Genomic DNA, 72089 nt, shown 5'->3' on the forward strand with positions numbered 1-72089 from the left:
ACAAATTTTCAATGCATATGTTTATATATATATTAAAAGAAATTATTTTAATATATATATATATAGTTATAAATTTATATATATATATTTATATCCAAACAAATTTAATTTAATTTTAAAAAAAATTGATATAACACATATTTGTACTTCTAAAAAATATATATATATTTAATAATATAATTTTAAGTGGGGGAGAGGGATTTACCCCGTGCCCACCCCCACTGTCGGCATAGCCGACAGAACCTGCGTCGCAGGTACTGCGACCGCAGGTACGATATACCTGCTGCCGCAAGCCCTGCGTCTGCAGGACTGCAGCAGGCCGTCGGCTTATATAAGCCGACGGTTATATATATTACATGGTTTTATTTTTTTATAACATATTTGTTAATTCATTTTTTTTATAAAAAAGTATATTATTTACAAAACGATTTTATTATTATTTAAAATTTTTAATTAATAAAATTATAATATATTTTATTTAATAATAGTTTTATTTTTATTAATATTTAATAAATAAATATTAAATGTATTTCACATAGTTTGTAAATATTAATTTATTAATAATTTTGGTTTAATATTAATAAGTTAATAATTAATGAATAGATTAAGATAGGTAATTAGAACAAGAAATTATTGATTAATTTAATTAAAACTAGTTTAATTAAAGTTAATAAATAATGAATATCAAATGATTAATGGCAGATTTGGAATATTGACTTAATGGAAGTTATTATAGAAATGGGTTAATCGTAAAAGGGTAGTTGAGAAAACCGAGTTACTTGAATTCGACATTAAACTGAAACATAAACCTTACCTTAACTCAATAATATACTTTCAAATCCAATCTCTGAGACTTTCACGTTTTCTTTGTGTTCTCTGTGTTTTGGGGTTGTTCTAGTATTGACCAGTTTAGGTCATTACCAGAGGCTCGGGGTTGTGATTGTGATGTCATGATGATTTGGTCTCGATCTTTCTTAACCCGACCATGGTAATGTGATGAAGTGCTCTATGACATGATTGTGTTTACTGTTTGTTATTGGTTTCCAGTTTCCTTGTGTGAAGCTGAGATGTATGTATTTGAGATACCTGACTTAACCATTTTCAAGTCTCGATTAGTTATATTTGATAACCATTTTTGAGTCTCGATCAGTTATACTTGGATTGCTTTCCGGTCGCTTGAGAGGACTGAAGTGTTTGTTATGTTCTTGATGATGTCATGTTTTGACTTGACCATTTTGGAGTCTTCGATCAGTATTGTAATTTACTATTGGGATACTTCTGGTTGCTCATTGAAGAACCATTGGATTTTGTGATTTATCATTAATGTCTTCAGTTGCTGATAGAGAACTGTCGTGATCATATGATTCTTATTGGATGCTTATCTGTTGCTCATGAAGAACTGATGTAATTTTGTGGTTTATCTTTTATGATGTCTTTTCAGTTGCTTGTATAGGACTGAGGTTGTTTTATTATGATTCTTTGATTGGTGATTTCATGAGCCTAGGGTAGGTTATCTATGTGTAGAGTCGGGAAGTGGCTTGCAATGGGGGTCGGGGCCCTAAGTGGCTGCTTGGAGAAACCCATTGTAAGTTGTTTTAATAAGTGAAAACATTTACACTAAATGAGAGAAAATGAACCTAACAAGATAATTGTATGTTCTCTCCCATGCCATGAGTGCTAGTATAGACTAGGATGGGGTAGAGAGAACGCTTGGTTACGACCTTGCATTCCATAGTAGGCCTCGTCAGTACAAGAGCATACTAGTGGCCACAGGATCAGTAGGGACTCGAGATTCCTAAGGGATTGCTCAGGTAACTTCTACATGACTTTTGCGATGACACTTTCTCGCTTGCATTTTAGGTTTCCTACGTGTCTTGTGGTACCTCTAGGATTTAGATGTCGATCTTTTTAGGAACCCTTGAGTTAGCATACTTATAGGATTTCCTGGACTTAGAGAGTATTTATGATTATAGGTTTTGTTATCCTATTTGGGACTTGAGACTATCTCCTCAGCGCGGTGGGAGTGGACCATTTAGGTTCCACACGGTCGGGTGGTAGTGCTTTTACTCTTACCTTTGAGATCCGTTCCATGGTCACCGTGGCTGGAGTTTTCATGATTGGCATTTACCTTCACTATGTTCTTGGATTATTATGATGGATGGTTTGATTTTATGATAGATGTTTTATCATTATGGATGTATGGATGTATCATGTATGGTGAATAGTTTCATATATTTTACTGTACTTTGTATCATGGATTTGAGGATGTTGTATCTTTATCTTTATCTTTACATATGTATATTCTTTTAAGCCTTTCATACCCTGTGACTTGTACAGAGGATGATTGAGCATTCCGAATTAATTTGCCAAGAGGCATTCGGAACAAATGTATATTATGGACATGGGACTTTCTGATTATTCTTTCATATGTATGTGATAGTTGTTAGACTTAGAATTAATTAAATTTAAACATGACTCAACGTCTTGGGATCCTTAGGAAATGTAACTTGCAATGTATGTTTGTCGATGATTACATGTTGTTGCTTCCGCTACTATGTGTTTGATGTGTATGTTATACATTCTTACTTTAAAAAAAAAATGTTTAGCAAACTTAGTGAAACTTTAGGTTAATTCTTTTGGATCCCTTGGCGGGGCGTTACAATACAACCCACTGTCTTTGATCACCAGCTAAGTCAGGAGATGTCATAGCCAAAGGAGTAGAATCAATAACAACACCCGCTGAAGCATCACTCCAAAACTCCTGCTCTAAGTCATGTATTATCAAGCTGTCAACTGCAGAACCTATCGCCATGTCATGCCCATCACAAATCTCATCCCGAGGCATCAAACTATCCCATAACTGATGATAAGCACTAGGAACCAAAATACATCTCTGTATCATCATCTCATCAACATGGTCATCAAAGGTGAATTGATGAGCATACCTCACAATGTAATGTTGATACAATGCGCCAATCTCAGTCAATGGCTCAGACTACAACCTAGATGTAGCTAACTGCAATCGATCACTAACCAGGTTGGAACTGACTACTACCTCTAAAGACATCACCAAGGTTGTAGTATTACTAGTAGGAACCATGCTAACTATCAGCTCACCAACATCACACATGGTCTTTGATGCAACATCTCTAGTCTTCATGCCATTAGTACTAGAGGTCACCACCATGTCAGGCATACCACAACAATCTTCTGTAGCACCCAACTCAACTAAACCTGACTCTAGTGGGGACGAACCTGATATGCTAATGTTAGTATCAAGGATGGATGCATCCCCATCTCCACTGTCTTTGACAATCTCGACCATGGACATCCTCAGATCACCAGACACCATAGCTTGTGACTATATAGAATCTGGTAAAGACTATAGTTTCTCTAACTCCATGGTCACCTTAGCCAAATGAAACTGTGACTCCTTGAAAGCCAACTGTGTACTCTCAAGAATCTCAAAAGTCACCTCGAGTTGCTAAGTAAGCTCACTCACCTCATCTTCCTTGGCCAATAATGCGTCATATGTTGTACTCCCCCACTCCATAAGATAATCTCTGTCAGCTACCAACTACATGTAATTTTGTCTCAAAATTCGAATAGCCTCCCATAAAGAGTGGATCTCTGTCAAGGAAAGATAAGTGCCTTCCCGCTCATCACTAGTAGGATAACCCCATCCATAAACTGCTAACAACTGACGAGTAGCATCAAAATGCTGGCAAGTGATAGCAATGTCTCGCTCACTAACTCTCAACTGATTAGACACATGATTGCACTGTCTGGACTCTCTCCTTCAAACCTCCTCTGATGCACTGTCTAAAGGAATATCCTCAAAGTTACTAGTCTCTAGAGTATTACCATCCATATCCTATGAATCAAATCCAAAGCTCATATCAACATACAGAGTATCAAAAACTATAGCACTGCTATCCAACTCCTTTGTACCAAAAGAAACTACCAAGGAAACTAAGTCTTCAAAACTACCCACTGCATCCTCTTGGATATCATCAATGCCAATATGATCTTGGGACTCATTTGTACACACTGCCAAATATGAAAGATCATCAACACATTCCAGCAAGTATGGTCGACTGGATATATGAACAAAGCCCAACACCGGTGTATAAAAACTAATACCAACATCATACAAGCTACTAGCACAAGAAAAGACAACACTGTGCAATCTGCTAATCAAATCCATGATAGCACTCAAAAAAACACTGCTACCAAAAAGTGTTAAAGATCTCCAGTCAACTGAATCCCAAACGCTAATATAACAATCTCGAGTCCATATTTGTTAACTAGAATCAACTAGTAACTCAAACAAACTCCTCACCTGAGTAATATGATCAATACCAACTAACTTCACATACCTATCATGATGAGATAATGAAGTCACAATACTGTCTTTGTTCACTTTTGACTGGCTAGAAAAATCATGTGAAGTACTACCAGCCTCAACCTCATGTGACGAAGCATCTAACTATGCTTGATACTCTTTCTCAGCAAAGTCATGAATGCTCAATGTTTGCTCATCTCTATCAGGTATCTCACCATCATGCGCAACAACATCCTCATAATCATCATCTAAACCCACTACCTCTTGTGGCAGAGTCAAATTTGAGACCTCTGCCTAGCTATAAGCTAGTTTCTCAAACTCCTCATGCAAGTTCTTGGTAATTGTGTCATCTAACCTGTGAGAAAATTTGCCAAATAGAAATCTAGTCAACTTATCCACCTTAGCTGGGTCGGACAACATGTCATTCATCATACGGTGGTGCTCAACCAACTATTCAGACATGTTATGGCTCATTTTCCTAAGTTTATGTTGAATGTCTAAATAATCATCCTTTCTACTGTTTTGACTCTAGATATCAATTGTCCAAGATCGTGTCCTCTGAGACTCTATACTATACCTATCCATTCTGGATAAAGTAGAGTGTAACCCCAATAGGTTATAACTTCTTCAAACACCAAGAACTAACATGAAAATGATTAGAAGTAGCATGCAACCATAAATTTTGACATGCAGCTGATTAGAAACAATATGCAACCATAAATTAAGACATGCAAGATTTGGGTAGTTCTCAAAACTGACATGCAAACTTCTACAAACCCTCAAGCTGGCAAGATAATAGCTCTGATACCACTGCAATGTCCCTTTTCTAATTCTATATGATATTTCAAGACTCTAATCAAATCTTTAAGATCAAACAACCAATATTACAAAGATCCACCAGTTTCTTAATAAACCCCAAATCGGGTATGTCCGAAATAGTGCCAAAAACTTCACAACTTCACATATTATTAGTAAATTTGAAAATGGACATTTTTACAGAAATTTGAGCAGCATAAAGGCCTATAAAATGAAATTTCCATATCTGTATAGTATTTACACAACAACTCACAAATGTAGGACAAAAACTATGCTCATCGGGCTCCCGAAAACAACACAAAATAGCCGAAAATACCACAAAAGCACTGATAATCTATCACAGAAGTATAATCGTGACCAAATACATATATTCAGCTCTATTTTAACATCTAAAAGTATGAAATATAGCAGCAACCCAAACTGATATGAAATACTCAACTGGAAACACCAAACTCTTACAAAAAAACACACCCAAAAACTCACAAATTTGCACTATTCAGCACAAAGGAAAACTTTGTATGAGCATTCACATGGAATGTCTTCAAAATCCCATTTGTATCCTTCTTGAAAACCTACAAACTCCCATTCTTCGGTCTCCTTCTCCACAGGTTTGGCAGCCTCTGAAGAACAACAAAGCAATGTGCAAAAATCAAGTTCTGTAATGAGCCCAAAATGCCTCCAAACCCGTTAAAAGAGGGCATAAACCTAACTCACCTCCACGAGGGGTTAATAAAACATATTTTAATAATAATTTTAATTTATTATTCCATTAGCTTCCAAAGATTATCCCTTTTTTTCTGAAACTTCACCTTTTTGGGCCTGCCTGCCTTACCAAAGATTATTATTTTTAATTATTGGAAAAGGGGACATGAAAAAGTTGTGACTCTTGATCTTCTAATTGTTATTTCTAGTGTAATTACTTGTAAGGAGCTTGAATGAGTTGTAATTTTTACTATTAAGGAGTACCTAATATGTAAAGAATCTTAATATGAGAAATATAAAAATGTATTATGATCAAAGAAAATAATGCATAGATTCAAAATAAGATATTTAATATAGAGTCAAGTTCTTTTCAATATTTATAGTTCTAGGCTATGACAGGAACTAAAAAGCATCCATTAGCAAGTACATTGACAAAGGCAAAATTTGTATAATAATAAGTCCAAAAATAAAAAAAATATACAACACGCGAGTTTTGGAAATTTTGCATTTGAAAACGTAAGGGTTGTATAGGAATATGCAAGCCTATAAACATCACTCCAAAACAAACATTAAAGAAAAACTACTAGGAGCATGTTCACATGCCACTACATAGCTTATTTTGGCTAGCACTGGTTGCTCAACCTTTTTAGGAAATGAGATTGGAGCTAGTGGCCCCATGAATATATATTTTGTTGTTTATTTTTAAGTATGGATTTTGAAATGTAAATTAATTAGTTGAATAATAATTTTATAGAGAAAAAAGAGAAATACAATTTTAAAAAATAAGAGGGAAAATAGTTTGTGGAGCCACGTGGTGTTTTTGACAATAAATAACCACTGCTTATTTTTAAGCCCCTCCTCTTTTCCTCTAGCTTAATTTTAATTGCTAAATAATAGTTGCTCTCCCAAAATAGATAATGATTCTAAATAATCCTTTTTGACAATTTAAAATGTCAATGAGAATACTTAAGCACAAAACAAACTTAAGCAATTGCATGGGAACACAAGGTAATTCACATGAAATTCAAAATGAAAAATAGTTTGTTCCAAAACTAAACGTTGAAGGTTATGTAAAGTTTATTAGAATAAAACAAAATCATTTTGGTATGGAATGTTGTCATTTGTTACATATTTTTAAATTTTAATAAAATTTAATTTTCAAGTTAATTTTTCAATTCTAATTTAAAATTTCTTTCACCAATCAAAATATAGAGTCTTGTATGAAAATTAGATATAGAAACTTCAAGAGATCAAAAAAAGTTAGCAAACAGATTCGCAAGAAAAAGAAAAGTTTGATGAAACAGCTCATAGTTTCTTTTTTAGGGAGAAAAGCTCTCACAAAGCTTATTTACTTATAATACATTTATAAAAAAAAAGATATCATATAAATCAACATAAGCATAACTCAAAATGCATTAGTTCAACTAATGTTGAATATATAAAATCTATTTCCACTTATAGTATAAAAATCACTGATGTAAACATTTCTAAAAAAACTCTTTTTATTTATTATTTTTCAAAAGGGTCATATCTATTTTTGCTACCATGGGAAAGAAAACTTACAACTATTTAATGAATGTGTAAAGCTATGAAATTAATGGATGCATACACATACCCTTCTCTATATTGTGCAATTCTATAGGTGCATACAACTATCAAAGTGCAATACAATATAATCGAATAAGAAATTGCATACATGTGATTGAACTAAAATTACGCATGTTGCAAAATAGAGCATATAAGGAGCCCCCCCTTTGAAAATTGTAGCAATTTTCACTTGAACTCATTGACATGCACAACACACTATTCTTTCAAGATTTTTTATTTTTATGTAGATTATATCATTAAAGAGTGGATCCATTATTTATTATTTTGGCACCTCAAGGAAAACCATGGAAAGAACATCAAAATATAATAATTAGACTTAAGGAACTTGAACAATTCCTAAACTTCCAAGCAAAAAATGTAGAGAGTAGACTCATATGAATGAAATACATACTACTTTATATCACATTGACATTAAAAATGAGTGATTTTCTTTCCAAGTACTTATCTCTACAACCAGGAATATAAATGGCCTGACCGATCAACTAGCAGATGAATGACAACACCTCGAGAAAGAGTTATGTCTCTTCACTTGCAAGAATTCTATCAAGATTTCCAACTTCATTAGAAATAATTCATTCAAATTCAAATGCAAAAGAGGCCCTAGATGTATAGTTCTATCTTATCATGATATTAATGTACGCAAATGAGATACAATGAGGCCAATTCAACAAAGAATCTAAAAAGATGTCAAGGTTGGATATAATAATAGACTAAACATGGATATGAATGTTGCACATCTCTATAAGAGGTAGGATTTCCACAAGAATTGTCAAATTATTCTTCTTTCTAACTTTCAATCCTCCCAACATGTATATGCAAGGACTGTCAAACTACAAAAAGGGTCAAAATATACAAATACAAAGCAGAATGAAAATGCCAATGTATGGAAGTAGACAATAGGGGTTCAGGTTTTCAAAGAAGAAAATACCTAGGCTGAGACACAAGAAAGAAAAGGTTGTAGAAGAGATATAAATGAGATAGAAAACTCATTAGACTGAGTAACCAATGTATAGTATGACATTTACAAAGGGACTTCAAGCCTTCAAACTGTAGCCATTAGCATTGCTTGAGAGAATTTTTTTGAAAATGCTAAATAAAAAAATTGAAGAAATTGTAGAAATTTAAAGACATGGCAACTTAAAAAAACTACAATAGGAAAGAAAAAATCAACTCAAAGAATATTAATAAATAAAAATAGAAATAATTTATAAGAAATAAGAAGAAATAGAATTAAGAATAAAAAGAATCTTAAGAAACAAAATAAAATTTAAATAAAGTATAATAATAGGAAAGCACTTCAAAATAGTTGGAAATAAGTTTTTATGGTTGAGGCTGACAATTTTCTTGCTCAGGATGACAACTTTCTAGCAAAATATTATTAAATCCATGAGCAAAGCTCCCAAATATAAGTCTACCAGCTTAAATTATAGATAAATTGCAATATAAAAATTGGTAAGGAATATACAAAATATTTATTATTAAGATAAGTAGAAGAATAGTCTCCAACCCTTAGAAAGCAAAACCAAACAAGTGTCACATAGTGACTAGTACTTGTTGTAAATAAATAGTTTTAAATTATATTGTAGAAAAAAGAAAATACATTGTAAATGATAAGATTACATTAAAAAAGTAAGATATATTGTAATTTTTTTAAATTCATTTTTAGAATATTAAATTTTATTATTATATTATATATAGGTGACATAATCATTTAATTTACATATTTTAAATTGTAATAGTTATTATAGCATGTATATCAAGGATAACTTTACTGGCTAATATTCGCCAATTGGCTAATCTTGCTCACTAGGGACCCCAAATCTAGCTTTTTTTTTACACTTTACAAAAATTGGGTCTGATGCTTAGGTCAATCACCAACAAAGGTATTTTTATTTTAGTGATGACTTCGCCAGTGAAATATATTTTTCCCACGTGGAAAATTATATAGAATCACCTAAAATTTCCAATTATTATATTAATTGATGTCATATTAGCCAATATTTAGTAAAAATTAAAGTTAGGTTACATGTTAAGTATGTAGATTTGACATGTGTCTCTTTTCTAGAGACTTTCCATGAAACTTCTTTTCCTTTCTCACTTTGGCCCAAAATAGATTTGATTGGGAGTATGTGCCTTTACTTTTGGGACTTTCTTTTAAAATTTTTGCCCAAAATAGAATTTAGGCCATTGATTTAGGATCCTCCAATGATCATAAATAATAGGAATGTTGCCTCCATTCCACCATTCAATAATTTTGAGGAAAACTATCATGATAAAAGTGGGATAAATTTGACCTTCGAGTTTGCTAATCAATTAGGATCCATACAATAATAATAATAAAATTATGGTTTCTAGGTATGTGGACTTTTGTCCATGATTTTCATCAATAATGAAAGATTTTCCAAGATTTTATAGAATTTTCATACAGTTGGAAAAAAATCACTAATAAATTATTTTTTTCCTACTCAAAAAAATTAATTTGCCAATAGAGAATAATTTTTTCCCCTTGACTTAATGTTTGATTCAGCAAAAATTTATACATTTCTCCTAAGGAGGGTTTCTTAAAGTTATCCATGATGTATATATTAAAGTTTAAAAAAAAAATATTTTGGAGTATATAACAAAATTTATAAATAAAGCTAATAAAATTTATGGTGAAGATATATAAATTGTAATAGATTCATATATACCATTATATTGTTTTATTGAATATTGAATATTTTTATATATTTGAGGTTTCATAGGAAAAAAAACATATTAATATTAACATTAGCAAAACTTTAGCCAAAAAATATGCAATATGTAGGAGCCTCTCGGAAAAAGGGTTCCTATGACATAAAACTAATTGAGCCAATAGTAGTCAAGATAAATAATTTGTATCATATAGAAAATTAATAAATAAATACAAAACGTTAGAAATATTGAATTTATGAAAAAAATATTATTCTTGATTGGTGCAAATGAATATAATTATTGTATTAATTTGAAAAAATGAATAAAATAGTATATTGTCTATGAAAAATACAATATTACTAGGATAACAAAAGAGACAAAAAATTATAAATGTAAAAGATTCTATAAGGTAGAAACCTAATGACTATTTGATATAAAGTTATCTCTAACATAGTAGATGCCGCAATATGACAACTTTTATTTTATTATTTTAACTTTTAAATCAATAATTCATCACCAAGTCTTAATAATAATGAATCATTTCCTATATTTCATAATATAAAATTTATTTCAAAGTGCATGAAATTCTGGTGCACTCGTGTTGATTCTACAAATAGGAACTGCAATGCAATTTTAATGAATTCTATCGCTATTTATCAACTTAAACAGTAATTATAAAAATTATGAACTATGTTTAGTGTACTAACACTCTTTTTATCAAAAATAAAATAAATAAAATAATCGTAGAGTATTGTACGTATTTTCTTGGCCTGTGTACCAAGAAACTTCATTTTTGCAATGTGTTATTTATAACCCCAAGAAAATTAGTTGAAAAGCGGAGTCCAACATCGACACACTAAGAATTGCCTCCCTACCTGATTCCACATGAAAAAGGAAACATTCCCCCACCGAAGAGATGTGCATTTAACTTTGGCTTCGTATGTAATGTCCCCATTTTAGCAGTTGACCAAGTGTGTGTGCGTTAGCCTTGTTCTACATGGTCTCGAGGGCTAACAAAGGGTTTAATGGGATCCTGGAGTGTTTTGGCCTCGTCATTTCCAGTTTGGGCCAAAATGAAGTTGATTTACTCAGTTTCAGGCATACTTACTATTTTTAGTAAGTCGGCAGGACATAGTGCAGGTCAATTTTGGTGATTGGATTCGATACTCCTCAGTGAGAGCTTCCCGATGAGCTATCACTTGCATTATTTGGAGTCCGATTGCTAATACATTTTAATGCCTGAAGTTTTATTAAAGTAACATCCAATTTAATTGTAAAATATTAAAGTGTTACTTTAATATTTATTTTATGGTGATGTGTACCCAAGGGAGACATAAGGGGTATTTTAATATATGTTTTATATATTACACATCTTTTATACCACATTGCCCATATGAGTTGAGCGGACCCTTGGGAATAGAATAAAAGGAAGCATTTGTGGCTTCATTAGAGAGGTTGAATATGAGAAGAAATTGGTGTGTGAGTTGCAGCTCCGTTCTTGGCATTTGAGGACGTTTATCCTCTCTTGTAACATTCTAGACGTCATTCCCTTGGGGTTTGGCCTTTGAAATTCTTTGTTATCGGCTTTATTATCAGGCAGTTTAGTTGCATTTTCGGCTACAGGCAGATTTGGTATTTTGCTCATATCTTCTTCACTACTTGTTTGATGCTTATGCTGCTTTGAGAGAATGATATTACGAAGGTAGTGGACTGATTGAAGGACAAAGTACTATAGCAGCAAGTTTGAAAGCATGTGCTACAGTATTATGTCAATAATGTTGAAGTAATTAGTGAGTTGATAAATCTGCCATGTATTTGGTTTTATGAATTCTGAAAATAACATTTATTTGGTTGTAGTTCATTTCCACTTTGCATATTATTGTAGTTTTTTTCTTGTTTATGTTGTATGATAGCAATTCCATGCACAAACACAACAAACAAATAAACGTTTGATTTTTGGAGTTATAAGGGGTTTAAAACATTAAACAGAGAAATAAGAGGTTGAATGCAAACTATTTGACATAATTCCTTTCAACAATTTGGTTTAGTTTTTGGGACATTCAGGGGTGCCCATTACAGTGGTATCAAAGCTATAAGTCCTGCCATCCTGTAGAGGTCTTATAGGGAATTTGGAACAGCCAGATAGAGGGAAAAAGTGTTTGACGAAATGTCAAAACACTAAAATCAAAAATAAATAAAAAACACAGGCTAAGCATTTATGTTTGAGCATGCGACAGGGGTCTTATAATTTCCGCGATACTAGAGCAAGACAAAATAGGATTTCAGACTTGCAAAGCAAACAGTCTAGTACATCCGTGCAGGTGGACATTGAATCCAACCATATAGACACAGAAGAGATATTCTTTGATCGGGACAATAATATGGGTGATCGAGATGACAGGAATATAGGATTAGGCGGAGGCAGAAATGCTGGTCCAGATCAGGGGGAGGTATTGTTCAAATAGTTACTAGATACATTAGAGCAGGGGCAACGTATGCAACAGGAGCAGAATAGGCGAATGGACATGATGTTGCAGCTCATGGCTAGATAGATGGGTGTCAATATTAATCCAGGTGATGCCAACAATAGAAACAATAACGAGGGAAACAATAACAATGGGGGAAACAATAACCATGTAGGTCAAGGCAACAACAATGGTCCTGAGAATAACATTAATGGTAATAATGGACATGGCAAGAGTGGGAATGAGGCTGATAACTTTAGACACGTTGCACGCCCAACGCGGACTGCGAGCTCGAGACCTCTTCTACCCACTTTCCCACCCAGAGATTTGGTTCAGCCAGTAAACGAACCACAGATTACCAAGTTATAGGATCAGTTTAGGAGGGACTGGGAGGCTAGTGGACCGGAGTTTCAGGCAGATATTTCCCTCAGAGATTATATGGACTTGAGGATGAGACACATGCCTAGAGTAGGAGGGAGGAATCAAAACTTTGAGCTGAGGAAGAAAGTTGGAAAACTTTCTTTACCTTATTATGATGCTTCAGGGAAGATGACTGCATGAGCTTGGGTGTAGAAGGTAGATACATACTTGCAGCTAAATCCTATGCCTGAGGAGGAGGCTATGCAGTATGCGGCTATGCACTTGGATGGCATTGCACATGAATGGTGGCATCATGGCATGGTGACTTTGGGGCATAATCAGATTACATCCTATGAGGAATTCATCGAAACATTCATTGAGAGATTTGACACTAGGGATCTCAAGTTACATTTCAAGGAGCTAGCATAGTTAAAACAGTCAGGTTCTGTGGATGCCTAAATTGTCGAGTTTCAGCACTTGTCTGTACTTGTTACTGATATCTCTCCTAGGAGATTGGTGGTGTTATTTTGTGATGGTCTTGCTTATCCATTACAAGGTTGGGTGAAGGGACATGATCCACTCACCTTAGCTGAAGCAACTAAAAAGGTACGAGATTTAGCCCCTTCAGTATACAAAGGAAAAAACCATCCAACAGATTCTTCCTACCGCAAGGACCAAGACAAAAAACCGTTTCAGAAAGAGTATAGCAAACCCAAAGAAGGATCAAAAGGACTAAACAATGAAACCTTGAATGAACTTCGAAAGAAGAAGCTATGCTTCCATTGTAGAGAGCCTTGGGACTTATCTCATTAATGTTCTCTCAAGGGCAAGGCAAATCAAATGGAGTATTTTTCAGCAGAAGAGTCAAAGTCAGAGGGGGAGGGTTAGCACTTTGATTCAGATGAGGGTAACACTATAGGAGAGCAGCATTCCTAAGGATGATAGATTGTTGGCACACTTGATAGGGGCCCAAAAGGAAATCACATTTAAGGTCAAGGGTACTATCCAGGGGCAGAAAGTGATATCTCTTATTGACACTAGGGCTACACATAACTTCATAGATGCACAGTTGGTAGCCAGGAGAGGGTTACAGACAGAGGAGCATGATGGGTTTAGAGTCATGGTGGCTAACGGTGATAAATTATTATGCACTCAGAAGATATCTAATCTTCGCATCAGGTTTGGAGATGGCTATGAGTTGGATGATGAGTTCTATGTTGTGGACATGGGAGATTATGATGTCATCCTTGACATGACATGGATGGCTTCACTAGTTGAGTTCACACTCAACCTAGCAAAATTGGAGATGAGATTCCAGCATGAGGGTAGAACTGTGGTACTTAGAGGACTTTCAGATGGAGGTTGCAGAGTAGTGTCCTTGAGGAGAATACAGAGACTTTTTTATCATGATGACATAGAGTGGGCAGTAGAGTGCCACATTATGCCAACTTCACTAGAGCCACAAGAAAAGAGTCATCCACCAGATGTCCAGAAGATACCTGATAGACACGCTAAAGTATTTAGCGATATTCCTTATGGGGTTCCTCCTGACAAAGGGATGGAACATGTTATTGAGCTCGAGGAGGGAGCCAAACTAGTTATGATTACTCCCTATTGTCATCCTAAGAAACACAAGGATGAGATAGAGAAGGCGATTAAGGATTTTTTGGATATGGGGCATATCAGGCCTAGTAAGAGCCCCTTTACTTCAGCAGTAGTATTGGTAAAGAAGAAGGATGGGATGATGCGCATGTGCATCGATTACAAGGCACTGAATAAGAAAATAATTTAAAATAGGTATCCCATTCCTAGGATTGATGAGCTAATTGATGAGTTGCATGGGGCATGCTTCTTCACCAAAATTGATTTGCGATCCAGATGCCATCAGATCAGGATGAGAGCAAAGGACATTGAGAAAACAGCCTTCCGATGTCACTATGGCCACTTTGAGTTCATGGTTATGCCATTTGGTCTAACCAATGCACCTGCTACATTTCAGAGTTGTATGAACCAGGTATTCAGGAAGCAGCTGAGGAGATTTGTCTTGATCTTCTTTGATGACATCTTGGTCTTCAGTAAGACCTGGGAGTAGCTCTTACATCATCTGGAGGAGGTGTTATCTATTCTAGAGAGAGAGTCATTGTATGCCAAGGAATCTAAATGTGAGTTTGGCATGATTGAGCTCCTTTACCTTGGGCATATCATTAGTGTAGATGACGTTCGGGTTGATCTCAAAAAGATTAGAGCTATTGTACAGTGGCCTACTACCACAAACCTTACACAGCTTAAGGGATTCTTTGGTTTATGTGATTTTTATAGGAGGTTTGTTAAAGGATTTTCACAGATTGCTACACCCTTGACAGATCTTACCAGGAAAGGAGCCTTCGTGTGGACAGGGGCAGCACAGAGGTGTTTTGAGCATTTCAAGCAGGTAATGTCTTCATGTCCAGTTCTAGCTCTACCAGATTTCACGAAGCCTTTTGAGCTTCATTGTGATGCATCAGGTGATGGGATTGGAGCATTATTGATGCAGGAGAAGCATCCCATTGCATTCGAGAGTAGGAAGCTCCGGGGAGTTGAGAAAAGTTATTCTGTCTATGACCGGGAGATGTTGGCCATAATGCATGCATTGGCCAAATTTTGATCATATTTGGTAGGTGGACGTTTTGTGATCAAGACTTATCACAACAGTATTAAATACTTCATGAGCCAGCGTGATCTTAATGACCGGAAACAAAAATGGGTGACTAAATTGCATGCTTATGACTTTGACATAAAGTTTGTCAAAGGTAAGAAAAATGTGGTGGCTGATGCCTTATCTCGGAGACCTCACTTATGTGCTCTGGCAGAGATTTCAGGAGATTGGAGAGATCGGATTATAGCAGAGTATGTGGGAGATGCTTGGGCTTCTGGATTGATTTCAAGTACCATACAGGATGATCGCTATGAGGCGATAGATGGATTGATCAGAGTTCAGGACAAGGTTCATTTGATTCTGTCATCACATTTGAGAGAGACGATACTGAAGGCATTTCATGATGCACCCACAGCTGGACATCCGGGGGTCTTCAAGACCTACAGGCAGATCTGAGAGCCGTTTTCATGGAAAGGGCTCAAGATGACGTTTAGAGGTATGTCAAGGAGTGTGTGGTTTGTCAACAGAATAAGGAAGAGCACACATTTCCTACGGGTTTATTACAGCCCTTGCCCATTCTTGATAGGAAATGAGAAAGTATTTCAATGGACTTCATCACTAGTTTACCACGAGTGCAGGGAAGGGATTGCATCTATGTGGTGGTGGATCGCTTGATGAAGTTTGCTCACTTCTTTGCTATTTCGTCCACTTACATAGCAGCACAGGTGGCAGATTTTTCTTTAGAGAGATATTCAGGTTACATGGGCTGTCCAGATTCATTGTCAGCGACCGGGATAGTAAGTTTATGAGTGTTTTTTGGCAAGAGTTGTTTAGGTTGTGTGGTACAGATCTTACACCTAGCACTAGTTATCATTTGCAAACAGATGGGCAAACAGAGATTGTGAATAAATGGGCGGAAGGATATTTGAGGAACTATGTAACTACACAACAAAAGGTTTGGATCAGATGGTTGTATATGGGAGAGTATTGTTATAACACCACTTATCATATGTCCATCAAGATGACTCCTTTCATGACACTCTATGGTTATGAAGCACCTAGCTTCATGGATTTAGTTTTGGGGGACATTAGAGTGCCCAAAGCCAAAAACTTATTGTAGGATAGTTAGGACATCCGTAAAGTGCTCAAAGAGAATATACAACAGGCCCAGAATCAACAAAAATTGTATGTTGATCAGCACCGAATAGAGTGTAGCTTCGAGGTAGGGGATATGGTTTACTTGAGGCTACAATCATATAGACAGTCATCGCTCAAGAAGAGCGGAGCTAAAAAGTTGAAACCTAGATTTTATGGTCCCTACAGGGTGATTCGCAAAGTGGGCAAAGTCGCCTATGAGCTTAACCTTCCAGAGGGCAATCAAGTGCACAATGTGTTTCATGTGTCTAGGCTTAAGAAAGCCATTGGTCAAAGTGTAGTGTCTTTTGCAGATTTACCCTCTTTGGATGAGGAGGGGAAGCTTGTGTTAGTACCCGAGGCTATTCTGGACACCAAAGAGAGGAAGCTTAGAAACAGGATAGTGAAGGAGTATTTGGTCAGATGGAAAAACCTGCCGAAGGAAGATTTTACATGGGAGAGTGAGCAGGTTATTCGGCAGGCTAGACTGAGATTGCTTGAGGACAAGCAATTTCAAGGGGGGCGGACTGTAATGTCCCCATTTTAGCAATTGACTAAGTGTGTGTGCGGTAGCCTTGTTCTACATGGTCCCGAGGGCTAACAAAGGGTTTAATGGGATCCTAGAGTGTTTTGGCCTAGTCATTTCCAGTTTGGGCCAAAACAAAGTTGATTTACTTAGTTTCAGGCATACTTACTATTTTTAGTATGTCGGCAGAACACAGTGCAGGTCAATTTTGGTGATTGGATTCAATACTCCTCGGCGAGAGTTTTTCGATGAGCTATCACTCGCATTATTTGGAGTCCGATTGCTAATACATTTTAATGCCTGAAGTTTTATTAAAGTAACGTCTAATTTAATTGTAAAATATTAAAGTGTTACTTTAATATTTATTTTATGGTGATGTGTACCCAAGGGAGACATAAGGGGTATTTTAATATATGTTTTATATATTACACTTCTTTTATCCCACATTGCCCATATGAGTTGAGCGGACCCTTGGGAATAGAATAAAAGGAAGCATTTGTGGCTTCATTAGAGAGGTTGAATATGAGAAGAAATTGGTGTGTGAGTTGCAGCTCCGTTCTTGGCATTTGAGGACATTTATCCTCTCTTATAACATTCTAGACGTCATTCCCTTGGGGTTTGGCCTTTGGAATTCTTTGTTATCGGCTTCATTATCAAGCAGTTTAGTTGCATTTTTAGCTACAGGCAGATTTGGTATTTTGCTCATATCTTCTTCACTACTTGTCCGACGCTTATGCCGCTTTAAGAGAATGATATTACAAAAGTAGTGGACTGATTGAAGGACAAAGTACTGTAGCAGCAAGTTCGAAAGCATGTGCTGGAGTATTATGTCAATAATGCTGAAGTAATTAGTGAGTTGATAAATCTGTCATGTATTTGATTTTATGAATTCTGAAAATAACATTTATTTGACTGTAGTTCATTTCCACTTTGCATATTATTGTAGTTTCTTTCTTGTTTATGTTGTATGATACCAATTCCATGCACAAACACAACAAACAAATAAACGTTTGATTTCTGGGGTTATAAGGAGTTTAAAACATTAAATGGAAAAATAAGAGGTTGAATGCAAACTGTTTGACATAATTCCTTTCAGCAATTTGATTTAGTTTTTAGGACATTCAGAGGTGCCCATTACATCGTACGACTCCTTTTGTTGGCTTTCAGTTTGGGAATGTGTGGTCAAGAGACCAAATTCTATTTTCCCTTTTAATATCTATTCTATTACTAGACATTTGCTGAAATCGAAAATGAAGTTTATTATTATTTTAACCTGGTAACCTTAACGCGGCTTTAGTCTTATATTGGAAATCATACTCTTCTCATGCGGGTCGCTAAAATCTCTAATATATAGAAATCAAAGTCTTTTCTATGTATTTGTTGGTCGAAATACTCCTACAGCTCAATTTAGAAATCTGTAAAATAATAATTCAAAGAAGTTTAATACTTAATTTAATTACTAATAAGAACTCTACTATACAATTTAATTACTAATAAGAAGAACTCTACTATACAATATACTGAAACAGTTGTGGGCCCATTATACCATACATACAACTGAATACATACAAACTATAGAGACAAAGGAATCCAATGCTGTTCACTCGTTTCCGAACCCATGATTGGTGCTGAAAGTGGAGTAGAGGCTGCGAGCGAGAAGCTTATGAACTTTGAAGATTTTGTGGTTTTCTGCTGCATTTCCATGATTTGCTCGAGACGGGCAACAACTTGTTTCATGGACGGTCGGAAATCCCTTTCCCTTGCAAGGCATTCAAACGCCAATTCGGCAACTGCAACGACCATGGCCTTCACCTCCTCGTTGCTCTCAATCTTCAGATCAGGATCCACCAATTCATCCAAAACACCTCTTCTCATCTTGTCTAGGGCCATATTAGCAAGATTGATCTCGTGAATATTTCTCATAATATCCACGGCCACTTTGGCGGAGATGAGCTCCACAAAACAACCCCAAAGCTGTACACATCGGACTTGTCAGTGAGCTGGAAGCATTGATGGTACTCTGGGTCCACATACCCTGGCGTGCCTTGCGGAGCAGTTGTGACGTGTGAGACATTCACAGGCACCAGTCTGGAGAGCCCAAAGTCTGCAACTTTTACCTCCAAGTGCTCGTCCAGAAGAATGTTGTTGGATTTCACATCTCTGTGAAATATGGGCGGTTCTATGTTGTGGAGGTACGCCAAGGCCTGGGCTGTTTGAAGGGCAATTTTTAAACGAGTTCCCGAGGGCAAACCTCTCAGGCTTCTTCGATTCCCATGGAGATGATCGGCAAGGGTTCCGTTTGGCACATATTCGTAAACAAGCAGCAGCATCGGACTCTCCAGACTTGTACAGCCGTAAAGACGAACAAGGTTCGGATGGTAAAGAGAGGATAGGATTTCTACCTCGTTGATAAATTGGTCGAATCTTCTGGAATCTTCCTGGTAGAGCCTCTTCACTGCTACAGTTCGTCCATCTTCAAGTTTACCCAGATACACTGCGCCAAACCCTCCATCGCCGAGCTCGTTCTTCTCGTCGAAGAAATTTGTGGCCTGCTGAAGTTCTTGGTAAGTAAATACGCGTACAGGACCTAGCATGTACCCTTTCTGCCCTTTTTCTATGTCGGTTCCTTCATAATTGCTGAAATCGCTGGCGACTCCCAGGGTGGAAGATACTTTTATCCTCGTCATATAGTAAATGAATACTACTAGCACTGCTCCCGCGAGCATAGCGCCTCCAATGGCTACAGTCGGATGCACAGATGGGATAAATTTATTTGAAATATGAAATGTAATTGTAAAGGATAAGATAAGAAATGGTAGAGATTTTATGCGACAGGGATGCTCACCTAGACCAATTTTCAGAGTTTGGGACATTCCTGCAATGCCACATATACAAGTCTTGTGACCAAGCTTTACAAAATAATTTCTAGGAATTTATTTAAACAGAACTTAAACAGTAGGAATAAATTTTAGTAAATTTAGAATCATGTAGCTTCCACACTTCATTTAGAATTCATAAATTTATTAAAAATAAAACGAACTTGATGCTATTAAGAATAGCAGACATGCTCACCTTTAGGCCGCTTGCAATAAATCTGCGCCCAATCGGAAATTTCATACGCACAAACGCCGCCCTGAGACATGCAATCCGTGCAGGCTTCGTCGGGCTTCCATTTCACCCGGAATCCCTCTCGAATATCAACGTCCTGAGTAGGGAATTGTAATGTAACCGACGATTTACACATATTTTCCAAACTTGGATCATTCTTGGAGCTCAAGTACCAACTCTCATTACATGGTAATAGATACCCCAGATTAGAGCTCGTAATTGTATCAGAGCATTGTTCTCATACAGTTAAATTCCGGTAGCCATCGCAATTACTAAATCTAGTGCGAGGCAAGATTTTAAATGTCTGGTTGCTGAACAATGATGGATTGCATGTCTTCCATCCTATATTCTTGTCAGTTATTGTCATTATGTGACCCTCTTCCCAGTTCTCGGAGAGTGGCAGTATGTAGTATTGATAGCCATCAATATTGATTAGAACCTTATGTACACCCCATACTTCTTCACACTCCAGCTGAAGCGTGGGATCACCGCAGCCGCTGTTAAACTGTCCGAAAGGATATGGAAAAGGAGGATACTCTGGCCTGAAGGGGGAGTTTATGGTCATCAAAAACAACATGTTGGAAAGTCAAAATCAGTTTTGGATAATGATGATATTGCTGATAATGATAATGAGCAGCCAGCTAATGGTTCTATTTCAAGATCACCAAGCCCACCAAAAAACCCCTCACCAATACTAAGAGCAAGTCCATCCTCTAGTCCTCCAAGGAAGGTAAGAAGATTGAGTGATATTTATGAGAGGTGTCAAAATCAAGCACATGAAGAAGATCCAATAGGTGAGACAGTAAATTTTGCATTACTTGCTAAAGCTGATTTTGAGCCATCATGTTTTGATGATGCATGTGCTAATGATGTTTGGATGCAAGCAATGAATGAAGAGATGGATTCCATTGATAGGAATGAAACATGAGAGCTTGTAGATCTTCCACATAAGAAGAAGAAGATTGACACAAAATGGGTCTATAAGACCAAGTATAATAATGATGGGAGTGTTGAAAGACACAAGGCAAGATTGGTTGCTAAAGGTTTCACTCAAAGGTATGGCATTGATTATGAAGAAACTTTTGCACCAGTAGCAAGACAAGAAACTATTAGGATGCTAATCTCTCTTGCAGCTCAAAAGAAATGGAGTATTCATCACATGGATGTTTAAAGTACTTTCTTGAATGGGTACTTAGAAGAAGAGGTATATGTGGGACAACCACAAGGTTTTGAGATTCAAGGCAAAGAAGATTATGTCTACGAGTTGAAGAAGGCTTTGTATGGCCTCAAGAAAGCACCACGTGCATGGTATGCAAGAATTGATGGATATTTTCAGCAGAATGGCTTTCAAAGAAGTAAGAGTGAACCTACCCTTTACTACAAACAAGAAGGTAATGATATTCTCATTGTGAGTTTGTATGTTGATGATTTGTTATATATGGGTAGTAGTTCAAAGATGAAAGATGAATTTAAAGCTGCTATGATGAATGAGTTTGAGATGAAAGATTTAGGTCTCATGAAGTACTTTCTTGGCATGGAGGTTTATCAAGGTAAAGATGAAATTTTTATTTGTCAAAAAAAGTATGCAAAAGATATGTTGAAAAAATTTGATATGGCTGATTGTAAACCTCTTTCCACTCCAATTGCTCATGGAGTTACATTATGTAGAGATGATGGTGCTAAAATTGTTGATGAGACATTATACAGAAGCATTGTGGGGAGTTTGATGTTTTTAACTCACACAAGACCTGATATTGCTTATTCAGTTTCATTGGTTTCAAGGTATATGAAAAATCCATCAGAGGAACATATAAAGGCAGCCAAGAGAATTTAGTGATTCAGATTGGGGAGGTTGTTTGGATGACCGAAAATCTACATCTGGTAATTGTTTTTCTTTGGGTTCTGGTTTAATTACATGGAGTTCAAAGAAGCAAAGTATGGTTGCTCTCTCTTCTACAGAAGCGAAATATGTTGCGGTCACTTCAGCTGGCACACAAGCTTTATGGCTTAGAAAGCTTCTTGAAAAAATTGGAGAGATACAGGTTCAGCTTACTGTGATTTTTTGTGACAACATAAGTGCCATTAAATTGGCCAAGAATTCGGTTCATCACAGCAGGACCAAACACTTTGATCTTAAACAACATTTTATTAGAGATTTGGTATAAAATAAAGTGGTTGAGTTGAAGTACATCAGCACAAAGGAGCAAATTGCAGACATCTACACAAAGACAGTTACAAAATATCAGTTTTTGGTACTCAGAGATTAGATTGTGAGTCCTCTCAGCATCAAGGGGGAGTATGAAGATTGATGCTGAGATCTTCACTTCAAACTCCAGCTCCACTGCTCCATTTCCACCATTCTATAAATAATTTTTAAAATACTTCAGTTTAGGAGTAGTTTAAACAAGAAGCATGTTGTACATATGGCATGCATTAGATGATATTTTTGGATGCATTTTTGTCTAGTCTTAGTTACTTCTTCTCCCATCCTTAATCATAGGCATGGAATAATGCTAAAACTACTGTCAGAACTCCTGATCTATATTTTGATCTATGTGTTAGGGATTAGTTTTAACAATTTTTATTTGAATAAATGTATTGGCTGAATAGCAATTTGTAGCTGGAATAATATATCAATTTTTTTCTCTGCAGTAAAACAGAGCCTTCCTTGTTTTGAATATTATCATCTTTTTTTTATTGTGTTGCTGCTGTTGTTTGAATCCTACATTTGGTATTGATGCTGAGATCTTCATGGCCCGCATTTAAATTGTGAACAAGCTTGAGATGAAGAAGAGAGGGATAACATTGATATTGCGAAAATCAGAAAGAGGAAGCGCAGGGGGTGTAGAGTAGGTAGACAAAGATGAAGAGGTAACAGGCCTTCCATTTTCATCTTTGGTTTTTACGAGTCTAAGAGGAAATGAAGATGAAGGGTAGATTAATAGAAGGGAAAGGTATGGTAGAGAAGGGGAAGCGAAAGACCCGGCGGAAGGAAGACCACAACTGAGTCAATACGCCCAATTGACTCTTCTTTTCCGTTGCCCCTACTCAATTAACCAGGACAAATTTAACACCAGCATTTCCGAACGACTTCGGTTGTCTCTTTCTTCCTTATTCTCATCTGTCGGTGATAAAATTCCACGCGCTTTTCTTTTAAGCGTCACAGTCGCCCATGACTATAGAAAATATCTGAATTCTGTGAAACAGTTCATCAAGGAAGTTTCGGGTGTAGCCTTTCGAGAGCACAAAGTTCTCAATTCTGGCTTCCCAAATGTTTGTATATTTCTACGAAAATAGCCCTACGAAGAGAGAAATTGCAAGGAATCCATAATATGAAATGTGGGTATTGCCTAGGTGTTTATTTTATCGTCATTTCAATAGTGGTCTGGAGATTTTTCCTACCATGTAAAATAAAGGTACAAATATTCTTTTTAGAGTGCTAGGATTCTATAGCGAATCATTATCCTATTAAACTCAGGGTTCATCAAATTCTTAGAAATTTCAGTGGCTCTAGAGACACATTTCACTACACAATTTTGCCAAATTAAATTTAACATATTTTAATACACCAATTTACACATCTCTAGCCTCCCAAGATTATGATTGCCAAAATTAAGGTACAAACTTTATTCTTAGAGTGCTAGAATTCTACAGTGAATCATTACCCTATTAAACTCAGGCTTCACCAAATTCTAAGAAATTTCCGTGGCTCTAGAGACACATCTCACTACACAATTTTGCCAAATTAAATTTAACTTATTTCAATACACCAATTTACACATTCTAGCCTCACAAGATTATGATTTCCAAAATTAAGGTACAAACATTATTCTTAGAGTGCTAGGATTCTACAGCGAATCATTACCCTATGAAGCTCGGCTTCATCAAATTCTAAGAAATTTTCGAGGCTCTAGAGACACATCTCACTACACAATTTTGCCAAATTGAATTTTAATTATTTCAATACACCAATTTACACATCTCTAGCCTCCCAAGATGTTGATTGCCAAAATTAATGATTGTGCAAAGACAAATAAACTTTTCATGAATGTAGTGTAGAATAGATTAATGATATTATGTGAATAATGTATAAATTAATTTAGATTTAGTTAATAATTGACTTTATATATTAATAAGTATGTCAATTTTTTTTAATATATATAGTTAGCTAAATGTATTATTTAAAATTTAAATTGATAAAAAAAATTGTTACAATTTATGAAAAATTATTAAATTTAAAAGATCTTGTATTATAGAACTTTTTCCACCTTTTATATTTTAGTCAAAATTTTAATTATATCATGTTTGAGTTTTTAAAGTAAATTAATGAGGACTTTTTGCAAGTCTGGTTGTGCTAATTGTTCGCTCCACATAATTGACAATGGTGGAGGGGGCTCATATGAGTTCACCTTTAGGTGCCCCCACTACTCGTAATTTGGAGCCATATGCTAGGGTTCCAAATTTTGAATAGAAAAGAGGAGTAAGACACTAGGAATGGATGAGGCTTAAGCCAACAACTAGGAATTAGGGGAACTTTTTAGTAAACTTGGTCAAAAGCATCAAGGAAGAAAATTAGGGTGTTGGAGAAGAATAAACTACAATAATGGAAAAGGAAATAGAAGCAGGTAGAATGACAGAAGTACAAAACAAAAGATTAGAATAAAAATATTATATGAGGTAAAACTTTACAATTAAAAATCCCTAGTAATGTAATGGACTGCATTGTTGAATGCTAATACAAAATTATAATTTTATTTTTCTTAAGGGACATACCCTTGTAATTTGACTTTTGTAAATAAAGTAAACTTAACTAGCATAATAAGGGTTGGAAGATTTGGGGTTAAATAAGGTTTTTAGATAAAGATTATTTGTTTTGTAAATTTTAAAATAGGTGACCATGCACAAGTTGTAATACAATATGGCACTTGGATCTTATGTCGTTAGGTTTTTGATCTACAAGCTTAAACCATATAATTCTATCCTAGAGGCCCATTTAAGTCATGTTACCCTATCTGAGTAAAACTATCATTTAGGGCTGTCTTGTGAGAAATAGTTTCTTAGCTCAATATCATAGTCATCTAGTGCAAAATTAGTGAGGAAGAATTCTTGACCTTAAGGGTTCATCCAAGAGCATGTGAAGGAATGAATTTAAACAAGTACACATGTGAAAATATAAAACATATAAGGACCTAATTTTATTTTTTTTAAACCTCTAATATACTTAAATAAACCCAATGCTTGTTTTTATTACTATAAAAAGGGTTATTTGATAAGAGACTATCATGTCAAGAAATGTCAGATTACAATATTACATGATAATGTTGTTGGAAATATAAGATAACTGAGTTACTAAAATGGGAGGTGTGAATCAATAACCAATAAAAATTAATCTTAATTCACCAATTAATCCTTCATATGTATTCTTATCTAATTGCATGCATGCAAAATTAAAAGTATTAAAACATTCATAACACTTTGACACACAATATGGTGTCTTAGAAACCTTCCAAATAGAAAGTAAAATTGGGATGGGGATGATACCCATAAGATTTAGTACTGTGGTATACAATTAGCCTGTTAAGGCTTAAAATGATCACTTCTAATGATCTGCCATGTTAGGAGCAATAAGAACTGCTAGGTCCACCTTGCAAAAGGATTTACTAACATATAGTGAAGTATGCACTCGATAAAGAGATTTACAAAAGACTGTTAAGTCTACCTTGTGAAAGGATTTAAATGTTTCACTTGTTAGGATGAACCAGTGGTTGATCTCTAATCTACAAATTGGTTTGCTAAATGAGATTCCTTTGAGTGTAATGATCACCTTATTGTGATAGATAAATCTTTGATGCTCCTTATACTATTGTAGCCTTTTTACTTCGCACTTTTGTACTTTTATACTTTGATGATGGGTGATCCCACAATACTGGGTTCCACTTTTGTGGAACAAACAAAATAAAAAAATGAATGGAAATTTCCAATTTCTAATTTTCATTTGTTTGTGCAAAAATTAAGGAAATGTTTGTGCAAAAATTCCCTACATTTATGTTCGTGCAAACATAAATAAACATAAATAGGCACATTTGCACAAACATAAGCACTATACATGTTTGTGTGAACATACAAAAGTTACTATTTTCGTCATAAAATTTCCATTTCTTTAAAACATATGTTCATGCAAACATGTAAAATATGTTTGTGTGAACACTGTGTTCATGCGAACATATGCTATTTTAAAAACTTTGCTATTTTCTTTATAAAATGAGAAAAATATGGTTTTTTGACCCTCATAATTGGGATCAAATAATCTCCTACTATAAATCAATAAATGTCAAATTGTGCCTCTCAGAGCAAGCTTTCCAATGACTATAATTTTAATAGGTATTATATTAATTAAGAATTTCAAAAATGAGTTTAACTCATTATAGGTTTATTAATGATTGAACATCAATTGACTTCGACACTTCGAGAAAAATTGTGAATTTAGGTCAAATTGTTTTTGAAAAATATCTATGAAATAGGTTACTGAGATAGCTTTCAATTAAAAAAGAAAATTTTGATTTATGATATATTGAGTTCAAGTTATCCTAGTCAAAATGAACCTATGTTTGAATTACGATTGATATCACTTCAAACATTCATAAAATATACAAAATTCAACCAAATTGAATCAAACCAAACGCATCCTTTAGATATTGATGTTACAAATCCAACATCAAAAGAATTACATTATTATCATTTCTAGAAAAAAAAGATATGCTTGTCAAGCAGAGTGTCACTCTTTAAAAATTTTAATTTTTATATGTACCACTTTTCTTCGAAAGAGAAAAAATTGACTTAAATGAATTTTTTTTCAAAATTTAAAACTATGATTACAAAGTAGGAAAAGAGTACTAAAAATCACTAGTTTACGTTATCTTCAAATTATTCATATTTTTAGAGATATAGTTACTCGAATGTGAGGTTTGTTTCAAAAATATTGATTTCAGTGTCAAAATTGGTCAAAAAATGGAACTCATTATTGTGGGATCACCCTAATACATCTTTGGATGTGATTCAATAGATTACATATATACCAATCCAATTTACAATTCAACAAAGTCGGCTACAATATAAGTCTCACCAAAATACATAAAGTTGGCCCAACTGCAAGTACTCAGGTTCAAAAGACAAACTCGGTGAGGTTTTGATACTCAGCAACTATTGTCAACACTCGACATCATCATGCACTTGGTAGATGTAGAAGATTAGTTCATATTGATCACTTCCAAGTAGTTTGAACTCGATCTACACTCGTAACTCAGTGAACACTACAAAAATTGACATATAAACTGAATCACTTGGTTGGCATTGCATAGCTCGATCAAAACTATCACTATGAGCTTAGTATAAAGTAAATCACTTGGTTGACACTGTATAGCTCGATCAACACTAGATTCAAATTGCTGAAGCTATGAACTTGGTAAGCTTTGGAGAACTCAATTTGCACTGAGAAACTCGATAAACACTATGAAGCTTGGTTTCTACTGATAATCACCAACTTGGTAGAAATTTCTCGGCACACACTGAATATTGTTCCTTAAACTTGGCAGCAACTATAGAAGTCAGTAGAGCCTGAATTACTTGGTTAATATTGTTAAATATACAATAAGCTTAGTAGCTACTATTTATTTGAATAAGTATGTGTGTCACTAATAAAAAAACTTGACTATTATGTCAGAGATATCCCCCTTTGGCATTAGTGACAAAAACACTTATCAATCAAAACTAAATTCTCAAAAAGTTCAAAACAATCTTTAGTCTCCATTCTGTGTGTTCAACTCAATAACATATGCTGCTTTTGAAATTTTCCAAAATTTCTTTTGAAAGAGATGTTTATCTGAATATATGTAGATGTATATGTATAATATTATGATGCTCTCTCATACATATATATTTAATATAATTTACACATTATTTACATCTTCTCATCTTCTCCCCTCTATTGATTTTTCATATTCTCCCCTTTTATATCACATCTTCTTCCCCTTTTTGACATAAATGCGAAAGGTGTATGCTACATGGTAATGTTAAAATGTGACAAGAAATCAGAATGTACCTTTAAAATCAGTGAGATTGTCTTGTCCCAATTTTCTTGCAACACCTTACTTGCATCCAATGCAATCTAAACTTCTATTGATAATTTCATCATGTGATCATCTATGGAGAAGTTGTCATCATGGATGAGAGTTTTAGCATGTTCAATATATTTTTGCAATGCATCCATCTTTGGAAGAATCATGCCCTATATATTTACAAGTGTGGTCCTTATTCTAGCTTCTTCTCTTAGTAATCCTACTTGTATATTAGTCATAAATCTGATCTTTGTGTAATGAGTAGAACTATAGCTTGGGTTAAGTGACAACTGTTGTGCACTTGCCTTCAAATATTCATCTATCTTGGAGAGTTTACCTTTGATTTCTTGTGTGAAGATGGATGTATCAAAAAGTTTACTAAATAGAGAAGTGACATTGTTGGTAGAGGTTTCCAATGAGCTTAGAAGAGTAGACAAGTCTACTTGATATATTGCAATATTTTGTGCAAGTAACTCCAATACTTTGTTTTCACATTTATTCTCTACACTTTGTAAAAATTTCTCTTGTCCATTCAAATCTTCATTGAATTTCTAGACCACTTCTACTAATTGAGCCAAAATAGGTTGAAAAGTATCAACCTTAGTGCTGAGTGAATCTGCAAGAATCTTCTTTGCATCTTCAAGCACTTGATGCTCTTTGTTTCTTTCCTCTCTAAGCCTCTATTGCTTAGCATTCTTCTACAATAGCTCTCCTACTATATGCATTTGATCAGGTTTCAGATTAGAGATATTTCAATTTGGGATAGCTATATCCTCATCAAGATCAATGTCTTCTTCCTTATCTTTGCCTTTGCTAGAAACTTTTGTACTTAGTTGAGGGTTGCACTCAACTACCTTTGTACTTATTATTTTTATGCTCGAAATAGTAAAAATAGTGGAAGTAGGACTAGCAACAAAAGTAGATATAGCATTGATTGAAGGAATACCTTGTTGCTGAGTAAGCACAACTAATGAAGGAGGAAGCACCAACTGCTTGCTAGATTAAGTGTTGGTCACTTTAGTCAATGAAGTACTGAGCTAAATAGGTGTAGAAATTGGTTGAGTGCTTGGATTAGTAGTATTTTTCACAACCAACTTGGCAGTAGATTTCTCTGACCTTGTTGTCTTTAATACTTCACTCGGAGAGTAAGGAAGTGAGGCTATAACTGCTATTGCAATCTTTTCTAGATTTGTTTCCTCGATGCTCTAAATCTCAGGGAAATTCTCCTCAGTGGTTTCCTATTCTTTTTCCTCATCATCTATATTATCATAATTTGTTTCTTCCTCATCATCTTTGTCCTTATCTTCCTTGTCATTTTCAACATCACCTTCTTTATCACTGACATTAACAACAAAATCACTTTGCTTATGAAGATTATAGATATTTTTCCATGTATTGGTTGCATTCCTCACCACATGTTCAATGTCATTGACTAGTGTCAAGTAGGTGTTAAATTTCAAAGTAAGTTTGACTTCACTCTGTTTGATGGACTCTTTTACTTCTTTGTCACTGAGACTTAGCATGATTTGCCTCAGAGTCCGCTCATATATATCTTTTGCAGTTTTCTTGGTATGTTCTCATCTTGGCTTGATTTTCTCAATCAATTCAATGGGGATCTATTATGCAAGTTGGTCTAGTGAGTATTTCCATTTACCTAGCTTAGACATAACCATGTCTTCAACTTACTTCTTCTACTCTACATTTCTAGTTTCATATGTCAATGATCGAAAATTTGTCATTGCCAACTCCAAAATCAATTTCTTTCATTTTCTCTTGAAAGATGGATGGAGGCCTTTTGAAAATCACATCCTCTGCTTCTTCTCCCAATTTTAGTTTCTTTCTAGATGTTCTTTATGTAAATACTGTAGTAGATGGCTTGGTAGGTTTGGTTATAATAACTTTACCTTTCTTCTTCTAATTTTGCCTCATCTTCTTCTATGTCATCTCCTTTACCTTTTGTTAATAGGAGAGTAGAACTAGTTTGTTTCAATTTTTCTATTCTTTTCTTCCCTTTGCTGACCGCCTGAGGGAGTTATATCTCTAGTTCTATTTTGGTCTTAGCTTCATCATATGTTCCAAAATGTGTGGCCTTCGGATCCATAGTTTCATTTAACAATGCCTCAGTAATATCTCTAGTGTCATCAATATTGACCTCATAACCTAGAGGCTTGACGCATACCACTCTAGGTCTAACTTCTTGTATATACACTTTGTCACAATCTACCATAAAATAAATATCATCCTTGTAATCTTCTACAAGTTTCTTATGTATTCTAAATTTTTTATTCATCTTCTCCTTGAATGCATCAAAATAGTTGTCCATGATACTAACATAATTTTCTCCCATTTCTGCTATATACTCATTGATTTGATAAAGAATAGACACATCTTTTCTCCATATAATTATACCTTTTGAGGGGATAAAATTTTGCAAAAAGAAAAACAAATAGGTTAAAAGTGAACCAAACTTGCATGGATTATTCTTTGATGACTGATGCTTTCCATGTTTTTGTTGAATTGGTTCAACATCAACTTGGCAAGGTCGAAGGACATGTTGTTCTTCACCACCTTGAAAGTGAGATCCATTGCTTCACATCAGATGTTGTTGAGATAGATGGAGCTATATATTTTGTGTGCAATTACATGAATTCAAAACTTTAGCTCCATATTAGTAGCACAACTGATCTTCATACCCCTTCTATCCCATTCATCAAGGGTTTTCTTCTCTAGTTCCACAAAATTTAGGGTTTTGGTGGTTTTTGCCTTTGCCAACATTAGAAGTCCTATGATCTAATGAATTATTTTCTTTGTTATCAAAATAGGTTGCTCCAACTATAATTTCCTATTGTCTATACGACTAAGGATAAACCTTATCTATTTTATCTGAAAGTCTTGAGACATGTGAGGAATGTTGGTTTAACCCTTGGTTTCTAGGTGCTGATGCTCGAGTTTTAACACACCATTCACACACAGGTTTTCCAATGTTTCATCCATTTCTAGGGTTCCAATGTCTTGAATTGTACAACAAAAATGTGAGCAGATATTGTTAACCAGAAGTACCTTAGATGGAATATATTATTGAACTCTGGTAGGATCAACACTTTCTACAATAACCAAACTCAACTTGAAATTTGGTGCCTTCAATTCAACTCCACGAACTAACATCTCAGACCCTTTCTTTGTCTTTCTATTGAAGGATACCATCACTTAGTAGGTTTTTGAAAACATGGAAAACTTCAACAATAAATCACATGGATTGCTTAGATGCACAAAAATTAGTCTTTACATAAGCTCTTGAAAATTCACAGTGACAAATGAATTTGATTTTTCCATTTTTAACAAATTCCACTTTCCTATCACCATAAATGCTTTGTATATTCACTTGCTTGATGATAGACTATCTTCCACTCAGCTTGAATTAATTGCTCAACAGATTCATCCATGACTCGGTGTCCACATAATGACTTAGTAACTCATGACCTTGCTCAGTATGCTCTTGCAACTCGACGTAGCTCTATAAGGTTTAGAATTTCCTTAGATACTTGGTGATCCCTTTCCATAAAGAATTATACCATGGATCTTTCCTTTTAGCTGAATGGAACTGATGTAGGATGTCTACTTCAGAGTCTTAGTTCTAGTTTTCCTTGTGAGAAATCAAGTAGAAATGCTTGAGTCACCCAGTTCTTGAGTGACATATGCTCCACTATTGTCTCATTTATTTTCTAATGTTATTAGCCTTGGATTTCTTGTCATCTTCAATTATTCTAGTGTTCATACAGTTCTTGGCAAGGTGTCCAATTTTTGTACAAATAAACAATCTTCTAGTGGTGTGATCTAGTGTCCTCATGTGATCTTTTACACAATTTATTCCAATGTGTCCAAATTTTCCACAGTGGCGACCTCTGCACCAGGTGTTATAGTCCCAACAAAATATAGCTTTAACAATCTACTCTATTAGGTTTAATATTTTAGTTTTTCATTTAGAGGATTTGTGCCCATGCTTCTTGCATTTGTGACATTTGCCTTCAAATTTAGGTTTCTCTTTGCATTCATTAGCTCTATGACCACGCTTATTGCAATTGTAGCATTTTCCAATGAATTTAGTTTTACCATTACTCCAAAAAAAATTTGATGTATGACCTAGCTTACCATAGTGATTGCAAGTAGGTCTTTGATTCTTTTGAGCTCCTTGCTTGGACGATTCACCTTCTTTTATGTATCCAATTGTTGCTTTGTCGTTCTCTCTATATTGGCTTTTCTCATTCAATTGATTCATGTCTGGTTGAGATTTCATCATCCTTTCATTGGTTTTATTTTTAGTGTTTAGATCATTTGTTTGTACTGTAAGATCTTTTCCTCCTTTTAGGGATTAAGAGAGTTGCTCCTTTGTTTTCTTAAGTTTCCCAATAGCCAATTCCAAATCTAGCTTTTCATTGTCAATAGTCTTATCAAGTTTGAATACCTCCATTGCCTCTGATCTTTTCTCAAGTTTTTAAACTTTTCCTCTAAGAACCATAAAGCTCTAATACTAATTGTTGAAAATATAAGACAAGCTAAGTTACTAAGAGGGGAGGGGTGAATTAGTAACCAATAAAACTTAATCTTAATTCATTAATTAATCCTTTATATGTATTCTAATCTAATTGCATACATGAAAAATTGAAAGTATTAAAACATTCATAACACTTTGACACACAATATGGTGACCTAGAAACCTTCCAAATAGAAAGTAAAACTGGGGTGGGGATGATACGCAAAAGCTTTAGTACTACAGTATAAAGTTGGCATGTTAAAGCTTACAATGATCACTTTTGATTATCTACCCTATTAGGAGCAATAAGGACTACTAGGTCCACCTTGCAAAAGGATTTACAAACATAAAGTGAAGTATGCACTCAGTAAAGAGATTTACAAAAGACTGTTAAGTATACCTTGTGAAAGGATTTAACTATTCCACCTATTAGGATGAACCAATGGTTGATCTCTGACCTGTAACTTGGTTTTTTGAATGAGATTCCTTTGAGTGTAATGATCACCTTGTTGTGATAGATAAATCATTGCTTCTCCTTATACTACTATAGCCTTTTTACTTCACTGTTATGTACTTTATACTTTGATGATACCTCTTTGGATGTAATTTAATACATTACATGTTGGATTAATATTTTATTTTCTTACTACTTAAATCATATTGATTTAATTAGTTAAGTTATTACTCTTTAGTGCTTAAGCTTTAGCTTAGGTGCATTAATAATTAATTCTTTTATTAATTAATAATGTGCAAACTAGCTTTTTAGGCTTTAGGGTTTCGTTCACCTTTAAGGTTGAACTCTTGTAATTATTATTTTTTACTTCTTGGAATATATTTTTTTCTCTCACTCCACTGAGATTTCCAAGGTTTTCTTTTTCCTCTTTGGTTTCCTTGTAGCAACAGGTTATTTTGCATGTAGTTGTTCTTGGCAAATTGCGATTTCAGTTTTTTCAACTTCTACATGGTATCAAAGCTTCCCTATTGGTACTTGATCTAGAGATCTTGAAGTTGTGATTAGAAGAAAAAAAAGCTAGCTTTTCGTGGTTGTTTTTCTTCAATCTGGAGGAGGCACTTTTTCTGGTGCACTATGAGCAAAAATAGATGCCACCATTGCACTCAGAAGGCCTAGTCCAGTCAAAATCCATATAAAACTTGCATTTTTTTGGCCATAATGACCCTTGGGATAAATTTTTATCTACCCTAAGCCATATGACAAGAAAATGAAGAATTTTTTTTTTCAAAAATGTCATTTTTAGCTTTTTTGGGCACTGGGAACACATAGCCAATGTGTTGTCACTGCACCACTAGCACATCACCATGACCTGGGCCACCCTCTACCCTTGCAAACATGCCACCGCTCAGTTGCACCCACCACCAATGCTACAGTAGTGCCACCTGGCCACCACCTCCACCTACCAACACTACCTAGTCACCACTTGCTGATCACTGACGGGTGAGGTCAGCAATCTAGGAGCTAACATCATTTTGCTAGCGAGAATTCAATTTTTTTAGTAGTTGAAATTTTTTCTAGCAACCAAAATATTTCTCCAGTGAACAATCATTTGATGGTCATACGACCATCAATTTTTTTCCAGTCTCTGTGTTTTTCTAGAGAGCTTATTGTTTGGAGGTGCAGCTAGTTTTTTGATTGTATCTTTTGCATACAATTTTGATTTTCAAAAAATGAAATATTGTCAAAAATTTGTTTCCAAACTAGAGATGATGATGCTGGTTTCGTTTTATGCTTTAGCTATTTGAGCTCCTATTTTTGGCGTTGAAGTAGAAGATTCAGTTTGCTACATCTCTGGATCTGGCATTCGGGTTTTTTTCTAGTTTTTCTTGTTCTTTCCTTAGTTATTTCTTTTGTATATGAGAGATAGTATAATATTTTGTGGGGGGGTACAAATTCTCTTTCTGTCATTTATTTCAAAGAGATCCTTCTACTTCTGTCTACTTTTTTTCAATGGTAGACTCTTTTGTCACCTACCTTACACCTCACAACTACCACACTTGGAAATAATAGATGACCAAATTTCTTATGGAAAGGGGGTTATGGTCATGCCTCTATGTGGCACCACTAGTTCTATAGAGGCCTTATGAGGTTCTTATGTAGAGAGATAAGATGGATGAGGCAATGGGCCTCATTGCATTGAATATTTCAGATGGGTAATTGTTTCACCCAGATGGTTTGACCACACCTAGGGCTATGTGGAACAAGTTTTTCACCTTCTTTGGTACAATGAATTAGTTCAGGATTCTATAGATAGATGCAAATTTCATTGCCTTGGTTCTTGAATCATTCATTAGCATTAATGACTTATTGATGAAGTTCAAGTCTCTTTGGTCTATTTTACAGGTTGCTAGAAAGACAAATTCAGATGATGAGTGCATCTTTCTGATACTCTCAAAGCTTCGAGGTCCTTATCAGATTTTTCACTTCTACCTTCTACTCCACTATGGATGCACTAGGTGCATGAAATGTTATGTCTCTTTTGAGACATTTTGTGATAGGTTGATTCGTGAGTAGTCCAAGCTCATTTAAATAGATTCACTTATAAGTTCATACTCATAAGCATTGCTTACAAAGATACCGTAGGGTATACATAAGTAGAAGCTGAAGTAGATATTAGATTCCTGTTCTTAGCACTCTACTAACCATTCATTTTCTTCTAAGGAAAAATAAAAGACTTAGATTCCTACATGTTCCTATTTTGGGAAGGGACTTCATGATGAGTCACATTTTTTTTAGAAGATATTTCATGGCTATGAGAAATAGATTCTAGATTTGCAAGCTATTCTTTAGAATAGCATTATTTCCTCTCCATCCTCTTCTACCTCACAGGGGTCTATGTTTTAGTCTTCTTCCATATCTTCAACATCTAGATAGGTTTTTTGACTGGGTCATGCAATATGGGCATCCATTCCATCCCCTTCCCAAGTCCCTTGGATACTGGATTCAGATGCTTCTCACCATATGACATCTTCTCAAGGGGTATTCTCCACTATTGAGGCTTTTCCCATTTCTCATATTCTCATAGGGAATAACACTACCCTAAGAGTCTATAGGAAAGGTTTAGTAGGCATTTGGGATGGCACATTTAATGATGTATTGTATGTTCCATCTCTGTCTGTAAACCTTCTCTCGATCTATTAGATTACACACAGTGGATCAAGGAAGACAGCTGAGTTCATTATAGATTAGGTCTTCATTCAAGATAGTGCAACAAGAGGCCTTATTGCCAAAAGGATAGTTGATCATACCACCCATCTCTACACCTTCTCACACTTTGGTCCACCATCTCCATTTTTGGAGCATAACTCTTCTCTTTTACGAGAGCATCATGTGGTGCAATCAGGACACTTAAACCTTTGTATTGTTCCTAAGATCACTATTTTGACTACCACACCATATCCTATTGAGGTCTTTTTCTCTTTAGTAGGATTCTTCTTCAACTCTACCTAACCCTCAAGCTCCATTCCTTGAGCCACTAGGTGCACTTGTTGAGGATTCTACAGAGGACATTCATCTCCTCTTTCATGATAGTGTCAGCACACCTGTCACCCCACCTAAATTGGGGATTCCCTTTTAGGATCCTCATATTTTCTCCTTTGAGCATTAGTTAGGCCTTCCAGTTTCACCTCTCATTTAGGGATTTCCTTATTTTGTGCCTTTTTTTCTTCGGCATTGGAGTTCTATTGGTTCAATCATTTCTATAGGGGCTCCATCATTCTGGTGGGGCTTTGGTGTCTCTTCTCTCTCTAATGGGATGGGGTGGGGGGGGAGGGGGGTTGGTTGTACTTATGGTTTTGAGAGAGTCTCTTGAACCATTTCCTTATTTTGCTTCTTTTTGTCTCTTTTTGGAGAGGAGTTTTTCCCACTAGGTTTTCTCCTTTGTCCCCAGTTTAGAAAAATTTCCTTGTATTGGCTGCCTGACTAGGCCTTGTTGTTGGGACCCATTTCCTACTTTCATAGATGTGCCAGGTTAGCTTTACCCCTACACTTAGCTTAAGGAGGGTGTTAGAGTAAATTTTTTTCTTAATACTTAAATCATATTGATTTAATTAGTTAAGTTATTACTCTTTAGTGCTTAAGCTTTCTCTTAGGTGCATTAATAATTAATTCTTTTATTAATTATTAATGTGCAACCTATCTTTTTTTGGCTTTAGGGTTTTGTTCACCTTTAAGGTTGAACTCTTGTAATTATTATTTTTTACATCTTGGAATACATTTTTTTTTTCTCTCACTCCATTGAGATTTCCAAGCTTTTTTTTCCCTCTTTGGTTTCCTTCCAATAACAGTTTATTTTGCATGCAAGTGTTCTTAGTGAAGTAAGAAGTTGGTTTTCTCAAATTCTACATTACATATATACCAATCCAATTTACAATTCAACAAAGTTGGCTACAATACAAGTTTCACCAAAATATACAAAGTTGTCCCAACTAAAAGTACTCAAATTCTAAAGAAAAACTCGGTGAGATTTTGATACTCGACAATCATTTTCAACACTCTGCATTATCATGCAATTAGTAGAAATAGAAGATTAGTTCATACTAATCACTTTCAAGTAGTTTGAACTTGGTCTACATTGGTGACTCGGTGAACACTGTGAAACTTGGCATATAAACTAAATCACTTGGTTGACAATGCGTAGCTCAATCAACACTATCACTATGAGCTCGATATAAACTGAATCACTTGGTTGACACTATATAGCTCAGTCAACACTAGATTCATTTTTTTGAAGCTACAAACTTGGTAGGCACTAGAGAACTTAGTTTTCATTGAGAAACTCGATAAACAATATGAAGCTCGTTTTACACTGATAATTACCAACTTGGTAGAAACTGCTCAGTGCAAATTGAATATTGTTCCTTGAACTTGGTAGCAACTATAGAACTTAGTAGAGTCTGAATTAATTGATTAACACTATTAATTGTTAACAAATGTCACCTATTAGCCAACATTTGATAAAATCTTAGGCCCAAAATTTAGTCATACCTAATGATACTATCATTTTACCCTAAGAAACAACATGTCCCATCTGATGTTTAAAATCATAACAAGTCCCTATATATATATATATATATATATATATATATATATATATATATATATATATATATATATAGATATATATATATATATATATATATATATATATATATATATATATATATATATATGTTTAATTCACCCATCCAAGATATTGTAATGATTGATGGTTTGAAGATGGTAAGGAAAATAAATTAAAATTCTACAATTGTTGGAATTTAAGGTACATATTTTTCTCTTATCACTCTTTCCTTTCTTCAACACCACATGAAAGGGAGGTAGGAAGGAGCTCTTCTTTCCCTCCTACCATTACAAGGAAAAAACATCAATCCCCTTTTCCTTCTAAATATTAAAACATTTCCAATGACTCATTTTCTATTACTAACCTCTATTATGTTTTCCCATAAGAGGAGACCCTTTCTAAAATTTCATAACCATGATCTTCAAAGTTTTTTCTTAGAATGCATGAGGGAATTTTCTCCCTCATCATGAACATGGAGTCAAATATTTTATATCATTGAGTGAAAACCAAATATTTTACTTCCTTATGAAGTTAATATCAATGCCATCCATCACACTTTTTTTATATAGATATTCATATTTCTTCTATATGTCACACATAGAAGTAGGGTAGGTCATTGTTGTGGATTTCCAAAAAAACTTGATAAGGTTGATGACCCTTCTCATAGTTGTGGGTAGTGTTGGAAATAATTCTTCAATTCTATGTTATCATTGATGTTACACAAATGTCAGTATTAAATAAGAAATGAAGAGTTAGCAATATTAACTTTGCATATTTTAGTATTGATCAAGCAATTGGGTAAAGAAGAAATTTCAGTATTAATAGGATAGTTGGTTAATGAAGTGTATCTTGCTTGTAGTATTAACTGAGTGGTTGGGCATCATAGGGATCACAATATTAACCAAGAATTCAATCTCATTATTGATTGAGTGACAAAAGAATGCATTTGTCTAATGATTAATTGATTGAGGCTAACTATTTGGATGGTTATTGATAATGCAGAAGGATATTCAAGTCAACTTGTCCAAGCTCATGATATCTAAGAAAGGTTAAGTTGTGAGGATAAAATGTAGAAGTGGAACATGGAACAAGATGAATATGTGAGCGAAGTTAAAAGTAGAGTAGGAAAGGGTGGAAGATAAGCACCAAAGAACATCTAATTAGTAAGGATCTAGAGATCAAGCAAGAATAAAAATCTAAATCTATAATGATCGTTGTGTCACAAATCATGTCAAATTGTTGTTACCTTCTAACCATTGTAGTAGCAAAGAAATCTCTTAATAGAGTTGACTTAATAGTCATTTTGTAAATCCTCTAATAAGGTGGCGTTTCAAGATTAAAGTGTTTGAAGACCTCTAACCAAATCACTCCTAATAGGGTGATCTAAATCCTCTAATAAGGCATACTTAACAGTATGTATTGTAACCTTTAACAGGGTTGGGTCCCAATAGGGCTCACTTTAAAAGAGTGAAAAATATTGTGACTAGTTGCGAGGTGGTTTTTCCCAAATTGGGTTTTCACGTTAGATATTGGTATCATTTGTGTACATGTTATTCTCTTTATGCTCTATGTTTCTGTAACTAAGTTACTAAAGGCTAAAATAGTTTAATAATCATAAGATTTCTTTGTTAACTGAGTGACAGTAATATTCTAGTGTTAACCGAGTTAGATAGTATTGCATGATCAATAGAAATTTTGTTTTGACATCTAGGGACATGGAATTATTTTTGTGGTAACTGATTCACCCCTCCCCCACTAAGTTACACTCTACATTTCTAAAAATGGATATAAGAGACCTTGGTTCTTGTAGGAAAGGTTTCAAGGACCTAAGCTAAAGATCAAGATGTCTTACAAAAGGGAGATTCCTAAGCTTAATAGAGACAACTTTTCACCATGACAGGAATTAATGGAGTTGCATCTATCAAGCATTAATGTTATTGGTTTGTTCTACTTCAAAAATATATACGTGTAACCACCTAAACCTATGAATATGGAGCATATGAAAGAGGCATAAGATCAAAATATAATGATGATTGACATTGCTTCTCTAAATTATTCTAGATTTGATGAGGTTAAAGATTGTCCTACTACATTTGATATGTGAGAAAAGTTGCACAAAGTCTATGGAGGTGATAAAAATGTGAAAAGAGACAAGGTAGAAAGCTTGAGAGAAAAGTTTGATCAAATGAAAATGAAAGAAGTATTGACCTGATGATTAAACAATTTTTCTATTAGTGACTTAACACTTAGTTAGTTGGTTACGTTGCTACTGAGCTTATCATACTGATTGTAGTGTAAACCAAGTTTATTTAGTTACTACCAAGCCAGTCAATCTAATTCTCATTCATACTGAGCTTCATAATGTCTATCAAGCATCTGACGAAAAGTATAGTGTTAATTGAGCTCTATAGTGTCTACCAAGATAGCAGTGTTCATGAAGGGAATGAAGGTAGTGTTGACTGAGCCATTCAGTGTCAACCAAGTCTACCAATTTCTTTAATATTTGTAGAGTCATCTAGTGCTAACCAATTTCCTGTTACCCCAAGTGATTAGTATGGACTGAGCATCTATATCAACCAAGTGCTAGAGTTTTTTGAGTTTTGACAAGTGTTGCTAAGTTTCAAAACCCGAGTTACAGTAGTGAGCCAACTTTGTGAAGATTGTTTGATTTCATTTAGGCATAAAGGAAAAGTTGGATTAGGATACACAGGAAGAAGGTGAGTCATCTCAACGAGGAGCTCAAAAGAATAAAAGACCTACATGTAATCATTCAGAAAATGTAGGACATACATCAAACAAGTGTTGGAGAAATGGTATATCAAAGTTTAGTAAAAAATGCTATAGTTTCAACAAACTAAGACATATAGAAAGTTGTTGCATAGAGAAACCTAAGCTTGAAGGAATGTGTCACAATTGCAACAAATAAGGACACAAATCCTCAAAATGCAATACTAAGAATTGGAACCTAGTAGAATAAATTGTAAAAGTTATATTAGATTGGGATTACAATACATGGTGCATATGTCACTATTGCAGTGAGTTTGGGAACATTGGAGAAGATTCCATAAAATATCACACAAGGAAGAGAGACAATACAAAGGGATTTTTTGTATGTATAGAACTTGGGCATCTTACCAACAACTGTATGAACTAAGGAAGATTTGAAGATGAAAAGAAAGAAAAGGCTGACAATATTTGAAGTTAGATGAGGTAGCAATAGGTAAACAAATCTCCTGAGGATGCAGATCATAGTAATGATAGTTTTGACACCCAAGTCAATGAGTTGGGTGACTCAACCATTTCAACCTAGTTATTTATGGAGATTATTGGAACTATAATTTAGAAGGAGATATCTCACATCAATTCTAGTCAGCAAGCAAAAGATCTATATCAACATTCCAGATGCACAAGGATCACCAAATTATAAGTGATGTCTTAGACATTATCGAGCATGGTTGGGTTGCAATACCTAACCAAGCTTAAATGTATATGATGAGATTAGAGTTCATGCTGAGTCACAAGTTTTTCCAAGTTGAAGATATTACTGAGTTGATGACTCTGATATTATCAAGCATGGTCAGGTTGCAAGACCTAATCTAGCTTGGATGTGGGTTATGAGATCGGAGTTCATACCAAGTCAAAGAATTTTTTGAGTTGAAGACTCTAATGAGTTAATGACTCTGTCAAGTTTGAAGCTCTTATTGAGTTGAAGGTATCTTTCGAGCATTGAAGACTTAGTCAAGTGGAGGACAACTTGTCACCAAGAAAACTCTTGTATGATTCATTTATAGTGACTTGAAGATAAAATTTCATTAAAAGAGGAATTGAAGATCATTAGTTCACCATGATTTCTAGAGAAAAGAGAGTAAAGAGCATTCCAAATCCCTCGAGTGATTTAGAGCTATTTTTTCAAAGTTCTTTATATCATTTGAAGTTTCACCAAGCATAATGACATCTTCTAGTAGAAAAGTTAAGAATAGTTTGGAGATGTTAGTTCAAGGAGTTAATTGTAAAGCCCCAACATTCAAATTGAGTCTAATGATTGCTAAAGAAATTGGCCCATCTAGAGCACAATCGTGAATTCCTCCCAAGGTACTCATTATTCATGATATTTGATCATTTTACTACTATTCAATTCAAGGAACCCTGGAAATGAACTAGGTGTTCAATGAGTTGTGTCTGGATTGGAGCTTGAAACTTGAGCACAATCATTTGGAGACAAAAAGGTTTAACACATATTACGTACATGCCAATAAATCTCCAATAAAAATGGATTAGGTTAATCCTCAACTAAGTTCACAACATGCATCTTTGGTTGGACCAACCTGTTCAAATCACCAAGAAGATGATACACATAATTATAGGGTTGCCAACGTTAAACAAGGCAAAGACCACAAAAATCATAGGTTAGGTTGAACTGACAAAGAGGACTCTTGTTGAATGGGATGGTAGAGGTATGAAGCTAAATGGAGTAATTGACATGGAGATCAAGTTTGACATCCATGTTATAGCCCACAGGATTTATAGCTCTAGTCAATTAAACAATATCTCATGTGAAGCTATTGACCTAGCTCTCAAAGTTGTGAAGAACAAGTTATCTTTTGACCTCACTGAGCTATAATTCAATCATCTCAACAAAAAAATGGAAAGCATTCGGTCATCAAAGAACAATCCATGTAATTTAGGATCTTTGTTGACTTGTTTATTCTTTTATGTGGAAAATTTATTTCCTTCCAAAGGAACTATAGTTTGGAAAAGGATACACCAATTTTGTATTAGATTAATGAATTTATATCAGAGATGGGTGACAATTTTGAAAGTAAATGGATGCATACTTTGAAACTTTCAAAGAGAAAATACAAAGTAGATATAGAATCCCTAAGAAATTAGTGGAAAATTATGGGCAAGACATCTATTTTTTGGTGGATTGTGATAAAGTGCACATCTAGGTAGTAAGGTCTAGAGTGGCATGGGTTAAGCCTCTAGACTATGAGGTTAACATAGATGACACAAGACATAATTGAGGCCCGTATAAATGAACTAGCAGACCCCAATACACCATACTTTGCTACATATGAGGAAGCCAAGGCTAGGATCTCATTGGAAATCAAACTTCCTTAGGCCATGAAGAGAGGAAGGAAATAAGTTGAGAAGATTCTCAAAGAAATCAAGAAGTCTAGCTCTCCTCTTCTACTAACAGAAGGTAAAGAATATGATATTGAGGAAGAGGCGGAAGTAGAGGAAGAAGAACCTGAGGAGGAGGAGCCATCTATGAAGAAAGGAAAGGTTATCATAGCCAAACCTTGAAAATCTTCCCCTCGTGTATTCATTCAAAGATCAAAAAAATCCAAAAAGAAGTTGGAGTTGGGTGATTAAAAAGAAGAAGAAGATCAACAGATAACATTCAAGAGATCAACCCTCACATTTGAACAAATATTAAAAACAATTTAGGATGGTGGAGATATGTTTGATTTAAAAATTTTGAAGTATGAAACAAGGACAAAGGTAGAGTAGAAACAAGTTGAAGAAGCCCTAGTGACTAAGATAGAAAAATTGAAGTATTCTTTAGGGGAACTAACAAAGCAATTTCCTCATATCCTACTGAAGATAGTAAGACATCATTGGAAGAATGCATTAAATGTTGCCAGAGACATTAGGGAACAAAAACAACTTATGTTGAGTCTATCTAATAAGGATGTGAAGGAATCATTGAAGGAGAATGAAAAAAACTAACCCCCATATTTAATGTATTCTCGATCCTATCAAAAGACATTGAAGCAGTTATTGCTGCAGTGGCACATTAGACAAATGCTACAAAAACTAACATTATTGAAAATGCTACAGGAAGTTAATGTCATGTTTTATGTGTGTTTTTAAATTTAAATGTTTTAATAAAGCCCTATGCATGGTGGCATAAATGGAGTAGTAATTTGATGAGCTCTCTAGGTATAGTCATCTAGGACAAGGTGTGTTGATTTTCAATTACATCAATTTTCTTTAAGTTAGAGTTTTTGAGCATTTAATAATTAAACCAACTAAGCTTTGGGCAGCAACAGGAAGTTGGCATTAGTTTGGATTCTTAATGATTTGTAAAATGACTCTTTGTTCTTGATTAAAAAAGGACATTTCACCTTCCTACATGATAGAGATGAAAGTATTCAAAAGTCAGTTCTTTTTGTAATGAAATGGGAAAAAGACACAACAAGAAGAATATAAAGAATCTTATGTTCTTTTTCTAATTTTTTAGTTTTGCAATTTGGATGTGTGGTTCAGTTTGTTTCCTTTGTTAAATTGACATCCAAAGTTCCAAGATTTTAGCAATGCTTTTGTTTTAGAAGAGCAACGTATCGATTGAGTTTTGGAATAAAATTTTAATTTGTTGTTTTGAGAGTTGTTGAAGGAAACACAATTTTCTAATCCATGAATGTAAAAAATGTTGTTTTGAGAGTTGCATTCATCTATAGGAGTTTGTTAAACTCTTTGCGATCTTTTTCTGGGATCGTAGGGAGTCATGTATTATAGTTCTTTTCTTTTATTTATTTTTATTATTCTAATTATCTCTAGTTGTACCTATGTGGAAAGAAATTGCCTGTTCATAGTGAATATATTCATGTATTCACCAAATTGTTGAAATCACATAACTGATATGTGATAGAGAGGGAAGTTTGTTGGTATATAGAACTTGCAGAAATTAGTATTTCATGATTGGTAGTGGACGAGTGATTGAGTTTAAATCTTGCATGCATAACGTTGGTGTGAGTTTGACCCTAGTTTCATGTTGATTAATAATTAGTTTGCATTCAATTTGAGGTTCCATTTTTAGTATTCAGAGATGGCCAAGTCATCCATGCATTTTAATATAAATGAGGAAGTGGTTGGGTTACACTAAGTTGATGTAGGAAATCAAAGTGTAGTGATAGGAGGTTAAGCAAGTTCATGTTGCATGATAGTTTATGAATTCATATGAAGTAAAGTAGTTGGATAGAAATTTGAGATTGATTTTAAATTATTCTTGGAAGGTGTATGTGCCTCTTGATGTAACTTAGTTGAGTGATTAATTCTCATAAGTTTTCCAAGATGAGACTCTGCATCATTTTTGGTATTAGAGCTTAGGAAGTTTGCAAATTGTGTGAAGTTATGTGTTGTACCTTCCTAATAAAGATTCTTCACTAGGGTCAAACAAGATGGTGACCAATGCAGAGTTAGCTAAGAAGGTTGAGGAGCAAGAAGACCTTCTTCAAAAAGGGAATAGAGAAATGAAGGGGATATTGGCAGAGTTAGCCAGTAAGTTGGAATACATGAAGAATGTAGTTGGGAAGAAAGAAATGAAAGAAGAAGAAGAAGAAGAAGAAGAAGAGGATGAAGTATCTAAAACTAAGAAACTATTTTTTAAGGCTTTGAAGGTTTTGGGAGTAAAATCCACTAAGTTATCTATGTTTATAGGAGAGCTAGATGATGAATTAGTGTTAGAATGGATTGAAGCTTTAGAGAATCACTTTAAATGTGAGAAGATTTTAGAATCACAAGTTAAGTTGGCTAAGTATAAAATGAAGGAAGTAGCCCTTACATGGTGGAATTTTGTGCAAGAAGAAAGTGTAAAGGAAGATAAGAGGGAAAAATTTTCATGGAAGAAGATGGTGTGTATGATAAGAGAGACATATCTCCCTAAAGAATATGAAGTATAGTTACATCTAAAAGGGTAGAATCTTAGACAAAGAGATATGGATATCTATACTTATACAGAGAAATTTTAGAAGTTGAGTTTAAGATCAAAATTTTTAGAACTTGAGAGTATCAAGGTAGCAAGATACCTAAATGGTCTAAGGATGAACATACACAAGAAGTTGTAGTTGTTGAGTCCTAACACAGTATCTTAGTTTTATCAACTAGCCCTGAAAGTGGAGGAGAAAATCAAGAGGAGACAAGAAAATAAAAATAGAGGTAGAGGATGTTAGCCATTAAAAGGAAGAGGCACATTTAGAGGAAGAAGCCAAAATTTTCAGCCACAAATAGAGACACATAATGAAGTGAATAGGTTTGATAATTTCAGAGGAAGTTTCAAAGGTAGAAGGCCAAATTTTAGAGGAAAATCACCAAGAAGAACAAACGAAGCAATAAGATGTTACAATTGTAATCAAGAAGTTCATATGGCACACAGATGTCCAACAAAGGCAAGCTCTAGTAGTAATGGAGAAAGGAGACTACATGTGGCACAAGAAGCTGATTTACAAGATGATTCAGAAACTTATGGTTATCCAAAAAAGGGAGAAGCACTTATGATGAGAAAAACATTGTTGAAGATGCTTGTAAAAGCAGAACCACCACAAAGGAAGTCCATTTTTAGAACTACATGTAAGTTTGGATGAAAGGTTTGTAAGGTATTGGTAGATTCTAGTTCTATAAAAAAATTTGTAGCTTTGGAAATGGTGGAGAAGTTAAAGTTACCAAGAATACTACATCTGTATCCTTACAAAGTGTCTTGGCTAAATAAAGGACAATAGACTATAGTGGAAGAACAATCTTGGGTGGAATTTCAAATTAGAGCATACAAAGAAAGATTATTGTTTGATGTTGTTAATATGGATGCATGCCATTTACTTATTGGTAGACCTTGGCAATATGATCTCAAGGCACAATATGGATGCATGCCATTTACACAAATGTCATACCAGTTGGTAGATAGTATTTGCCAATCTCAATTGGTCAGCAAGGCAATTTTTTATGTCTACCAAGCATTCCTAGAAATTACTCTACATAGACAGTGTCTATTGAGCTCACTCAGACATTGAAGAAAATTGTCGCAGAAAATACTGTTAACCAAGCTCTCATGTTTAATGAAGCAAAGTTAGTGTTTAATGAGTTTAGTCAATTGCCAAAGGATTTTTGTAGGTTTATAGTGTTAACCGAGCTTTTGTTTGTTAACATAAAAAATCTTTTCAGAATTAGTGTTTACCAAGCAAGCTCAACCAACGAAGGATTTTGTTAATTTGAGGAATGAAGTTTAATTGTTTCAAGTGTTGATTCCAGCTGATTGAGGTAATGATTATTGATAATTGTAATTTGTAATTGGGCTGATTTGACAATTTTTAAGGTATAAATGAAAGGTCAAGTTGAGATTCTAAAGAGTATGAATGAGTATGTAAGTGTATTGATTGTTTGAAGAGGAAAGTGTGAGTGAATTTGAAGGATGGTCAGATATCCTTGAGGATCAACAAAGTTATATTCGATCAAGAAGGGTCTAGTGTGAAGTAGAATAGAGATCCGTATTTAGCGAATTTAGTTGCATCTCATTCAAGTCATTTCATTGTTACTTTCTTACCATTGTAGCAGTGATTCCAAAATCTCTTAGCAAAGTTGGTTTAACAACCAGCTATAAATCCTCTAATAAGGTGATAGTTCCATTAAATTGTCCTAAAGACCTTTTGCAAGGCCAGTCCTAATAGGGTGATTAAATCCTCTAACAAGGTCACCCCTAATAGTGTGTTTTGTAACCTTTAACTAGGTTAGCTCCTAAGAGGGCCCACTTTAGAAGATTGAAAATTAGTAGCTAGTTGCTTGATGGTTTTTCCCATATTGGGTTTCCACATTAAATCTGGTGTCTCATGTGTTCATGTTATTTCCTTTATGCTTGCATGTTAATCACTATGAATGTTCAAGGTCTATTAAAGCTAACATACACTGCATTTACTGAGTGACAACAATAAATAGTTTTATCAGACATCTAAGGGATCTATGGATTTTTTTTGTGGTAACTAATTCATTCCCCACCCCTCTCAATTACTCCATCTATATTTCCAACAATTGGTATTAGAGCTTTTGGTGCTTGCAAGAAGGGTTTGAAGGACCTAAGCTAAATATCAAGATGTCTTACAAGAGAGAAATTCCAAGGCTTAATAGAGATAACCTTTTAGCATGGCAGGGTCTTATGAGGCTTCATCTAGCTTCCATTGGTGATACAAGATTGAAATACCTTGATGAAGAATATACAACTCCTTTTGGTACATTATCTGTTAATGACATTGTTGAGAAAAAGACTCATAACACCATGATGATAGACATTGCATCTACTCTAAGCTATGAGGAATTTGATGATATCAAGGACTGTGAAACTACGTTTTCTATGTGGAACAAGTTGAAAGATATCTATGGTGAAGATGACAATGTAAGAAAAGCTAAAGAAGAAAGTCTTAGAGGACAATTTGATCAGATGAGAATGATAGAGGATCAAAACAAGTGTCAGTACAATCAAAGCTTCTAGAGGAGAGATCAAGGAAGGAATAGTTGTAAGTAAAGTTCTTAGAATATTGCTTCCTATTTATGCAATTAAAGTATCTATAATTCAAGAAAGATGTGAGACAAATCATAAGATAACTTTGGATACCCTAGTAGGAAGATTGATAGCCTTTGAACTAGATAAGTATGACAATTATGTTCTAGCTTCCAAGAACATTGAATCAACATTTGAGGCCGAGCTTTCAGTTAAAGAAAAAGAAAAGAAAATAAATGACACTTGGTCAGAAAGTGAAGAAGAATTAGAGGAAAGTTCTGACAGTGATCTTGAAGTTGTTGAAGCTCTACTTGCAAGGAAATATTCTAGAGGTAGAGGAAAGTACAAAGGTAAAGTTCCCCTAATCTATTTTTCATGTGAAGTAATTGGTCATATTATAGCTAGGTGCACAAACAAAGCTATCAAGGATGAGAAGAAAGGATACAAGTGCAATGGGAAGAAGGATTTGAAATTATTCAAGGAAAAAGGTAAGAAAACATGTTTCATGGCTAAGGATTCTAATAATAGTGAAGATGAAATAGTTTACATTGTTGTGAAAGATGAATCTAATGATGAAGAAGAAGATAAGATGGCACTTATCTTTGATGTGAGAAAAAATAATAAATGGATCATAGACAGTGGATGTTCACATCATATGAATGGTGACAAAACAAAATTTGAACATTTTGAAGAGTATGATGGTGGCAATGTAGGGTTTGGAAACAATGAACCTTGTTGCATAAAAGGAAGAGGAAAAATCTCATTAACCAAAGAACTTGTATATGTTAATGTCTATTAGGTTGAAGGAATAAAACATAATCTGTTGAGTGTGGCACAGCTAATCAACATTGGATTGAAGGTGGAATTCATGCATGGAAAGGAAAGACTTCTAGATGACAGAGGAAAATTGATTGGATTAGGCAAACAAACAAAAGGTAACTTATTTTATTTTGATCTTGATGAGTACTCATGTTTTATTGCTCAAGTTGAAGAAAGTTGGTTATGGAACAGAAGGTTATGTCATGTAAATTTTGATAACATGGTGAAAATAAGAAAATTCAGAAAAGTAAGAGGCATTCCTAGTTTAAAGAAACCTAATATTGGTCTATGCAAGATTGTCAGATTGGTAAAATGGGAAAGACTAGCTTTAAAAGTAAAAACTATTAGTTTGAAGATATTTTGAAAATTGTGCATATTTATTTGTGTGGACCTATTGAAATTGAGATCTATAGTGGAGAAATGTTATTTATTCTTTTTGTTGATTACTACTCTAGATTGGTGACTGTTATGTATCTAAGAAAAAAGTTAGAAGCATTTGAGAGATTCAAACGGTATTTGGCAAGAGTAGCAAAAGAAATGGGGAAAAGATTGAAATTCTTAAGATTAGATAGAGGTGGTGAATTCATCTCCAATGAATTCAATAACTTTTGCATTGAAAGAGGAATCAAAAGATAGGTATTAGCCCCTAGAACTCCTGAGCAAAATGGAATAGCTAAAAGGAGGAATAGATCTATCATGGATTGTTTAAGGACTCTAATGATTGAAAATAATATTTCTATCAAATACTAGAAGGAAGCTATTAGCACTGCAATTCATAACGTAAACCCAATATAGTTAAAGAGGGACTCATTCAAAACCCCCTTTGAGTTATGGTATGGCTATAAACCCAATGTAAGTTACCTAAAAGTATTTGGAAGTAAATGTTACATCTTGAAAGAATCTAGAAAAGACAATTTTGAGGTGAAAGTTGATGAAGGTATATTTTTAGGATATTCTTGCAAGAGTAAGGCATATAGATGTTTGAATTTTTCTACTCACAAAACCATAGAAAGTGCACATGTGAAAGTTGATGAGTTTGCAGAAAGGATTGAAGAAGAAAGAAAAAAGGAACTAGAAGATTATAGGAAATTTGTTTATATGGAACCTGATACATTACCAAACACCTTTTTCAATCAGGAGACTTCTACTCCTAAGTCTTCCTTAGTTATTGAGTTGCAAGAAGTTCAAACCAAGTCACAAGGACCCAAGTCACATTCTGAAGCTACTGAGCCAATGCCTACTGAGTTTGAGTAGCTAGAACCTAAAGTTGAAGTTCAAGAGGATGAAAATGCAAGTCATTTGAGAGGCAAGGAGCCTATATTGGGAAAGTATGTTGGGAGGCATCATGCACCATATCAGATTATTGGAGACAAATTAGAAGGTACTATGACAAGAAGTAAGCTAAAAGGTACATGTTTACTTGCTGATTTTGAAGCTAGAAATGTCAAAGATGCATTGGAAAATGAAATTTAGATTGAGGCTATGAATGAAGAGATAGAGGAAATAGAAAAGAAAAAAACTAAGACTCTTGTACCTAGGCCTAAAGATAAAAATGTGATTCGAACAAAATGCATATTTAGGAATATGTTGAATGAAGATGGTAAGGTATCAAGAAACAGAGCTAGATTGGTGTGTAAAGGATATTCTCAAGAATAAGGAATTCATTATGGTGAGACTTTTGCTCTTGTTGCAAGATTGGAAGGTGCCAAGACCTTACTAGCATATGTAGCACATAAAGGATTTAAGGTATATCAGATGGATGTTAAATCTACATTTCTTAATGGTATTCTTGATGAAGAAGACTACATTGAACATCCTAAGGGTTTTCTTGATCCAGACAAAAGAGACATGGTCTAAAAATTATACAAAGTATTGTATGGTCTAAAACAAGCTCCTAGAGTATGGTATAAGAGATTGCATAACTACCTTATTCAGATTTCTTTCCAAAGAACTAATGACAACAATAGTTTGTACATCAAGGAAGGGCTAGATAATAAGATTGTTTTGGTAGAAATATTTGTAGATGATACTCTATTTATAGGGAATGATGATCTATGCAAGTAATTTTTAGAGTAAATGAACAAAGAATTTGAAATGTCTATGTTTGGTGAGATTAAGTTCACTGTTGGTTTTCAAATACAGTAGAGAAAGAATGGTATCTACATCACTTAGTCTAAGTATCAAGGAGATACTCAAAAAAATTTGTATGGAAGATTCAACACCAATTGGAACCCCCATGTGTACTGGACTAAAGCTTACCAAAGATGATGATTCGAAAGAGGTAGATTAGACCTTATACAAATCAATGATTGCAAAATTATAGTATGTAGTTCAAACAAGGCCTAATATTGCTCTTGCAGTTGGCATAGTGGCAACATTCTCGACAAAACCCAAAGAAAATCATATCATGTCAATCAAAAGAATCTTGAGATACTTGAAAGGCACTGAATATTGTAATGAAACTCAGGTGCAGAAACAATTTCCTACACTAATCTCTTAAGAGAAGTATGGTGTAAATCCTATTAAAATATTTTACACTTACAGATTCAATAGCATGTAAACAACAATATTTCAGACAACCAAGCATAAAGAAAATAGATAGAGAAAGAAAGACATAACACAAAGATTTTTCGGTGGAGAAAAACCTTTCGATAAAACAACCCCACCACTCCAAAACCTGCACAATGTATTATCTTCAACACAAGGTTACAATACACTTGCAATGCAAGTTCAATAGTGACAACAGAACACTCTAGTAGCAACTCACAATACCAACAATACACTTTCTCACATCCATCCTCTTTGTAACTCCTAAAAATTCTTATAACATGCACTTCACTTTAGGGCTACTCCCAAAGGTAACCGTATTAGGGTTTTACCATTCTCTGAGAAAATAGGAACCCCAAAACCCTGAACCCCACTATTGGGGTAGAGTGTATAGTACTCAAATTTATCAGTTGGCACATGTCTTCACCTGTCATTGAATCTTCCTGACATAGCTCTTATGTGTCATAGGAATCTATCATAACTGTTTTAGTGATGATCTCCTTATACACAATTCAAGATGCTGAAACATCAACATTATTTGCAAGGAATACATTTTAGAAAACAAATAATAAGAATAGGAATTATCCAAGGTTGAGACACCTTATTCTTAACAAAGATTTGGCTTATGGTATAAATTTGGAAGAAATTTGGAATTAAAAGTGTTTACAGATGCTGATTGGGTAGAAACCATTAATGATAGAAAGAGTACAAGTGGTGAAGCATTCTTTTCTAGAAAAAGGTTCTTATCTTAGACAAGAAAAAAAAAATTGCACATCCCAATCTACAACAGAAGTAGAATATGTTGTAGCAGTAGTGAACTATTCTAATATTTTTTGGTTCAAACAGTTGTTGGAAAACATGAAGGTTGAGATCAAAGAACCAGTTATTATTTTTTGTGATAATACAAGTGAAATTAACATATCAAAGAATCCAGTAATGCATTCCAAAATCAAACACATTGCTATAAAATATCATTTTGTCAGAGAATTGGTGTAGGACAAGGAAATTATATTGAAATATGTCCATACAAAAGAACAAATTACAAACATATTCACCAAGCCATTACCTAAGAATGCATTCTTTCATCTAAGAGGTAAGTTAGGAGTCATTCCCTTATCTGAAGCTCACTAAAATTATTTTTTAGTGATGCATCAATAGGAACCAAGTTGAAGATCTATCAATTGATGTAACATAGTCAAGGGAGCATTGCATATGAATTAGTACTTAAGGTACATTGATACTCATTTGGTATGTGTTGTCTTTGGCATGTGTTTCCAAAGAGGGAGAGTTTACTGTCATATTTTTTTGAAATTAGTTTGAGGGAGAGTTTATTATCTGGAGAAGAATCTATGTAATTCCTTCACTGAGGGAGATTACTACATTAGAGAAGTTTGTGGCATAAAATTTAAGAGGGAGAAAATTTCTATTAGAGATAGACTTGTTTTCAAATTTCATTGTGTTATGACATGTTGGGTTGCCATCAATGCCAAAGAGGGAGATTGTTGGATACAACTATCTAATTGTGTGTTGTCTTTGATGTTACATAGATGTCATACTAGTTGGTACATAGTGTTTACTAAGCTCAATTGGTCAGCAAGGCAGTTTTTTGTGTCTATCGAGCATTCTTAGAAATTACTCTACATAGATAGTATCTATCGAGCTCACTTTGGCATCAAAAGAAATTGTGGTAGAAAGTAGAGTTAATTGAACTCTCATGGTTAAAAAAGGAAAGTCAGTGTTTACCAATTTCACTCAGTTGCCAAAGGATTTTTTTAGGTTCGTAGTGTTAACCCAGCTTCTATTGGTTAACACAAGAAATCTTTTCAGGATCAATGTTTACTGAGCAGGGTTGGCCAATGGAGGATTTCGTTAATTTGTGGAATGAAGTTTAATTGTTTCAAGTATTGATTCTATCTAACTGAGGTAATGATTATTGGTAATTGTAAGTTGTAATTGGGCTGACTTGACAATTTGTAAGGTATAAATGAAAGGTCAAGTTGAGAATCTAAAGAGTATGGGCAAGTATCCAAGTGTAATGATTGTTTGAAGAGGAAAGTCTGAGTGAATTTGAAGGATGGTCAAATATCCTTGAGGAGTAGCAAAGTTATATTTGATTAGAAAGGATCTAGTGTGAAGCAAAATAGAGATTTGTATTCAAAAAATTTAGTGACATCTCATTCAGGTCATTTCATTGTTACTTTCTTACCATTGTAGCAGTGGTTCCAAAATCTCTTAGTAGAGTTGGTTTAACAACCAGTTGTAAATCCTCTAACAAGGTGATAGTTCCATTGAATTTTTTTAAAGACCTTTTGCAAGGCCACTCCTAATATGGTGATTAAATCCTCTAACAAGGTCACAGCTAATAGTGTGTTTTGTAATCTTTAAATAGGTTGGCTCCTAACAAGGCTTACTTTAGAAGAGTGAAAATCAGTAGCTAGTTACTTGATGGTCTTTCCCATATTGGGTTTCCACATTAAATCTAGTGTCTAAAGTGTTCATGTTATTTCTTTTATGCTTGCATGTTAATCATTGTGAATATTTAAGATCTATTAAAGTTAACATACATTGCATTTACCGAGTTACAAAATTTTAAGTATGTTTACCAAGTGATAGCTAGTAAATAGTTTTATCAGACATCTAAGGGATCTATGGATTTGTTTTTGTGGTAACTAATTTACCTCCCTCTCAATTACTCCATCTATATTTCTAACAACAACATGATAGAGTGAATAATACATACACCATTACAAATAATGGAAAGGTCATTGAATTAATACCTATAGTTGAACCAAATCAAGAAGAAACAAAAGCTATAGAAGCTAAGATCATGGTAATGAGTAAAAAAGAATTTCTAAAAGAAGTGAAAGGAAAGAAGTGCACACTCTTTGCATTAATTCTAGTACTCAAGGATAAATTATAGAATGATGCTGAAAATTAGATTGAGGAAGACAAATTAGAAATGGAACATTCAAACTTGAAGGTGGAAGTGATAAAAAAGAAGAAATGAAAGGTACTAGATGAAATTAAACCAATTCTAGACAAGTACAAGGAAATCATAGTTGATTGAATATCAAGAAGTCTCCTACCTATGAGAGAAATTAGTCATTGTATTGATCTCATACTAGGTTCAACATTACCCACCAAGGCTAGATACAAGCTAACACCACAACAAAATGAAGAAATGGCAAGACAAATTGAAGAGCTACCTAAAATTGGGTTGGTTTGTAAAAGTCTAAGCTCATGTGTAGTACTTGCAGTCCTAACACCAAAGAAAGAAGGAACATGGAGACTATGCATAGATTCGAGAGCATTGAAAAAGATCACTACAAGGTATAGATTTCCAATGTCTAGAATAAAAGATTTACTTGATTGTTTGGGCAAGGCAAGATATTTTTCAAAAATTGATTTAAAAAGTGGGTATCATCAAATAAGAATTAGGCCATGAGATGAATGGAAAACAATATTCAAGACAAATGAGGGATTATAAGTGTGGGTGTAAATAAGTATTTACTATTTACACTTAAGTTTACTTAGGTTAATGCATATTTTATTATTTATTTATTACTCACCTAGGAGTATGCATACTCTTGTGAGTTGTCATGTTGACAACATAGGAGTCCACACCTCTTTTATGCACATGGTGTCTACAACACAAGAGTTAGCATACTAATTAAGCACATGTTGTCTACAACCTTGTCATTCTTATCCACTCATCTAGAATGATGGATAAGGCATGTGCTTAGTTGTCATGATGCTTATCTTATCTCCTGGTTGTTTCTAAAGATATTCTAGGTTCTTCCTAAGAGGCTTTTATATACATGCACTCCTAGTGTGTTTGTATATCACATACTAAATAGAGAAATGTATTAGGACATACTCTGATTAATAGATCATATCCATTTCTGGTCTATAGTTGTGCTTGTGTTTAAGTTCTTAGTTCTTGGGTGAATTTTTTCCTTAGATAAATTCTTACATGGTATTAGATCTTGGAGATTTTCTCATCACATAGTTGTTCAAGACCATTGTTACTTCAGCACCTCAACCTGAATCTAGGGTATCACAGTCATTGGCAGTGTCTAGAGCTAGATCTAACCTCACCATTGCATCTAGAATGTTGATTCTATGAAAATTGGCTATAAAGTTGCCTACCCTAGGCCAAAGTCGATTGTTTGCAAAATGACACCCAAAGGACTAATTTGCAGAATTGGTATGATCATTTCAGATCTGTACATTTAATTTTTAGATCTATAATTTTTTTCATCTACATCTTTTCTATTTTTTTCAGATTTACATTATTTTTTAGAATTTTTTTAGCCATAGGGCCATAGAAGAGATTTCTTGCACATGAAGATTGGAGCTTCTTGGTGCCAATCAAATCTTTGCATCACATTCAAAAGGTTCAAAACCCCCAAATCAAATTTTGTTTCATCCAAATCAGACATCTAAGGAAAAATCTAGAGTCATTTATTTTTTGTAGGCATGACAATGATTCAGAAAAAATAACAACAGCAGCAATTTTCAAATAGCGATGTCTCCCTCATATGGAAATTTTTTTTTTTGGGGTAGAATTTCATGATATACACATTGGTGTAGGTGGTTTGAGATCATTGTTTTTGAAGTTTTCTATAACTCGCAAATCTTGATTTTTGCCACTTAAAATGCTCCATACAGGCTCATCTGGACACATAATCAAGTTTCATTTTTTTGAAAGTGCATTTTTTTTCTCTACTTTCTAGATCTATAATCATATTATAGGTTCCGTGGAAAACTATATTGCTTTTAAAAATAGGCCATAAATTGGCAAGTGGCTATAAGGTGCCCAAATCATTCATTAGGGGGGGGGGGTTCTTTGATTTTTTGGAGGTTATCTTAATTGGTCCATCATGGAAGAGGTAGATTTGATTTCTTTGACCCTAGAAAACTATCAAGAATGGAGTCAACTTGTTGTCAAATATATCAGTCAACACAATACACTACCCTATGTGTTAAATCTTAAGTATAATCCTGACTAGAGCCAAATCATTTGGCATACTCTCTTTCTCTTTATGGTTGATGACATACTAGATACAATGTCTAACATTAAGTCATATGATCCTCATGTTACTTGGATGTATCTTTGGGAACACTATGGAGATCCAACCATTCCTCCATTCCTAGAAGCTATCTTATCTCCATTTGCAACCATATCCTTTCAGATGAGATCACACCTCGAGCTCTTTTTGCTCCTACTGATCCTGTTCTAGCCACAAATGCTTTGGATACAGTGTAGTAGGACCCTTTATGTATTCCTACTCTACCTTCATGTGATGATTTCTGTCTAGATATGGTAGGTTTTTTCATGGAGTCTCACATTGAAGATGTGGGAGACATCATCGATTCCATTCATCTTCTCTTTGTTGGGGAGACTACTTCATGCATTGTGGAAATTGATAGTGACACCAACAATAGTGCTTCAATAGATTTAGACATGTGGGGTTCTATCAAAAATTGCAATGAGGGGTCACTACATTAGTCCAGCCCACATGCATATATTGCCATAGTGATAGGTCCAACATAGCAAGGTACATCTAGTCTTCTAGGTCCAGCTTCATTGACAGATTTGGGGGATAGTATTGATGATTTACCTCTTCTTCTTGATGAAACAACACCTTCTTCAGTTGTCATGAGGGCTCCATCTAACCCTCTTTTTCATTCTCTACATGATCAATCTTCATAGGTTGAAGTTATTGTGGATACTTATGATCAGCAATTGTAGAGGGGTTCTTCATCAGTTGCAAAGATAGATAGTTCTTTGAGATAGGTTCTTTAGCTAGTTAAGAAGGTTTCAGAGACACCATTCATCATTGGGATTCTTTCCACGCACAACAAAAGCATCTCATTTGTACCCTTGCCATTTTTTCTTCCAAAGGGGAGGAACATTATTTAGTGGTCATCAATCAGCTTCTACATTGGAGCATTTCTCACTGAATGACACACTACATTTAGGGGAAGGGGACTACATTGTCTCCTTCTTCTCTTTTATGGCTCGGGGGAGGGGGGAGGGGGGGAGGGGGGTGCTTTTTCCTCTTATGGGGTTTTGTCCTTCTATTTCTCTTTTGTATATACTAGATGTATGTCATAATAAGGGGGTCTTGATTACTCCATCCATCTATACATCTTTCATCTCTCTTTTTGGGGGAGGGTTTTTCCCATGAGGTTTTCTCTTTTTCTCTGCTTTATGAGAGATTGCATATCATTTTGTACATGGGTACATAACATGGCCTAGTAGCCAGGACCCATCATGCATTTTATCCTAGATTATGTAAGGTTAAGGGCATTCCCCTAAGTTACACTTCAGGGGGATGTTGGTGTAAATAAGTATTTACTATTTACACTTACTTAAGTTTACTTAGGTTAATGCATATTTTATTATTTATTTATTACTCACCTAAGAGTATGCATACTCTTGTGAGTTGTCATGTTGACAACATAGGAGTACACACCTCTTTTATGCACATGGTGTTTACAACACAAGAGTTAGCACGCTAATTAAGCACATGGTGTCTACAACCTTGTCATTCTTATCCACTCATCTAGAATGATGGAAAAGGCATGTGCTTAGTTGTCATGATGCTTATCTTATCTCTTGGTTCTTTCTAGAGACATTCTAGGTGCTTCTTGAGAGGCCTTTATATATAGGCACTCCTAGTGTGTTTGTACATCACATACTAAACAAAGCAATTTATTAGGATATACTCTGATTAATAGATCATATACATTTCTGGTCTATAGTTGTGCTTGTGTTTGAGTTCTTATTTCCTAGGTGAATTTTGCCTTTAGGAAAATTCTTAGAATAAGAGTGGAAGGTAATGAAATTTGGATTATGTAATGCCCCTAGTACATTTATGAGACTTATGAATGAAGTTCTCAAAGATTTTATTGGAAATTTTGTGATAGTGTATCTAGTTGACATCTTAGTTGAGGAGGCTACAAGAAGAAAAGTTGATGATTAATTTGGAAAAATGTAGTTTTATGCAAGAGGAGCTCACATACCTTGATTTTTTAATCTCAAAGAGAACACTCAAGATGGATCAAGATAAGGTAAGTGCAATTCTTTCATGGCCAATTTTGAAAACTATTGCAGTAGGTTAGAAGTTTTCATGGTTTAGCCACTTTCTATAGAAAGTTCATTAGAAATTTTAGTTTGATTTGTGCACCTATTTTGAATACCATAAAAGGAGGGCAGAAATGTAAATGTTTTTGGACAGTAGAAGCCAATGAAGCCTTTGAAATTCTTAAGCAAAAAGTGGCCTAACAACCAATCCTTGCATTTTTAGATTTTGGTAAAGTCTTTCAAATAGAATGTGATGCAAGCAACATAGCAATAGGAGGTGTACTTAGTCAAGAGGGTAGACCTATAGCCTTTTGAGTGAGAAACTCAATGAAGCTAAAAAAAAATATTTTTTATATGATTTGGAAATGTATGCCCTTGTCTAATCCCTTAAGAAATGGAGACACTATTTCCCTGCCCAAGGAATTCATTGTATACATAGATAACCAAGCCCTTAGTTTCATAAGTAGTCAAGAGAAATTGAATCATAGGTATATGAAATGGGTAGAGACATTGCAAGCATTCACATTTTCTATTAAACACAAGAAGGGAGTTGCAAATAAGGTTGTTGATGCATTAAGTAGAAGAACTTCAACTACATCACAAATTCAGTTGGAAATAATACGAATTTCAAATCTAAAAGATATGTATGTTAATGATGTTGATTTTAAAGAAATTTATCAAGCATTTACTAATTTGGATGAAAGATAAAAATATGAGTATGCTAATTTTCTAATTGAAGAAGGATTATTATTCAAAGGAGGACAACTTTGCATACCAAAATTTTCAATGAGAGATAATATCATACAAGAGAAACATAGTGGAGTATTATTTGATCATTTTGGACTAGATATGACTTTGGAGTTGGTTCATAGAAATTAATTTTGGCCAAAGATTCAAAAAGATGTGAGAAAATTTGTGGAAGAATGCACCATTTGTTAGAAAAGCAAAGGTAAAAGTACCAATGTAGGATTATATCAGCCCCTACCTATTCATTCAAGACCATGGGAAAGTATTAGTATGGATTATGTTAGGGGATTACTGAGAACTCAAAAAGGGTATGATAGTGTTTTTATTATTGTGGATAGGTTTAGTAAAATGACACATTTCTTACCATGTAAATCGACCAAAGATGCATCATACATTGCATATTTATTCTTCAAAGAGATAGTTCAAATTCATGGATTACCATTGAATGTCATTTTACATAGAGATGGTAGATTTGTCAGTCATTTTTGGAGGACCCTTTGGAAGAAACTTGGCACAAATTTATCTTTTTCATCTGCATATCACCCACAAACCAATGGTCAAACAGAAGTTGTCAACAGATCTTTGGGAAATTTGTTAAGATGTCTTACAAAATAGTATGGAGAAAAATGGTATTCTATACTTTCTCAAGCTGAATTCTCATACAATGATACAATGAATAGAAGTGCCAAGAAATCTCCATTTTAGATTGTGTATGGTACACACCCAAGAGGAATTCTCGAGCTAAGAGAACTTCCAAACACTTTTCCAAGTAGTTCACATGGTGAAGAATTTGATGAAGCTATTAAAGAGGTACAAGTTCAAGTCAAGTTGTAGCTATAGAATTCAAATTAAAAATATAAAGAAGTTGTTGATAAAAAAAGAATAAAAGTATAATTCAAGGTTGGTGACTTAGAATGGGCATATCTGAAGAAAGAAAGATTACCTCAAATGAAGCATACAAAGTTATTACCTAAGAAGGTTGGTCCTTGTCAAATTCTAGAAAAATATAGACACAATGCATACAAGATTTAGTTACCTACAAACATTGATATTTCACCCATATTTAATGTTTGTGATCTCACACTATACAAAGGTTCTAAAACACAATTAGTACATGAAGATTCAGTAACAATAGATTTGCAGCAAGTATCTAAACTAACACCACCTCAATTGGAGAAGATACTCGATACAAAGATAAATAAGACTTGAAGGAGGCAGTACACTTAGTACTTAGTCAAATGGAAGAACATACCAGTGACATAAGCTATTTGGATGGATGAAAAACAAATCAAAAAGCATGGTTCATCATTAAAACATCTCATCTCAAGTGGACTTTAGATTCATTCCATAGGGGAGTATGTTGCAGTGGCAGATCAGGCAAATGCCATAGGAACTAACATTGTTGAAAATGCTATAGAAAGTTAATGCCATGTTTTATGTGTGTTTTTAAATTTTAGTGTTTTAATCAAGTCCTATATGTGGTGGCATAAATGGAGCAGTAATTCAATGAGCTCTCTAGGTATAGCCACCTAGGACAAGGTGTGTTGTTTTTTAGTTGCATCAGTTTTCTTTAAGTTGGAGTTTTTGAGTGTTTAATAATTAAACCAACTAAGCTTTAGACAACAATAGGAAGTTGGTGGTAGTATGGATTCTTCATGATTTGTAAAATGACTCTCTATTCTTGATTGAAAAAGGATGTTTCACCTTCCTACATGATAGAGAGGAAAGTATTGAAAAGTTAGTTTTATTTTTTGTAATAAATTGGGAAAAAGATGCAACAAGAAGAAGAGAAAGAGTTTTATGTTTCTTTTTTCTTTTTTTTTTTCTTTTTTTCTAATATTTGAGTTTTACAATTTGGATGTGTGGTTCAGTTTGTTTCCTTTGTTAAATTAACATCCAAAGTTCCAAGATTTTATAAATGCTTTTGTTTTAGAACAACAACATATCAATTAAGTTTTGGAATAAAATTTTAATTTGTTGTTTTGAGAGTTGTTGAAGGAAGCATGATTTTTTGATCTGTGAATGCAAACATTATTGTTTTGAGAGTCACATTCATCTATGGGAGTTTGCTAAAATCTCTATGATATTTTTATGGGATTTTAGGGAGTCATGTATTATAGTGTTTTTCTTTTATTTATTATTATTATTCTAGTTATCTCTGGTTATACCCACATCGAAAGAAATTGCATGTTCACAATGAATATCTTCATGTATTCACCAAATTGTTGAAATAAAATAATTGGCATGTGATAGAGAGGGAAGTTGTTTGGTATATAGAACTTGTAGAAATTATAATTTCATTGTATTTCATGATTAGTAGTGGATTGGTGATCGAGTTTAGATCTTGCATGCATAATAGTGGTGTGACTTTGACCCTTGTTTCATGTTGATTAACAATCAATTTGCATTTGGTTTGAGGTTCCATTTTTAGTATTCATAGATTACCAAGGCATCCATGCATTTTAATATAAATGAGGAAGTGGTTGGTTTGCACTAAGTTGATGCAGGAAACTGAAATGTGGTGACAAGAGGTTAAGAAAGTTCATGTCACATGACAGTTTATGAATTGATATGAAGTAAAGTAGTTGGATAGCAATCTAAGATTGATTTAAAATTATTCCTAGAAGGTGTATCTGCCCCTTGATGTAACTTAGTTGAGTGATTAATTTTCTCCTAAGTTTTCCAAGGTGAGGCTCTGCATCAGTTATGAAGTCTAACACAATTGCATGGAAGAATATCTATGGGCTACAAAAACCTAGTGAAAAAGTTGTGTAAATTTATGATGAAGAAATAAATGACAATTAAATTGATGATATTGACAATGTGGAAGAAGATGTGCAAAGGATGAATAGGATCAAGAAGCAGAAGGAGGTGATCATCCTAAAATTTAGAGTATTGAACACTTAGATCCTAAAAGGATAGCAGTAGATTTAATGACCTCCCTCGCTCTCTCTCCAAGAAAAGGCTTAGTGAAATCTAGCTTTGAGAAGGCTGCTACCAAGTTAGTTGAGGTAAAAACTACTTCACCAAGCACCTAACTAACCAGTGGAGCAATGCTACCAAGTGTAATGATGAGTGAAGTTTCCATCAGTTCATCTACCAAGAAATAGGCTCAAATCATCTTAGCATCAGTGTCACAACCAACATCAGTAATTTTTCCTATCATATCTATTGTTGGTACTATTTATACTATTGTTACTTAATATATTCTTTCTTTATCAAGTACATCTACAATGAGTGCAATGATAGTTGAGGTCAAGCCTCAACCAAGCACTAAAGTTTTGAAGAAAGATAAGGAAATTATACCTTTAGTTATTCATAAGGAAAAGGGAAAAGAGGTAGAAGCCTCTATTGAAGAAATTGATCTAGAGGAGAACATTGTAATACCATATTGGGATCTGAAAAATTTGAATCTAGATCAAATGGATTCCCTTCGTGAACTATGGAAGAAAATGGAAAAACAACAAAAGCTCAAAGAGGAGAAGAAAAAGAAGAATCAAGAGCTTGTAGATGTCAAGAATATATTTATTGATGTACTAAATATTGAGGTTGACGATAACTAATAATATTTTGGATCAACTTGTTGACATTTTTCACAATTATAATGAGGAAATGGATGGACAAGACAAACTTTAGTAGAGGGTAGAAAGGAAGTTTGAGAACAAAGTTTTTGAGAAGCTAGCATAGAGGATAGTTATTGATCAAGTAGAATTGTCTAATTTTCTTGTAAATTTTAAAATTTCTATAAATAATGTTGTTACTTTTTTTGTAAATTTAAGTGACACATCAATTTTCAATAAGGAATTAAATGATAAATTATCAAAGATAGATGCTAATTTGAAGGCAAGTGCACATCAATTGTCACTTGATCCTAGCTATAGTTTTGTACATTTTGTAAAGATCAGGTATTTGATAGATCTTTAGGATGAATTGTTAAGGGAAGAAGCCAAGATAAGGGAAAAACTTGCATAAATTCAAGGCATGATCCTTCCTAACATGGATGCAACATATAAACATATTGCACATGCAAAAACATTGATCCATGATAACAATTTCTCCATAGCTGATCATATGATGAAACTTTCAGCAAAAGTTTAGATAGTCTTACATGCATCAAAAGTTTTGCAAGAGAATTGGGATAAGACAATGACCATCATTTTGAAGGCACATAGTGATTTCTTGTCACATTTTGGTGTTACCTTGTAGTTATGCATTTTTGGCATTTGTGTCAAAAAAGGGGGAATGTAGAATGTATATCATATGTAAGGGAAAATTGTATATAAAAAGGAGGAATACATGTATAGTATGAATGATGTATATACATAAAAAAAAATGTGTTTACAAAAACAATTTTGAAAAGTAAAAAATAGAGTTAGAGGTTACCAAGCAATAGTATTAGCAGACAACAATCAAAACTAAGTTACAAACCCAAATATATTGATAGAGGGAGTTTTGACTAGAATTTTGAGTATTTCAATTTTGGTATGAATTTTTTTTTATCACTAATCCAAAAGGGGGAGATTGTTGACTTGATGGTCAAATCATTTGTCTATTAGTGACTTAACACTTAGTCAATTGGTTACATTGCTACCAAGCTTATCATATTGCTAGCAGTGCAAATCAAGTGTTTTAGTTGCTACCAAGCCAATCAATATGATTTAAGTTCTTACCAAGATTCATAATGTCTACTAAGCATCTAAGGAAAATTATATTGGTAACCAACTTTGTAGTGTCTACCATGTTGGAAATGTTAACAAAGTGAATGAAGGTACTATTGACCAAGCCATTAAGTGTCGACCAAGTCTACTAAGTTCTTCAATATTCATGGAGTCATCTAGCACTAACCAAGTCCTTGTTACCCAAGTGATTAGTATCTTCTAAGAATCTACATCAACTGAGTGCCATAGTTTTCTAATTTTTGACAAGTGTTTTTGAGTGTCAAAACATCACCCAAGTGGTCTTCAGAACCTAAGTTACAATAGTGAGCTAACTTTGTGAAGATTGTTTGATTTTAGTAGTGTAGCCGACTCCATAAAGTAATTTATTAGATTGGTATATATATGTAATATATATTTTCATATTAAAAGAAGTAATTGTGAAGAAGTAAGAAGCATGAGTGCAAATTAAAGAAGGCTACAAGTAGTATAAGGAAAAGCAGAGACTTGTCTATCACAAGAATGTGATCATTATTATTCAAAGGAAACTCATTCAGCAAAATCAAAGTTGTAGATTAGAGGCCAGCCACTTATTCATCCTAACAAGTGCATTAGTCAAATCCTTTAACAAGGTGGACTTAACAATTTCATTCCAAATCTCCTAATAGAGTACATACTTCATTGTATGTTGTAAATCCTATCACAATGTGAACCTAATAGTCCTTATTGGTCCTAACAAGAAGATCATCAGAAGTGATCAATTGAAAGCCTTAACATGCTCACTTTATACTATAGTAATAAAACTTGTGAGTATCATCCCCATCCTAGCTTTACTTTCTATTTTGGAAGGTTTTTGGGTTACCAATTATTATGTCAAGTGTTATGAACATTTTATTGCTTTCAATTTTTTATGCATATAATTAGATCAGGTTACACGGTGAATATTTAATTGGTGAATTAAAGTAGAAGTTTTATTGGTTCCTGATTCACCCCCCTCCCCCTCTCAATCACCTAGTCTATACTACATTTCCAACAAGAAGGTGAGAACATTGTCCAATATAGTGAAAGAATCAAAGAAAGTGTGAGTGCAATCAAATCTACATTAAGAGATATAAATGATGAGATAGTGGTCAAAAAGGTACAAAGAACTCTTCTTCCTATTTATTTAGTTAGAGTTTCAATAGTTCAAGATATGAGATACAATCCAAAAAATGATATAACCTTGGATGCACTTCTAGAAAGATTAATTTCTTTTTAGCTGGATAACTTTGATAACTATGTCCATACAAGGACTACAAAGACAAAGGTAAGAAATCTTGTTACAATGCTAAAGATTTTTATAGTCATGACAATGAAGAAGAAGTATTTTATAGTTTCGTTAAAGATGAATCTAATAATGAGGAAAATGAAAATATGGGACTTATCTCTCATGTTAGCAAAAATGATGCACTGTTCATAGATAGTGAGTATTCTCATCACATGACTGGTGGCAAAATTAACTGTGAGCATTAAGAGCACTATGATGGTGAACGTGTTAGATTTGAAAACAATGAACCATGTTATTGTTAGAAATGCTTTAGAATAATTGGGGGTGGGGGGGGAGGGGGTGGGGGGTGAATCAATTTTTCAAGGTCCAAATGTCCTAATAAACCTTTTTCACTAAGTATAGTGAGCCCATTTAAACTAACCATGCATCCAAGCTAAAAATTCTTCTATGTAGGAATAAGACATGAAAGATCAACACATAACACAGTGATTTACATGGAAACTAAATTTGGGAAAGAGCACCAGTAACATGCTAATCCTTTCTCACTCTTCTGAAGTGATGCCCTATGAAAGGCCTGCCTTGTTAAAGGCTACAAAACAAACTATTAAATGTGACCTAGTTAAGGGATTTCAACCACCCTATTAGAGGAGGGACTGGTTAAAGGACTTTAGAATATTCACTTGGAGTGTCACCCTGTTAAAGGGTTTAGAAAATAGCTATTAAACCAATCTAAGTCCATAGGATTTTTCCCTAACTAATACGATTACTAGAGAGTAAAAATAAGGGCTTTTGATCTGATATAACTCACAACATAACTTGTAGATTTCATATCTCAATTCAGCTCACAAATTTGCCTGGCTTTTAGTCTCTATAGCTCTAATAGCTTGTCCTCCTTTCAAGCTTTGTCTCCCTAAGTCTCCATGTTCATTGTGCCAATGCAATCACCTCTATGGTCACCTATCAAAGAAGAGTCTTTGTACTTTGTTCCTACTCTTGATGCCTTCCACTTCACATCACACACTCTCTCCAACCACTCTTACTTCTTGACCAGTAACTCCTTAAATAGAAGTCTAGAATACTTTTCCCACTCTAATCTTCCCTCTATTATTTTTGGTTCAAATGGATTAGGTAAGATACGATGTATCTACCCCATATTTTGTTTCTTCTAGAAACATCATGTAGAATCCTCCTGTATTCAGCTAAAAATGATTAACCTAGAATTCTGTGCCACTAGCTCATCATCCTTATCTTCCATATGGTTCACAAAATTTATGGTAACAAACTTGTTAGCTCAAATCTAGAAAATCTTTGAATTTTCAAATAATGTAGTAGCTCATTCTGATGCTCAGCACATACTATGTTACTTGGCACCTACTATGGATTCACTCGGTATCAACTAAGTTTTACTAATGCTTGACACCTATTAGATTTTATCTTGCTTGGCACCTAAAATTTCTTGACACCTTTTCTCTCACTTGGGACACACTAGATTTTGTATTTTCTTGGTACTTACTAATAATCTGCTCGGTATGAACTAACTTGCTCGACACCCATTAATGAATTTTCTTGAGCTTTGCAGATAGCTTTATTACAACTTATTCTTTTAGAGTTTTTAAGTGTGGCCAACCTCTGTATCTTCAAGTGTACTATCAATACATCATTTTACCATTGTCTTAACTGATCCTTGTACTTCATTACAAAACCAAAACTCAAGCTTTCCCTTAGGTGCTTTTAATATATGTTATTGATTAAATCCTCCTCATCAATCAACTAAGTGAGAGTACTTGGATCTTATAAGTAATTGTTATTCTAGCAAATAGCAAGTTTAACATAAATGAAAAAAATTATTGAAAACATTGTTGATCAATAATCTCCCTTCTTCAATAATGATCTTTTCAATCAGATTTCAACAATCTCCCTCTTTGGCACTGATGGCAAACCAAACCGATCAACCAAGTTATCAAAATGCTAACTAGATTAAAATAGTAAGTTACATGCCAAAAAGAAAACTTTGTATCCAAACTTATTCATTCTATCGACAACTTTGAATTTCTTATGACTCCCTCTAAATTCTATAAGTAACTCACTCTTTCAAAGTATTAGGGATATCTCTTTTGCTGATACATTGTCTTCTCCTTTTTGTTCTAATCCCTCTCTGATCTTGTCAACCTGTATGATTCTTGTTTGTGTTGTTTTCTCCTTCCTAGCTACTATTTCCTTTTCTCCTTCCTTTCTGCTATTTCTCCCTTTACACATTTGATCCTATAGATTTGATTAGTTTCTACTATTTCTCCCTTTACACATTTGGTCCTATCGATTTGATCAATTTCTTCTATTTCTCCCTCTTTGACAACAATTCCAAAGACATATTATTTTAGCATCTTACCATGCAAGTTTAGCATTTGTAGGAACTCCAATATCTCTCTCTGTCATCTTGCTTGTGACTTATTTAGAATTTTAGTATTTTAATTACTTCAGGAAAAACCTAAAGTAAGTATCATCTACATCAATTTATATCATTTCAGCGATCAACTCATTTGATGCAAGGCAGTCTTGCTATTACTTAAACAACATTGGATAGGGGTATCACGCCTAACTTACCTCTAAGATACTCAAATGCATCTTTAGGTAATGGTTTTGTGAAGATGTCAACAATTTGTTCCTCTAAGTTGACATATTTCATTTTTACTTGTTTGTCTTCCACTAGTTCTCTCACATATTGATAATTAATTGCAATGTGCTTTGTTTTAGCATGCACCATAGATTCTTTGATATGTTGATGGCAGTTGGATTATCAAATAAAGTATCACAAGTTCAGTTTTCTCTTCCTTCATACCTTTCAATAGGTATTTGATGCATACAATATTGGTGCAATTGATGGTAGCAGCAACATACTTAGCTTTAGCTATGTACTGTGAGGTACAACTTTTCTTTTTGCTAATCCAAGTGACTAATCTTTTACCTAAGAAGAGTGCTCCTCCAATGGTACTTTTTTTGTTATCTATATTACCTCCCCAATCTACATCAATGTAGGCATTCAACTCAAACCTTTTAGTCCTCTTGCAGTATAAGCCATAGTAATCTATTCCTTTTAAGTACCTCATTATTTTGTTGCTGTCATAAGATGATTTTCTCTTGGGTTGGTAGAAAATCTTTCCACTATTCCAACAGATAATGCAATGTCTAGTCTATTGTGTAGAACATACTATAACTTTTCAATCATTCATCTATACATTGTCTGATTTACTTTAGCTAACTCATCATTTTTGGATAACTTATGTCCTATTTTCATTGGTGTATTGAATATTTTTGAATCCTCTAAGCCAAATGTTTTGAGTGTCTCCTTGATATATTTTAATTGATTCACAAATATGCCATGTTTTTGTTGATGTACTTGCAGTCCAACAAAGAATTTGATTTCTCCAAACATTAACATCTCAAACTCATGTTTCATCTGATCAGCATAATCTTTGCATAGTGCATCTTTTCCTCCAAATATTATATCATTAATAAAGATTTCAGATGTTAGAATGTCTTTACCTTTTTCTGTCTTGATATACAAGTTGTTTTCATCATCTGTTCTCTCAAATCCTATCTTCACAATATATTTGTGAAGTCTCTCATACCATGCTCTAGGTGCTTGTTTCAAACCATAGAGTGCTTTATGTAGTTTGAAAACCATATCCTTGTTGTTGTCATCAACAAATCCCTGTAGTTGTTCTATGTAGACTTCCTCTTCTAGTATACCATTTAGAAAAAGAAAACTTTACATCCATTTTGCAGACTTTAAAACCTTTGTAAGTAGCATATGAAAGTAGATTTCTTACTCATTCCATCATTGCAATAGGGGAAAATGTTTCCCCATAGTCCAGTCCTTCTTCTTATGCATAACCTTTACAGACTAGTCTGGCCTTATTTCTTGTGATCTCACTATTCTCATCTAGCTTGTTCCTAAATACCCACTTGGTACCAATCACATTCTTATCAACCAGACTTGAAACTAAAGTCCAAGTTTTGTTCTTCTCTATTTGATCAATCTCCTCTTCCATATCTTTACACCAATATCTTGTAGTGCATCTTTCATTATTTTGGGTTCAATCTTGCTCAATAGACATGATTCATTTCTTAGTCTATTCCTCATCATTGGTCTGGCTTCCTTGTCACCAATTATTTGTTCTACAAGGTGATGTCTTCTCACATACTTGGATAACCTTGGTTCTATCCTTATTTATATTTTAGCTTCATAGTCATTGTGCACATCTCTTTTAGGTATTTTATCTTCATTTTGCAACTTGGCTTCTGAATGTAACTCAACATTCACTAGTTATGACTTAGCTAATATTGAAACTTGTTATTTCCCAACTTGATTGGTAGCTTCTTCTCTAGTAGACATTCCTTCATAGAAGTATACAAAGGATCTATACTCTTCTATTTTCTTGATAGATTCATCATCATGAACTTTTGTATGCTCATCAAAATTTACATTTGCAATCTCCATAATTTTATTAGTGATAGTATTTAAACACTTATATGCTTTACTTCTAGTGGAGTATCCAAGGAATATGCCTTCATCACTCTTTGCATCAAACTTTCCATTTATAAAATATTTAAGAATATAGCACTTACAACCAAACACTTTGAAATGTGAGTGACATACCATAATTCAAAAGGTGTTTCATTTGTACCTTTCTTGATTTGTACTCAATTTAGGGTGTAGACAGCTTTACTTATAGCTTCTCTCCATTAATTTAGAGCAATATTCTTCTCCATCATTAATGTTTTAGCATAGTCCATCACTGATCTGTTCCTCCTTTCTACAATTCCATTCTATGGTTGAGTTCTAGGTGCTGATATTTGTCTTTTAATTTCTTTGTCATTGCAGAATGTCTCAAATTCTTTTGATGTGAACTCTCTTCCTCTGTATGATCTCAAGCACTTTAGACTCTTCCCTATTTCCTTCTCAACCCTACCCAAATACCACTTAAACATTTGAAAAGTGTTAGATTTTTTATTTAAGAACATGACAGTCATCATCCTATAGTGGTCATCAACAAACAACATTATATATCTATCTCCTTTGTAACTTTGCACTTCTATTGAGCCACATAAATCAGTATGGACTAACTCTAGTATTTTTTGGAAGTATAAGTTTTTCTTTTGAAACTTTATTTTGTCATCTTTCCTAGCTGACACTGTTTGCACATTGTATTATTAAGTTTCTTCAATTTGGGCAATCCTTTGACTTTCTTCATTTTGCTAATGCTAATCAAATTATCAAAGTTGACATGACATAGGCTTTTATGCCATAGCCACACATCATCAATTGTTACAATAATACAAGAAACATCCTCCATATCTAGGTAAAATAGATTACTCTTAGTTTGGTCTCCTTTTCCTATTAGATTTCCACCAGTGTCATAGATTTTGGTAGTTTTGTTTTCAAATTCTACTTTGCATCTTGCATTGCTTAACTGTGACACACTCACCAGATTGTAATTTAAACTTTCAACATAGTATGCATTATCACATGAAATTTTTTTTATAAGCTTAATAGAACATTTTCCTTTGATTAGCCATGGAGCGTCATTTCCAAATCTGACACTATTTACATCATACTGAGTTAAGGTAAGAAACTTACTTTTGTCTCCTATCATGTGATGTGGGCATCCACTGTCTATGATCCACCTATCATTCTTGTTTACACAAGTTACTAGTGCTATTGCCCCATCTTCATCTAACTCATCCTTCATAGCTACATAGACTACCTCATCATCATTTTTATTAGAATCATCTTTTTTAATAATGTAGGACTTTTTGCCTTTGTCTTTGTAATCTTTGCTATCATCCTCTTTTTTGTTCTTGTACTTGTTGCCTTCTTTGTAGTTCTTTTTTTGTGTGCATCTTGCAGCAATATGTTCTACTTCATTTCAATTAAAAAAAAATGATAGGTAGCTTTCCTTTGCCTCTATGAAATCTTTTCACCAACAATGCTTCCAATTGTTCCACATCTTCTTCATCTATGTTGTTCTCATTAGATGCATATCTTATCTTTCTTTTCTTCTTCTTTGGTTTCACCTCTTCAGTGTCTTTCAAAAATAGTTTTGCCTTGAAAGTAGATTCAAGATTCTCAAGTCTATAGTTATCAAAGTTGGATAACTCAAATGCAAATGCAGTAAGTCTTCCCATTATACATTTGAGAGTTAGCTTATTTCCTAGTATGCATCTTAACTCTTGGATGGTTGATACTCTAATAGCATAGATGGGGAGAAAGGTTCTTAATAATTTTCTATTAACAATTTCATCATCTAAATGATCACCCAAACTTCTTATTGCACTTACTACTTCCTTTATTCTAGAGGCATATTGAGCAATTTTCTCACCTTCCTCCATTCTCATGTCATCAAAATTTCTTCTAATGATTTCTCTTTTTTCTCTTTGGATATTCTGATCTCCTCCATAAATATCTATCAAAGCTTTCCACATCTCGAATGCAGAGGTAGATCCCTTGATGTCATAAAATTTAGCATAGTTGAGGGTAGAGGAATTCTCTAGCATTACCTAATTATGATCCTTCTTTTTCTTCATATCTTCTACAATAGGGA

The 72089-nt window shown here is 34.2% G+C and overlaps 1 pseudogene across 1 annotated transcript; it reads right to left on the minus strand.

Annotated features, from left to right (window-relative positions):
• Positions 1 to 18836: 18836 nt before the first annotated feature.
• Positions 18837 to 20937, minus strand: LOC149571568 (LEAF RUST 10 DISEASE-RESISTANCE LOCUS RECEPTOR-LIKE PROTEIN KINASE-like 1.2; annotated as a pseudogene). The gene is made up of 3 exons (XR_016360251.1): positions 20337 to 20937; positions 20110 to 20139; positions 18837 to 20004 (listed from the first exon to the last, which is right to left on the minus strand). The product of XR_016360251.1 is annotated as an LEAF RUST 10 DISEASE-RESISTANCE LOCUS RECEPTOR-LIKE PROTEIN KINASE-like 1.2 (transcript).
• Between the last annotated feature and the right edge of the window lie 51152 nt (positions 20938 to 72089).

The sequence above is a fragment of the Cupressus sempervirens genome, chromosome 2 (assembly GCF_028749045.1).
Source record: "Cupressus sempervirens isolate cs-2001-9-10 chromosome 2, ASM2874904v1, whole genome shotgun sequence".
In the NCBI taxonomy this organism is placed as follows: Eukaryota; Viridiplantae; Streptophyta; class Pinopsida; order Cupressales; family Cupressaceae; genus Cupressus; species Cupressus sempervirens.